The sequence below is a fragment of the Dipodomys ordii genome, unplaced genomic scaffold (genome assembly GCF_000151885.1).
Source record: "Dipodomys ordii isolate 6190 unplaced genomic scaffold, Dord_2.0 Scaffold255, whole genome shotgun sequence".
Classification (NCBI taxonomy): Eukaryota; Metazoa; Chordata; class Mammalia; order Rodentia; family Heteromyidae; genus Dipodomys; species Dipodomys ordii.
Genome location: NW_012267471.1, coordinates 92,913 through 165,001, shown reverse-complemented (window position 1 = coordinate 165,001; position 72,089 = coordinate 92,913). Strand labels below are relative to the sequence as shown.

The following is a 72,089-nucleotide window of genomic DNA, read 5'->3' as shown; positions in this document are numbered from 1 at the left end:
CTGTGCCTGACCCACTGCCACTGAATCTGTCTGGGACCCTATATGCTCGTTTGGAAACCAAATATATCAGGCTATGTGGAGACTGGCCCGGCTTCTGCAAGTACCAGTGCAAATAGGTGATTCCATCGCTATGCAGAATGCTTGACTAGACCTGCAGGAGATGGAGGCTGGCTCTCCCAGGGTGACAGGCAAGGAACTTGGAATTTGGGTCATCACAACATCTCCACTGGATCCTGAAATTATAATAAGGCAGAGAGCAAGGTTATATATAAACAAAGAGAGCCATGAATGCATTGCTTTTATTTAGATATATGTTTCCTCTTATTCATGATTTTATTTTTAATTTAAAATACTGAGTATCAAAAGAGATGTTATTGCAGCACAAAAGTGTCTCAAGGAGTCAAGAGCAGTATTCCCACCTAGCAGAGTCTTCACTCAAGCACAGGTTCTTGTTCTTTCTGGACTGTTCCTCACTCTCTCAGACCTAAACCTCATTGCCCTACCATGAACAACTAACACATGGATAAATTACCACTGGTCCATGAGAGCTCACCTCCCACCCTCTCTGATTTCTTACTTCCCTTTGCCCTTACCAAGGATCCAGAGCATTAACAGCCACAGGAGCTGTTTTAGCAGTGAAATGAGGAGTCTAGACGGGTCAAGGCAAGTTCAGAGCTGAGCCTTTATTTCAGACTTAGAAAGGAAGGTTCTCCTTAGGGAGCAATATGCAAATAGCCAGATGGGTGCAACAGTGTAAGAAAAGAAAAAGGAACAGTGTCTGTGGGCCATCATTTCCTCTTCAGAAAACATTCTCTTTAAGTCTTTAGCCCACTTATTTCTTGGTTATTTCAAGTTCTAAGTATGTTTTATATATGAGACCCTAATCCATTGCATTGCTAGTGAAGATCGTCTCCCCATCTGTGGGCTCTTTATTCATCTTGCTAGCTATGTCCTTTGCCATGCAGAAGCTCTTCAATTTTGTGCAGTCCTATTTGTCCAAATTTTCTTTGATTTGTTGTGTTTCTGGGTCTCTTTTAAGAAAATTTCGGCCTGTGCCAGGGGATTTAGGGTTTCTCTGATTCCATCCTGTAATGTTTTCAGAGTGTCTGCTTTGACTTCGAGGTCTTTGATCCATCTGGAGTTGCTTTGGTGCAGGGTGATATATAAGGATCTAGCTTTAGTTTTCTACAAGTGATTAACAAATTTTCCCAGCACCATTTACTGAAGAGGCAAGAACTCTAATAACAACAGATGCTGGAGGGGATGTGGACAGAAGGGAACCTTAATGCACTGTTGGTGGGAGTTTAAACTTGTTCAACTACTTTGGAAAGTAGTATGGAGGCTTCTCAAAAAACTCCACATAGAGCTCCTCTATGACCCAGCAACCCCACTTTTGGGCATTTATCCAAATGATCACAAACAAGACCATACTAAAGCTACCAGCACAACTATGTTTAAGCAGCATTATTTACCAAAGCTAAGATATGGAACCACCCAGATGCCCCTCAGTAGATGAATGGAACAAGAAAATGTGGTTATATACACAATGGAATTCTATGCCTCCATCAGAAAGAATGACATTGCCCCATTTCTTAGGAAATGGAAAAACTTGGAAAAAATTATATTAAGTGAAGTAAGCCAGGCCCAATGAAACATGGGTCCCATGGTTTCCCTTATTTGCAATAACTAGTGTATGTCTGAGACAAGCAGAAACGGTCAGATAAGTTGATGTTAGGTGAAATGAACCCCAAGTTAGGATTCAAATGTTTTTTTTTTCTTTCTTGTGATTGTTTCTAACATAGTTATAAGATGATTTCTTTGTTGCTTTGTATGTCCCTCCCCGAGGGCATAACTCCTGTTTTCACTGTATTTGATGTTGATATAATTTGTGGAGGGGAAGGGAAAAAACAAATTGTTTAAGTAGGGATGCAGGTGGACCCAAGCAACAATGCTTGATAAGAAATGTACTCATTACCTTGCCCATGTGATTGTAACCCCTCTGTATGATATTTTCACAAAAAAAAGCCTCAGTGGATGTATACATATGATCATTTAAAGTCATGGTTTATTTCTTTTGTTTTTTGCTTTTTATTTTTTATCTCCTTTCTGGCTGTTTTGGTTTTCTGTACCCTTTGTCTTGTATATAAATTTTGTTTTGTTTTATTTTAAAGAGAGTAAGGGATACCATAGAAATGGTGGGACAAATGGTCAACAAATGCAGCAGTAATACTCACTAGACACTGTTGAAAATGAACTACACAACTTTTGGGGTAAGGATCAGGAGGAAGAAAAGGGAGAAAATGGGGGAAGGGGTGACACTGTTCAAAAATTAATGTATTTATTACCTGTCTTATGTAACTGTAATCACTTTGTACATCACCTATACAATAACAATAAGAAATGAAAAATAATAAGACAGTAGTTTATTTTGAGAAGATCAAGCAAAAAAATGTTAGATCCAAACCTTCCAAAATGGAGGTACAAAATTTTTATTATGTTGTCTTTATGTTTTTTAAGTTAATAACAAATTCATGATTCTATTTGACTTCCAAAAGTGGTCTGACAGTGTCTTTGACAAATAATAATAATTAATGTGATATTTAGCATGAAAAAGAGATTAATTTTCTGATAGATTACAATGTTGGATATATTGTTGAGACATGAGTAGAAATAAGTTGTTATAAAGATCTAATTTCCTGAAGAAAAAAGTTCACTATACAAAAATAATAAATAATTAATGTGGTGAACTAACTTGTTAATTAACTCCTTTAGAACTTTGCACAATGTGTGCAAATACAAAAATTATACTGTACTTCAAATTAGATTATACTGTGGTAATCAGTAATTGTTTTAAAATTTTAATGACTTTATCATATAATATGATTTTTCAAAAAATACTTTCACAAGCTATTTTGTATTAGCCTTGTATCTTCTATATACTCTTCTGTAATTTGGGTAGGGGAAAAAACAATATGCTTAAATAGGGATACAGGTTGACCCATTGTAACAGTGAGATATACAAGACACTATGTTAAAAACAAAATTTACAATCTTGGGGGAGGGAAGAAGGCGGTTATTGTGGAGGTGGGAAGGAAGCAATGGTAGGGGAAAAACAAAGGAGGAGGCAACAATGCTCCATAGGAAATGTACTTATTACCTTGCTCCTGTAACTGTAACCCCTCTGTACAATATATTTGCAAAAGAAAGTACAAACTATATTAACATGTCACTTGAAATAACATTTTTACTAAAACGTTTGATTAACTGAAGAAGAAAATCTTTGACTACAAGAAATCAATGTTTAATGTAATGAACAAATGTGTTAATTACGCTGCTTAAGTCATTGTAAAATCTGTGAACATACCTAAACATCATATTGTACTCCAGACACAATTATATTTTGGCAATAAAACTTGCCTTAAAATTTTAATGACTATTTTTTCTTTAAAAAATCTTTCCAAAAATCTTCAAAAGCTATATCAACTTTCTTTTAAAAACTTGCTATGGGCCAGGAGTTAGAGGTGCCATTGGAGCCGGCTTGGTTTGTAAGCCCTGGTGAGCAGCTGGAGAGGGATAGATTTCAAAATGTTTAATGGAATATAAAATAAAATATATGCAACAAAGTAAAATGCTCTGAGTTTTATGGACAGTCCACTGGTCTTTGCGTTGGTGCCCTGGGCACTGTTTATGAATGGCTGCCCTCCTTCTATTCTGAAGGCTCTTAAACTTAAGCATTGCCTCCTCAAGGATAGTTCACATGAGACATTTCCTCTTAATACTTAGGAAAAGACATGTCTCCTCATCTAGTTTTGTGTGCATCATGCATTTCTGTGCCAGATATTTACAAAGCTTTTGAGGATATGTGTGTGTTCTTTCTTAATTACTGGAAACACTTCCTTCTCAGAAGCTGGAGTGTCCTCTAAACCAACATCCATATCTTTTAGGTCCTAAGTAAAGCAGTATTTTGTGTGCTCTGCCTGGGGCTTGAAGTCAGTCCCTAAGCTCTTGCTCTCAAGGAATATAAGCCACAGTTTCAATTCCAGGTTTTTGGTGTTTAATTGGAGATAAGATTATCACAAGAAATGTACTTCCTACTTTATGTATAGAATTGTAACCCCAGTGTACCTCACCTTGACAATAAAATTTTTAAAAGAGTCTCATAGATTCTTTATGCTTTTTTTTATTGTGAAAATACTCTACATAGGGGTTACAATTACATGGGCAAGATAATGAGCATGTTTCTTATCAAGCATTGTAGCCTCATCCTTTGTTTCCCCTTCCCATCCCATCCTCCCTCCTCCCCTCTACCCAACCCTCCTCCCCGCTACCAAAGTTGTAAAGTTCGTTTTGGACATAACTACTTGTACATCTTGTTGTTGCAATGGGTCCACCTGTATCCCTATTTAAAAGATTTGTTTTACCAATGTTGGCTTCAAATAACAATCCTCAGATCTCAGCTTCTGTATAACTAGCATTATAGGCATGAGCTACCAGTGACCAACAGGAAAGCAGTTTTTACTGTGTTTAGTCTGTGTGATCCAGCTACAGAGTGGATACCATGCAACAAAGCCAAAGTTGGTGACAGGAAGTAGATCCATACGTGTGGAGAGAACATCTTCAACACAGAGAATCAAGGACAAGTGACCACAGACAGTGAAGCTAGAGTGACATGAAGGTGTGTTCCCCACATGTAGATTAGCATGTGGACTGACTTCATCCCATTGTGCAGAATGTCAGAACTGGAAATGATGAGCAGAGTACTCTCATGGAACTTAACAAAGCCAAGACAGTGATGCATAAAGATAACACGGCTCTGCTGCGGTAGCCCATGGGCAAATCATTGGCCACTCAGAGGCCTCTTCATAACCATTCATTACAAGAATGCCACGAGAGTAGTTATTTCATCACCTCCACCTTCTTAAACATTAGCGATCACTGCACTACATGCTAGCATAACTGTTTCAAGACCATTTCTACACTGCTCTTCTTTCCTCTTGTGAAAATGATGCATAATCCTGTTAACAAGGTTTACACATACTTGCCACTCCTCTGAAATTTTACTTCCCCTCATATATGGTCACTGTGTATCTCCTACTGCCTTTGTCTAGGGGAGACTTACTCTCTCAACTATGCACTTCTGGACAAAGCTGATACTAAAGAAAACAAGGAGAAGGAAGCTAGCTATTTTGTAGATGTGAAGACTACCTAGTACATTATAGGGGACATATTAACTGGATGAGGAAGAGAGATCCTGAGAGGCTCTACTCTTATATGGTTAAAAGAAGCCAGGCTCTGAGGATAACACATTAAATTCCCAAGATCCATGCTCCAGGGCTCACTTCAGCAAGTGTGGACATGTGACTTGAGAACTTCAAGTCCACACAGACTTCAGGTACTGGAATATATGGAAGAGTTAGAATACTAGCCTCAAATCAGAGTTGTGGGCAGGCGTACATGGCCATGGGTTATGACAGATGGAGCTATCTGCCTGGGAGATGAGGCTGAAGACCACGCTGGAGGGGAAAACCAGCAGACATTTCCATGAATCTTTCTGGAAGAAGAAAATGCATCCAGGAAAGGAAAGTGCTTATAGTCTGGGCCATGAACCGGAATGAAGTCTGGGACTGAGGTGAAATTCTGAGAGACCCAGCCTTCAGAGCAGGGCTGACTCTGTGAAAGGATGATCCAGGGCTTCTCTCACTGATTCTGAGGGGTTGGGATAATGTGGAAAGTCAGCAGGGTCCTCAGGACAGAGCCTTAAATCCACTGGGGTCCCTTCTTATCAGAACATAGAGGATCATATCACAAATGAATGCAGAAGTTAAACATGTATTATTTATATGTAGTAAATTACCTGTTAAATTAATACATTAATAAACATGATTTTAATTGTGTAAGTCATCATTTTGAATTCTGACACTGAGAAAATTCTCTAATGCACAATGTGCATGTCACCATGTAGCCCTTGCTCAATGTAAGCCTGAGCATCATGAAGCTCAGGACTAAATCTGTGTCCTTTAAGAGTGACCTGCTCATTGCAGAGGGCTCCGGGGACCTGCTGGGGACAGCACTGATACTGCAGCTCCCTCTCCCCTCCCACATGGTGACTGCATATGATCCCTTCAGGGCTGCATATCTGCAGGGTCTCCCCTCCTTCCCTCACCTTTCTGACCTGCACTTAATGACTTTACTGTAAGAAACCTGGATCAAGTGTTATCAATGACAGGTATGATTACACTTTAAAAAGTAATATATGAAATGGTCAAGAAGTGGCGCTGTGGCTCAAAGTGGTAGAGCTCTGGCCTTGACCTGAAAATCTCAGGGACAGTGCCCAGGCACAGAGTTCAAGCTCCCAGACTGACAAAAAATAAAGAAAGGAAAGAAATGATAAAAAACTCTCATATGGGCATACATGACCCCCTCTAATATCATGATCCTAGATTCTATGTATGCCACAAAAGCCTGGCAGAGATCCTCAGATTCAAGCTCCTGTTTACAAAGGGAAATAAACAGACAGCATCCCCTCTCTCCCAGAATGAGAAAACTTGGATTCTGTGTAGGATGCTGTTAATCATCTTGCTGATCACCCACATCCTGGGAAGCAGGGAGAAAAGCTGGATATAAGGACCACATAACTTGTTCACTGATATCTAAGTGTGAGAACAAAAATCAATACTGATCAAGCAGGCTATTTAGTGAATGTCATTCTGTTCAGATCAAACGGGAAAATATCTTCATTCAGAAGGATACAGTCATGCTCAATGCCGACACACTGGGTCTGGAGCTTCAGTAGTCCTTTCTTACCAAGGTCAAAGCTTCAGGATGGAGAATAATAAAGTTAGGGACTCTATGTCCCAAAGTCAACTCCTAAGGCTGTTCCTGCTCAGGCAGAGCTGGTTTTTGTTATATTCGTTTGGCTTATGTGCAGTAAGAAGCCAAAATACCTGGAGCAAGGTTCATTAATTAACTGGGATTAATTTTCTAGAAGTTTGGTAAATCCAAGATTCCTGACTGTCCTGATAATTCACATTTTTGTCATGTCCTTACAGGCTTGTTGCCTGTGAAGAAGGCTAGAGAAAGAGTGTCTTGGAATGTTTTCTTCTAATGACATTGGTTATATGGAAGTCACTCTTCACTATACTTCCTCTCTTTTTAAAATTATCTCTAAGTATTTGTACAAGTGAGTTGCCATTCAATAAAGCAGTTTATTTACACAATGCATCTTATTCAATATCACCCTTTTCATCATTCTTTCCCATCCTTCCCAAACAACCTCTTTCCTCAATTGTCTTAAGTTTTAGGACATGCATTGGATGTAATGACTGCATTTTTAACATTCGTTTCCTCCTTGCAGGTCACTCCCCATAAGGACACACACAGGAGACACAACTCCTTCCTTTAGAGACAGCTTTGGTTCCATACAGAATGCAGAGATAGAGGCAATTCCAGGCTTCCAGTCTCAGAATCAGCAAGGACAGAGACTTTCACCCCCGAATCCATCCTGCTAGGAGAAGCTACTTAACTGCGAGTTTATGTTTGGGGCTGTTGCTCTGGTCAGAGTTCCAGTGGCTGCGAGTTTATGTTTGGGGCTGTTGCTCTGGTCAGAGTTCCAGTGGGTGTCACTAGTGACAGCAGACATAGTTCTCTTATTTCCCCTCTAGTATTTTTTTATTGGGGGCTTTGTGTGATCAGTGTCAGATGTGCCATCTAATGGTCATACTGTAAAATTGCATCTTGTAAGATTAGAGAAACTAGATTTTATGAATCCTCATTCCTTCCTTTTCTCCCATTTCCTCTCATTTCCATTTGCATATATTACCTGTCCAAAGGAGTTCATTTTTAAACCTCCATACATACATGCATACAATTTATTTGCTCATACTTACCACTGGATATTTTATTCCATTACTATTTACTTCTGATGTATTATACTGATGACATTTATATTCTGTATTTCAGTTACAATACCACTATTGCCATCTCCTGTCCTCTCCCCTCCTTCTGGTGTCCATACCTAAACACACAGTCCCTCTTTACATTCATTGCAGTGTCTCTTTCCATCCTCACCTTTCTCCATTTCCCCATGTCTCCCTTCACACCTGTATGCACACAAAAGTGCACACACATACATGCACACATACTATAAGTCTCCAGTGTTGTTACAAGGTATATCTACCCAGAGAGTAGGAAAGATATGAATCTTTATCTGGAACACTAAAAGATCAAATTAATATTTGTAGGGATAGGGGAATATTTGTTTCTGCCAGGAAAAAATGCTTATTTTATGCAGTTACATAGTTATATTTGTTTGCTTGTTTTCTTTTTTTCTTTTTTTTAAGTTTCATCTATGTCTTGAAGGACAGTGTTATCAGCTCTTTACTTTGGCTTAAGTTCTCTGGCTCTGAATGTCCTCCCTGTCTGTCTTCTAGTTCCCCAATAAAAATTAAACTCTCCTTTTCCATCTGCAACATGTGTCTCAAGAAAGCATTTTCATCTGTGCCACTCTATTCCATGTATGTCTCTGCAGACTCAGGGTAAAATGCACATCAATAGACACAATCCAGCTGCTATCTTGTGAGCCTGAGGTCAAACAATGTGCCCTGGTGGCCCCGCCCTTCCATGCTTTATGGAGTGTGACAGCTACTAAGTTCTTTAATTGTCTGCTTCAGCATCCTCGTTTGTGTAACTGTTACAGTAGTGCTGAACACTTTGCTGTATCTTTCCCTGGGATTTTACTTTCTTCCATACATGGACCAATTTTTCCCTTGGCTATTTTCACTCATAGGATCAAATAACTCATAATCCTAAGTATTTTCTTCAATGACAACAAACCCCTGAAGTCTTTAATCACACTACATCTCTACCTCCTCAATCTATTTCCTCCTACATCCACAGTTAGAATATTGCCTGTAAAAGAGAGATGCCCTATGTTTGTCATTTTTACTTGCTCGTAATTCACCTTTTTGTATACCTTTTCCCTAATACTTAACTCATGATATTTAGTAGTGGAAACTTCAATACCCACCATAGAAATTCTTTCAGAGTCAGTTTTTTTCCCAAGTTATTCCTTATGATTAGTTGGATATATTTCCAGGTACAGTTATAATCAGTAGGACAATATTTTGTAAAAATGGAAGAGTTCACCTATACATTGGTTAAAAAATTTGGTAAGTCTTAAGAAGATAAATAAATGACATAACATATAATAACAAAAGAATGTGACAATAATACTTATTAGACAATATATTGGAAATGAACTTTACAACTTGGGCTGGGGGAGTAGTTGGCAGTGTAGACCTTGGAGATAATGAGGGAGACACTATTCAAAAAAAAATCTATTCCTTACCTCACATTTATAATTGTAACCCCTCTACATATCACCTTTACAAAAAATGTGAAAACAATAAAATAGGGAAATTCAGAAAAATCATAGACTAATATCTTAATACATCATATATACAAAATAGCATATAATATATTTCATATAATTTATATTAATTATTATGTACTGTATCTTATACATCAGGTATAAATACAGAAATATGATGCATAAGTTGCATGCATATGTTCACTTGTCAATCTGAGAATCAGAGGGCTTCTGACTTAAGGAAGATCTGCTTTATCTTGAGGTTTTTCCATTTTTCTTTCTATAAATAAAAGACGTCAATGTTGTTGTGCTGACTGTCAAAGATTGCTAGATTCTTGAGCTTAAAACAGAGACCATTGAGTGAGCTAGATGATTCAGTGATTCTTGGTGGGAACTGGTCTGGAGGACAGAGGGACTAAGCTCAAGAAACATCTCTCCTTCAGTGAATCTTGCAGGGGAGAGCACAGAATGGCTGTTTACCCAGTGCCAACAGTGTTGTTTGCATTCAATGTTTCTCTTGGTAATTTCTGCTTGATTGCTAAGTGGAACTAGGATTTAGACAATAGAAATAAACTAAATTTATCCTCCTTTCACCCTCCCTTTCTCTCCTTCCATTCATATCCATCTCTTACTTTGCTTCTCTCTCTCACCTCTTTCTCTCTCTCTCTCTCACATACACACACACACACACTCTCTCTCTCTCTCTCATTTTTCTTATTATTCTCAGGCAATGTATGTTGATCAAGTCGAATATATTCCACAAGTAGAAATCTCTTTTAAAATTAGATAACTGATCTCTGCAGTTCATCATTCTGATTGAGTTAAAGAGAAAAACTATAGGCTGTCTCCATTTATGTGAAAAAATAATTCTAATAGCCTCAACAGCTATCCGTGACATATCAGCAGGCCAGGAATAATGGAAAATACCTGTTTCAAAAAAGAGGCAGGGCTGGGAAGGTGGCTCAGTGGTAGAGCGTTTGCCTTGCAAAAAAGAGCCAAACTCTGCAACAAACTTTGTACTCATTGATATAGTTATTTAGCATTTACCACTCAAGTTTTATTAAAGTATGAAATGTTCACTATTACCTTCTGTACCTAAAATTGTACTGAGGTTCTCCAAATGCAATAAGAAAAGATACAACTAATTGGAAAAAAGCACAAAAGACTTGAAGCAGAAAAAGGAAGTGGCAAACTGTCTTCACTTGCTGATGAAATTCACGCATGAACTATTGAAAACTCTCAATATAAAAGTTTTGAAATAACTTCGAAGTATCTTTGTGCACATTGTGAATATCTATTCAAGATTTAAAAAACCTAAATAAATTCAAGTATTTCCATGTTTATAGTCTGGAATGTAATTTTAATATTTCAAAATTCAGGCCAGTGCCAGTATCGCACAACTATAATTACACTTACTCCAAAGATTGAGACACAGAAGCTCGCTGGTCCAGGATAGCCTGGGCATCTTTCCTGTCCTGATTCTAGGACAGCTCTTGCAAGAGGAAGTATGAGGAAAGCAGCTGGGACAGCCCAGGCTCACACTTCTGCTTCTTGGAGGTTTATGTTATGGTTTTTATCACTGTGGATGGGCTATCATAATACTGTTGACAGTAATAAGTGGCAATGTCTTCACGCTGCAAGCTACTGATGGTGAGAGTGTACTCTGTCCCAGATCCACTGCCACTAAATCTGGAGGGGATCCCGGATTGTAAATTGTCTGCACCATAGATCAGGAGCTTTGGAGCTCCTCCTGGTTTCTGCTGGTACCAGTTTAACGCATAGTTAATGCCCTGACTGGCCCGGCAAGTGATGGTGACTCTGTCTCCAGGAGATGCAGACAAAGTGGGGGGAGACTGGGTCATCTGGATGTCACATCTGGTACCTGCCATTGGAAAAGTAATAAGTATACATAGAATCAAGCATGTTATAAGAAAGCTTCATGAACAGCCAAGCATCACTGACTACAGCAGATTGAGGAGATCCTCAGCGTACTCTTTCCTTACCTGTAATCCAGAGCAGCAGGAGCCCCAGGAACTGAGCAGGGGCCTTCATGTCCATGCTGTGTGCTCACTAGGACTGACTCCTGCCCAGGGTGTCAGCAGCTTTCAAGAACTGCTCAGGGCAGTGGGCTGTGCTCTGGGCACATGCAAATCAGTAGGGGTTGGAAGGGGCCAGCACAGCTGCACCAACATGCCAGATTTCAGTATCTCAGCCCAGACATGATGCCCCAGATACAAAAAACAATACCAGGGTACTGTTGTGCCTGAAGAGAATGTGTTTCTCTCTGGGGTTCAGGGGACAGAATGCCTCTCTGGTTAAATACAGTGAACTTTAATTTATACATGGGTCATGACACACTTTTCATGATAGCATTTTAGCTAAGTCATTTTTTCAAGCAAAAATGGTCCCAAAATGTAGAATTAATGATTTAGATCAGATTTTCTAAGTCTTTGGTTTCCTTGAACCCATTTGTTAATCATAGACACAATAATTCAATTACTCAGCCTACATGGGTATGTAGGTTGATAGAGAGAGTGATAAATAAATAGATGATAGACAAGTATCAATTAAGACTTAATGAAAGACAATGAAAAGTATGACATTAAAGTATGTGCAGTATTGTGCTATGGTGTACAATGTTCAGGCTAGCCATTGGGTTTTGTTATCAACTCCAGGCTGCTGTCCTCTGTTTCTGAATTTCCCACCACCATCATCCAGTAGACTTAACATCATGCATTGGTTCTCTGTATACTGAAAAGACCTGGCTACAGGCATACCCATATTATCATTGTACATTTCTGAGCTGCAAGCCTCCTGAAATCTTGATAACATTCATGCTTTAATGTTCTTAATCCAACTTATTCCTCCTCAGAACCTGAGCTATTCTCTAAATCAAGGTTGAACTAAACTTCAACTTAACTCTGTAAATTCCTACAGTACCTCCCATTTAATGGAATTTATAATTAAAGAAGTTTTGAGTGATTGAACTTAGAGTTTATGATATAAAAAACCTCGGAAAGGATGACATGTAGCATAGTGAAGTGTGAAGTGAAGCACCAGAGCTGCAAAGCCCAGAGAAGACAAGGGAAAATGCCACAGGTGATAAATCCAGAGTACGATGCAGAAGGCTCCCACCTGGAATCCAGCATGTGAGGAAGCTGTTCACCCTAGTGCTGGATGTCACAACTGGGAAGACACTGACAGGACATTTGCTTGACAATGAATCCACCATCTTATTGTGAGTCCAAGCAGTTGCTGTAGGTGCATAAAGATAACAGTGCTCCCCAAGGCCAGTAGCTCACAGACCAGGCATTGCCAAAGTCAGAGTCCATCAATATCAGGCCCTACATGACAGGTTCCTATAGCAACCCTGCTAATTGAACTATTTCACACACTATTGGAGCCACAGCAGATTATAGAAATAAATTCATGTCTTCTTCTCTCCCCTCCACATATTGCATAGAGCTTTGATGCTGGACCTGGCTTATGATAAACATGCAGTCCTGGTTCAGACAAGGTCTCCTGATGGGTTTGAGAGTAGAACAATTAGAGGAATAGCTCTCAGTTGCAGGTGGAAGAAGAATAGATATGAGGATAGAGTAAGAATCACCCGGCTAATTGTGAAATAAGACAGTCAGTCCTGGTAGAGTGCTTGCCTACTATGCATGAAACACTCAGTTCAATTCTTCAGTACCACATACACAGAAAAAGCCAGAAGTGGTGCTGTGACTCAAGTGGTAGAGCACTAACCTTGAGCACAGAGAGGCTCTGGGATAGCATCCAGGCCCTGAGTTCAAGTACAGGACTGGCAACAAAAGACAGTTAATCCCAGAGACCTAAGCTGGAGTAAGCCAAACCAAAGGACATATAGGTCCCAAGCTTTCCTTCATTTACAATAATTAGTGTATGTATAGGACAATTTTATCAGATGATCAGAAAAAGCTCATAAGCTATGTACATATGACCATATAACATGATGCTAAGTGAAATGAAACCCAAGGTATGGACACAAGAGGTCTTTCTTTATTGTTATTTTTAATGTACTATGTGATTATTTTGTTTCCTTTGTATGTTCTTCCCCTTACGGTATATCCCCTGTTGTTACTGTACTTGGTTTTGATACCCTGCATCTTTTACATATATTTGTCTATTTTGGGGACGGGAAGGGGAATAACAAAATTGTGAAACAAAGACATAAGATGACGCATTGCAACATATATCCACAAGAGAGTATATTGGAAATGAACTTTATAACTTCGGGTGGGAGGAGGGAGAGGGTGAAGGGATGAAGGTGGTGAGGGAGGAAATGGATAGAGGGAGAACACCTAGGGAAAGGGTAACAATGTTCCACAGGAAATGTACTCACTGCGTCCTCATGTAAATGTAACCCCTCAGTACAGCTTTTTTACAATAAAATAAAATTTACAAAAAATGATAGAAATGTTGTTATTGGATCTAATAAACTAATCAGAGTGGTCATGGCTGAAAAAATAGATACAGAGGAAAAAGTCCCTTTCTTACAGTTAGTGAGCTCATAACATTAAAAAAAATTAAAGTGGATAACAGTAGAGTTGTTTACACCTAAAAATGTGAATATAAAATTCCATAGACTTATTTTTACAATTTAATTAGTAAACCTATCTTATTTCTTCATGATAATTGTGCACCTATTTAATCACATATTTCTTTTTATTTCTCTGTGTACAATGGAACAGAGTGCTTAATTTTCTGATGAGCAAAATTTTCTCAGTAACTGTCATTTCTATTCTTACAAAATATGATCCTGTCAAGGTTTATAGCTCTTAGTGAGAACCTTACTTCATCTCATCCCAGGCTGTATGTAGAGGACCCACAAGAGGAGCCCATATTTGAAATGTAAATTTCCCAGATTAAAACTCAAGAGTTGTTCCACTGTTCATTTTTCTCAATGCAATGGCTGAAATTTCACTGGACCTTCATTAAAACCTGCTGTAGAACAGGATGCTCTGTCAGTGCTGCACAGAAACATTATTTCCCCTTCCAGCAATCAAATATGTGACAAAACAATTCCTATCTGCTACTCTGAACAGTAAAATTGTGAAGTGTGGTTATGGCTGTCCCAACCATTAATACTGTAATTATCCAATATGGAAACTTGGACTGAGGCAAAATGAATAAGCAGTACAAATTATGTCATGAGCTCATAGAATGAAAATGTAATCATGAAAACATTTGTCAGATATCAGTATCTCATGACTATATTCCTAACCAAACAGGAGGCTGAAGATCTCAAGGATCATGATCAAATCCTAATTAACATTCAAGAAGGTGGATTGGAGGTGTGGCTCATGTTGTAGAGGACCAGACAAGCAAAGAAGCTGAATAAGGATGATGATAAAAAATATAAAATAGGAAGGGATAGTGGGAGAACAATAAGAGAAAGGGTAACAATACTCACAAGAAATGTACTCATTGATTTAGAAATGTAACTATAACCCCGCTGTACAGCATCTTTACAATAAAATTAAATTAAAAAATAAAAGTACCATTTTCTCTATGTTGCCTCTGACATGCTTCAAATTCCTAATCCTGTTGTTTTTTGTGGAAGTAGGAGTCCCCAGGTGCCTACGATCTGGCGACCATTTAGGAAAAGACTGAGGCAGGTGCACTGCCTTGTAATGTCCATTGTGTTGCCAAGTGCTATTGTTTGGGGCCACGACACTGTCTGGCTGCTGTGCCTCCTGTGCCTTGGAAAACTACTTGTTGAGGGAACTCTTTGCCATCCTTGGAGACCAATGTTGGCAACTTGAGGACCATGATTGGACCACAGGTTCTGCACACTGTCTTATAGACTCTGTCATCACACACAGCCCCATCCCTCACTGTTTGAGGATAGATTAATTCACACTTTTCCCTTCCAAGGCTGAAATAGATGTTCTTTCTGATCACACAGGGAGTGTTTGCATAATATAAAAGTGATGTCTAGTCACAAAGCACAAAGCATTACTCCAAACGGGGTGGATGGAGTAGATCCTTGAATCTCAAGGCATGTAGAATTTAACCTGCCTGTTTTTTTTTTTCTAAGTAGCTTCTGAGTTTGAACTCTCTTATCCCCTAAGTAGACATTTCTTAACATTCTTCTCTACATCTGAATCCAGTTTAAAGGTAGAATTTTGCTCTGTAGCTCTCTCCTGTGCTCCATGAATAGCTGGCCAGAGGGCTATGCATCCTATGCAGTAGTTGAAGACCTTTCTCTACTTTCAAGGAAAGAAGCAGCTAAAGACCACATCTTGGAGTCCCACTAAGTTGGCAGCAAAAGGTGAATATGAAGTTAAAATAACCCAATTGTCAATGCAATCCTACAAATCTCACCCCCTTCCATAGCTTAGGATAAAAGCTACACAGCACTGTGTCAAGCACTATCAACTTAGAAGGGGTCTTGTGAACTTTTTGTCCAGGATGGTCTTCGAACCACATATTAAAATTTTATTTTATTGCAAAGATACTGTGTAGATGGATTTATAGTTACATGAGTAATGTAATGAGTACATTTCTGTGGAACATTATTAGCCTCTCCTTTGTTTTTCTCCTCCTATCCTTTGAATGGAGTCTGAAAAATTTAGTCCAGAAGTTGTAATGAGAAAAATGTCTGTATATATATGACTTGAGTGACCCCTAGTGTTTTGCTGGTGTAAGGACCAGATGGTTGTAAATACCATTGAATTCAGGAAGCTCTAAGGTCAAATTCCAGTTCTTCTCAATTGGAGTTAGCAGGAATTTCCATTATCTTGAGATATTTCTCTAAACTAATTTACTCTCTTGACTGAAGTCTTCTTTATCTTACCTTGGTGATGGAAGTGTTCTTTTATTTTCATTGTACCATGTAAATGTTTGAAATGAAAAGCATATTGAGAACTCGTCATATAGCACTATTTTAAGAGAAATCAAATGGAAAGCATATATTTGCATCAGCTCCTAACAAATAAACAAGTCATATATATTTTCAAATTTGGATAGTAATATTGTCAGAATAGTGTATTGATATATTGTTTGATTACATTCTGATTTTTGTGATGATCATAAAAAAATACTATCAACTTTAAACCCTTATTGACAGGGATTTTTAACCCCGTTACAATGCTGTCATCATGGAAGTAGCAAATAAGTACTCTGCCTATACAAACTATTTAAAGAATAAAATAAAGGTGTATATTCATGTCATCACAAGAAAGCAGAAGAATAAGGTCCAGTGAGTATAAGATGTCACAGTAGGGCTGGGAAGGTGGCTCAGTGGTAGAGTGCTTTCCTTGCATGCATGAGGCCCTGGGTTCAATTCCTCAGCACCACATAAGCAAAAAGAAAAAAGCCGGAAGTGGCGCTGTAGCTTAAGTGGTAGAGCGCTAGCCTTGAGCTGAAGAGCTGAGGGACAGCACCCAGGCCCAGAGTTCAGGCCCCACGACCGGACCCCCTCCCAAAAAAAAAGATATCAGAGTAAACATCACTTTTTCTATTTAGACTGATGGTCACTGTGGTTTTATTTCCCCTCATTAGTTGATAAATTTGTATTAGACCCAAGTTTATATTTGGTGTTGAAACTTCTAGGTGGAAAAGGTAAAAGAAATGAGCCACATGGTAATCCAGTACATGCTCTGTTACAGAGACAGTGTCTGCTTTTGGATATTAGCTAATGACTGAGTGTGCAAGAAGGTTGCTGGTGGTTATGGAGAAAGATAGAATCTTGCACAGGCTCAGGTGTCTTTGCTTCCTATGGTTACACAGAACATTCCTAATGCAGATCTGAGTGATGAACATGGATTCCTACTGCCTCTGTTCCATGTGGGAAAACCCTGATGGATCTTCAGTTATCATGTCACAGCATGCAATATGTTCCTCAACCCAGCTGTGCTAGTCTACCCCTTGAAGCAGAAAGCAGTTTGGAAGCTCTTTTTACCTATGATGAGGGGAAGGACAGAGCATCAGGTTTATTTGCATGGGATCAGCACAGGACATTGTTAGCTACAGACAATGCATTACACTCCAGTGAATCTTGCAGATGTTCAGACACTATGTGAGAGCCAGGCTACTGCCTCATCATCATTCATTGCTCACAAGAAACACCCTAGACCTCTTTTTGCACTCATGTCATTGACAGCCATCACATTCCCACCAGAGCCCACTGAATGAAGGCATGAAATAAATGGTAGCTAACACCTCTCTATATCCTACATGCCAATCTCCGGCATTCTAGGGGAAATGAAAGGGGGGCTTTGCAAGACCAGTGCTGTTGGACCCTCTCCCTCTTGATGTATATAATGTGGTGTGGACAGGGGTGGTTGCCTCAGGTTTATCAAGCACCTGGAAGTAATGTCCATCCACACCTGTGCTGATAAAGATGGTGTTCCACTGCTTCCTCCTCCTCTTCCCTCTGCTTCCGAGCCCTCACACACAATGCTTCATAGGACATGAAGTGTTGGTTTCTCAGTTGGCCTGGCTATGAACCCCTTGGCTCCAGTGTGCCTCTCCAGCTGCCTCACCAGTTGGAGCCCAGGTTGAGAGACACCACCTGCATCTCTCAGCTTTTCCATGAATCATCTTTCACCTGGATATTCTTAAAATATTTAAACCTTTTTAATTTACAAGATTTTTCATAAATTTTTAATTGTCACTATTTATTTGTTTGGCTCTGAAACTGGGGCTTGAACTCAGGGCCTGGTTGACCTTGTTGAGGTTTCATTCCTCAAAGATAGTGTTCTACCACTTGAGCCAAAGCTCCACTTCCAGCAATGATTTTCAGGGTGGGATGCCTTTGGAGAAGAGTAGTTCAGTGGAGATGACAGGCTCCTGTACTTTCCTATCTGATCTTTTAGGAATCATTGTCTTCTGATCCCATACTCCTGAGTACCTAGGATAGAAATCTTGAGTCAGAGGTCCTCAATCTTTTCCTCTCTTTGGAAAACATGTGATTACTTTTCCCTATCCAGAGGCCCACTGAGTAGTCTGTGCTTTATTTGATCCTGAGACACACAAACACACTGATTGTGTGTGTTTGTTGTGTACGTGTGTGTGTCTATTCTTTGCTCTATACAGATGTTCCCTGTGATTTGAAATCCGCCCACAGTATTGCATGTATTCATTTATATATTGATATAAAATTAATTTCACTGATTTTGACCATGTTTGAGTGTTTTCCCTATCCACAGCTGATTTGCACAATGTTTGCACTATGTGGGACTGTGTGTGGGCACATGGTGCATCTTCACACAGCTGTTCCCTATGAATGGGAAAAAAAGCACCTCCCTCCTCGAGAGTATTAAGACTTATTAATTTATGTATCTTCTAAGCCCAATCCATGTGAGAGATAACTGTTCCTTAGGATATCTTCCTTCAAGTTGTACAAGGGCAAGAGTTAAGGAGGGAGGAGTAGCCATGAGGTGCTATTGTCCCAGGGGTAAGGTAAGAGTGGACATATTGTGAAACTGTTGCCCTGGAAGAGGCATTGGGAAAACCAGTGGGCAGTGTCCTTTGGATATCTCCATGTAATTCCAGACTTCCAGAGCTCATCACCAGGAGAACTTGCCATTGCCTTGGTTGTTCTCAAGAATGGTCTTGACCATGAGCCAGGAAGTTCTTATATCAGCGGCCTTTCCGGTGTTGCCCATGGGCCTGGGGGCAGCCATGGTGGTACTGGAACAGGCACAGGCTGTTGTCTGAGCTTGGGGATGAAACATCCTGCCTCCCAGACCACTCTCTCCTCCACCCCCACGAGCACTAGCAATACTACCAGCACCATTTCCTCCTCGTACACCTCCAGCTCCTGGCTGACCAGCAATGCCTCAGCACTTGCTAGGTGAGTGGTGATGTGGAACCTCCCAGTGGGGTCCAGTTTGGGCTAACTGTGCCTCCTTGGGACATGGCTGGCCTTACATTCTGGCCAAGAAGCTTGCACCAGGGCCAGGAGGATTTTCTGCAGGTTGGTGTAGACGCTTCTGGACCCATTGGCCTCTGCTCTTCTTGGCTTGGGCAGGCCAGGCCCTGGCACTCACTGCTTGCAGACCCTGTGTGCCATTGGCCTGGGGTGAGTGTTACCTTGATGCTGGTGCAGAGAAGGGGTATATGTCCTGGAAACCAGTGTAAGGAGAATGCAGGGCGGCCTGGGACTGGTTGGAGCACTGTGTTGTGGGAGGCCCTGGAATTCCTGGGTGCGTCAGGGAGCAATGGAGCATCTTCAGGGACATTCTGACAAAGGCAAGGCTGCTCCTTCTCCTCCCCCTTTCCTTCTCCTTCTCCCACTTCCCAGGGCACAGAGGCTCTGAGACCAGGTGGAGGGAATGGGGACATCCACTGCAGGTTGGGCCGCCCACCCGAGTTGGCCAGCAACCCAGGGAAATTAGGGGTTTTAGTGCTGAGCAGCACCAATGGCACCCTGGCTTCTTGTGTGGAATTGGTAACACTGGCTGTATAGTTGGCTGGGACTGGGGACAGTTGTCTGGTGCTCACCCTCAGGACTAAGCTATGCAGGTCTACTGGGGCCATAAGAGCCATTCCCTTTCAGACCGCCTAGAGCTGAGACAGTGGCACAAATCCTGCCCCTAGTCCTCTGTCTCCTCGGCAGCAGCTGGGTCTGATTGAGGGCATCCTCGAAAGACTGTGGAAGTGCCCAGAATTCATGCTGTTACTGGGATTTGTTCTGGTAATTGCCCCCACACAGCTTCTCTGGGTTGCCAGAGGTCTGACCTTAGAGGGCCTAATCCTCCTTTCTCCTCCACAGAGGATCAGCACCCCTCTTTTGGTCTGGCCCAGCCCCATCCCTGGCATTCCCAAGGGAGACCTTCTTGTGGGCACCTTGGTGAGTCTCTGACCTATAGTTTGAGAGGGCAGCCAATGCCGGGCATGCCCTGGTACCAGTAGGCCTGGGGTCCTGAAAGCCTCTGGAGCTGTCCATGGACCAGTGATGAGGACTGATGCTGCCCCCAGAGGATGCTGGGGCCACTCCGGGATGCTTCTCCCACCTGCTACTGGGTCAAGGGCTGGCAGTCTGCTTGCCAGGTCCCTGGAGCTCACACAGCTTCTCAGGCCATGGGGTCTCTGGCCCAGAGCTGGGGCCTCCCTTCCTGGGCACCATGGCTTTTCCCCCGGAGTCACAAACTATGCTTGACTTTTTCAACTTGTCCTCTTGGACCCACCCTGACTCTGACAGCACAAGAGCCTCCTTCCTGGGCTCTTGAGCGCCATCCTGTTCAGAGACCTTGTGTACAATCGCCAAAAGAATCCCTGGGTTGCAGCTCAGGAGAGCCAAGGTCTCCCAGCGTGTGTCCAGCTCCTTTGCCATACTGCCCACCAGCGGGTGCTTCCTAAAACCCTTCATTATGTCTCTGACAACCATGGTGCCAAGGATTTCTGCCATGATGAGCAAGACTGAGAGCAGACTCAAAGATTTGCGGAGCTCCTCCCAATGTGTGCTGGAGGCCAGGTGCTCTTGGAGCAGCCTCATGGTTCCCCACACCCACTCGGCGGTCTGCGTCACCATGCTACCCCTGGCCAGGTCTCCAGAGATGCAGGAACCACACACCTGGACTCCTCAATCCAGAGGTTCACTCGCCCTGCTCTGAGAGAACAGATCCACATTTGACGCCTTCAACAGGTCCTCCTGCTCCCTCTCACCTTCCTCCACCTGCCTTTGCCCCTCCCCCTGCCCAAGATCATACTTCCTGGGCTCTAGACCTCCATTCTGGTCAGGGAGCTGGCTCAGAGCCTCTGATTTGTGACTCAGAACAGCCAAGGTCTTCCAGTGTTTGTCCAGTTCTTTGGCCAAACCTGTCACCTGTGGGTGCTTCCTAAAACTCTGCACTATGCTTCTGACACCCGTGGTGGCAAGGATTTCTGTTGTGATGGGAATGACTGAGAGCAGACTCAAGGATTTGTGGCGCTCTTCTGCATCTGTGCTGGAGGCCAGGCGCTCCTGAATCTGCCTCACAGCTCCACACACCCACTTGGCCACCTCCATCCTTTTGCCAACCATATCCACGTTTACATAGGTGCCTGGGCCACTCACCTGGCTTCCTGGATGCCATGGATCACTCACTGTGCTCAGAACACTTGTCTCTCGTCGGTCACTTCGAGGCACATAGCACTGCCCGGCAGTGTCCAGAGTGACTCTGCCTGCCAGCTGCCTGACTTATATAGTCCTCTGGCTGCCCCACCTCCTCCCACATTTCCTCCTCTAAGCCCTTCCCTGACTCATGCCTGTTACACCCTCACATCCTAGTAGGGAGTCTCCCAAGATGCACATTGCATGACCTTCTACAAGTCCCCTCCCCACAACTTCCTAGGACATTGGCCCAAAGCAGTACAGACAAGCAGGGGCAAGTCTGGTGTAGAAAAGCATTCAAAGACTAAAAACCAGCAGAGGGCAAGGCCTGGCTAGAGCTGTACCTGCGGCTTTGCCAACACCAAGAATGGCGTCTGAAAGCTGTGAGTGCCAGGTTCTGGGCTGCCCAAAGCAAGATGAGCCGAGGCCGACAGGCCCAGATGCTCCTACACCAACATCCAGAAAAGCCACCTGGCTCTTACACAAGCTTCTGGGCCATGAACACAGGGACAGCAGTGTCCTGAGGAGGTCAACTCCAGCCCAACCTGGCCTGCTAGAAGATTGGGATCTGAAGACCATGGTTGCAAAAAGACCTGGCAGAAAAGTACAGGAGACTGTCCTACCCACTGAACTACTCTTCCCCAAAGGCATCCCCCATCCAAAATCATTGCTAGAAGTGGAGTGTTGGCTCAAGTGATAGAACACTATACTTGAGGAAGGAAACCTCAGCAAGGGCAACCAAGTCCTGAGTTCAAGCCCCAGGACCAGAGCCAAACAATTAAATAGTAATAAAAATTATGGGGGGGTGGTTGTGGAGGTGAGAGGGAAGGGATGGTAGGGGAAAAACAAAAGAGTAGGTAATAATGCTTGTTAGGAAATGTACTCAGTACCTTGCTCATGTAACGGTAACCCCTCTGTACAGTAGCTTTACAATAAAAAAAGTATTTAAAATAATGTATTGCATGAGGTAACACAAGAACTAATACTTCAGTTATCTTTGTAATTTCCTATTCTGGTATCTCTCAATTCACCTTTCATATTGTGTTTCTATTGAAAGAATAGAGTTGATATTTAAAGTACTTAACTACTGGAAATTCTTGAAAATTCTGCATTTAAATTGTCTTAACCTATAGTAGGCTCACAATGATTTGCTGCAATGGCTCCAGTTTTTAATTCCTTTCTAAAAGATTCCACATTTGCTTTTTTCTTTCACATCATCTGATCACTTACTTAGTATACTTGGGACCAAACCTGGCTACTCAGAGTTCTGCTTACAATTAGTTTCTTCAGGTGCAAGTAGCTAAAAAGTACATTTGAGTCTGGATTAACCAGCTTCTGGAACTATTTTTGCCTACATTACTTCATTTCTGAAACATGCTCTGGACAGCTAACAAATGCTAGAGGAAAGGGATTTACAGATTGTTGCTGGAAGCAAAGATCAAACTTGTATGCCAAGCTACTTGGGAGGTTGAGATCTGGAGCATCTTGGTTGAAGATCAGTACATGGTCACAAAGGGTCACAAGACCTATTTCCTAACTAGCTATCATCAAAGAATGGTGAAGGAATTTGTCAGGCATAGAGGACTAGCCAAGCTATTATAAGGCTCCATGTTCAACCCAGCAGTTATAAATAAAAAAATAGTAAAAAAATATAGTTTTATATAATTTAACCCAAAACCAAGTAATAAAATGTAATCTTGGGTAATAAGCCCAAATTAAACCCAGTACTTTATTTATTCAAACATCTATAAAACAAATCCATTTCTAGATTTGGTTCTGTAAGAAAGCTAACTTTGAAGTGTCTTCTGGAAAATTTAGCTCTATATGATGCCATAAATAAATGATGCCATAGATAAATGAGTAAAAATTACATTGGCTTTGAATGTTGAATTCAGTGCAATGATCTCTGTAAAGGACAACAAATGATGATGAAGGTGTCAAATTGGAGTAAATATTTTATTTTTTCATAAAGATATCATTCTTTTTTAGTATAGTTTGTAAGGTTTGTGGCATTTTTTTTCAATTAGACCAACTAAAAACTGATTATCATTCTCTGAATGAATAAGTCATGCATCAAACTATTGAAAGTGACTTACTTTGTTATAGCAACTGGAAATGGACTGTGTATGTGTGTATATGCACGTGCATGTGCATGTATATATGTGCACATTCATGTGTGTATATGCACATGTATGTGTTTAAGATGTGGATTAACTAGATATATTCTTAATAGGAGCTAATAGTGAAGTAAAGAGAATCTCTCAACCTTGATAATCATCCTCTAAAACAGCTGGTTTTCTTTTGTTTTTGTTTTTGTCTGTTTGCTTGTTTGTGCCAGTCTTCAGGCTTAAACTCAGGGTGTGGGCAGTATCCTTAAACTCTGTTTACTCAATGCTAGTGCTTTGCCACCTTCAGCCACAGATCTTCTTCCAGATTTTTCGTGATTAAGTGGAGATAAGTGTCATAATATCTTTCTTACCTTGGCTGGTTTTGAACCACAATCCTCCGGCCTCAGACTCCTGAGAAGCTAAAATGGCTGCTGTGAGCCACCAGCTACTGGGTTAAACATGGCTTCTTAAACCTAATAAAGATCACCTGCCAACATGCTGAAATGCAGATTCACATTCAGTACATCTCAAGTGGTTTCTAATTTTGTATTTGCAAAATTTTGTATTTGTTTTCAGTGTTGTTGATGATATTGTTGAATTCTGGAAAGGTCTGAATAAGAAAGAAAATAATATTATTACCATATTCAGTTGAATTTTTTTTATTTTGTTAAGCAGAATTTAGTTTGTAAAGAGCCTCATATATATATAATATAAAACTTTATTTCCATTGATGTGTGACTTTATGAAACTTTGTTGCTTTTATTACCACCTGCTGATGACACTTAGATGCAATATGGAAATGTTCTTGGGCAAAGCTCTCCTGATCAAATGCTGAGAGTTGGGCGATAGGACCATACTGGGTAGTCAGCTCTGAACTTCATTACACAGTCTCTGCAGTAAGTGCATTTTCCAGAACTCCTTCCCTCTCTAGATCCCTAACCATATGGTGAATGAGGGCTTTATTTAGGATTCAAAGTTGTAGAATGACTGAGTCATATTCAACACTAACAGAGCAGAGAACAGAGTTGAGGGATGCAGGCAACTGAGCTCTTTATACAAGTTTATATGAACAAACATACAACTTGTTGTTAATATGTACATTGTTGTAAACTTCTTATCATAAGTACTTTCACAAGTTATATCTAAGTCTTTTTTAATACCTCTGATATTTATTGATGTTGGTGTATCTCTTGCAAATTAATTGTTTCTGATAGAAGGTTCCTTGGAAGATCTTACTCTACTTCATTGATTCACATGTTCCTATTATCCCTGTATTTTCTTTATAATTTTTCTAAATAGTTTAGTTATGTAGTCAGTTTTGATAAAAATTCATCTCTCTGTGTGCATATTTGACATGAATTCAGTCAGTGTTTCAACAATGATGGTGTGTAAAAAATTCCAAACCCAGGGGATCCTAACACAGAACATGAATCTTAGATCATAGAGAAGTTCATTATTGCAATGATTTGCCCAATGTAAGCAGGGTTCAACTGGAGAGTTCTGTTGCAGGTCACTGGACTTGTCTCCATTGTGTGGATGTGTGGATGTGTTTGATCTGGAACAGACACCAAAGAAACATTGAACACGTAAGATCATGAACACTATCTTGAGGTCAAGATATAGAAACACATGTATGTCCATGTATCTGCAGAAGAGAAATACAAATTTGAAATCATTATTTCTCAATAGTTCATCAAGTTAATAAGAACTAATCATTCCATTAGACTTTCAAGTTATTGCATCTTACAAATAGTAAATAATTATGAACTAAACTTCAACATCAAAGAAGAAAAATTAGTTGTTATTACTTACACAAAAATGTTGTTGTTGCCAACAACTTTTCATAAGAGATATCATTTACCAAGGTAAGTTCTTCTAAATCATGAATTTCAAATGATTGCAGAACAAGTGTAACTTTGATAAAAGGCAGAGCATCATTCCGTAGACTAAGGTGGATCAGCTATTCTGCATTTGTAACAGGTACTAAGGGATGATGAGCATATGTCTCCTTTCAGGAAAAAATTAGGAAGAAATGTATATTCATATACACTGAGGTAAATGAGTGTTATATAGTTATATTCAGTATGTGTGTTTGACCATCTATGTGCTTTTCAAGAGAGGTTTTCCAATACTTGACAAATGGTGACAATGCTTAATGGAATTTCTTCTTTGTATTTACCAAATTACAATGAAGATTTGTTGCACTAATCTTAGAACCAATAAAAGTATCTGGAAATACTTCCAAGTAAGCTCCGCCCCTTCAATCAACTGTTTCTGAGATGGGAGTAGTGATGACAGCTGACTATCAGTCACCCAGCGTCAGCACCACGCTGGAAGCTCAGGGATAGTTTACCTTTTCTTTTCTGGTGACCCACAAACTTACACAATGAGGAGACTCAGTGAGAATTAGAAATCAGAAGGGTGCCTCTCTGTATGTGGGTAAGATGATTACCAGGACAGAGGTGAGAACTGAGAATACACTCTAAGGTAGTTCTGACTAGCATCCTACAGAATGCTACAAATGAGGATAAACTTTACAATAACTGTTCAAAAATGAATCAAACATATGCATTTGTTAATATATATCCTAGTGACATATTTTTCCAAAGAATGATAAAATCTGGAGTTCAGAGCATCTCAAACTTCAACCTTTAATTTCCCAGATGGATTTGAGAAAATCAGGGTGAAACAGTTTACACCATTTGATGCAGATGCACACTACATGCTGGCATAAGACAGAGTATCACCCAAATACTAGGGTGTCATTGTTTAAAATTTAGGATTATAGAGATGGATGTAAAATAAAATTAAGTTATTAATGATGCTGTCATGCTATGATTTTTTCAAATCAAGACACTAAGGCTGGCCAGACAGAGCTATGAGTGCTGTGCGTATTGAACAAGACTTAATCTTCCAATTTGGGACCTACGGGCACAATGACAGGGATTGATCACACTCTCTTAAATAGAGCCAGAGCCTGGGGCACAGAAGATGATAGATCAGTGTACAGAGTGCAGTACTGTAACTGGGGAAAGGTTAATCTAACCAAAGGACAGTGACCAAACTCTGCTAAGGGCTTGAAGGTAAAGCAGCATTTGGGGAACACATAAAGCAGAGGCAAGAAATGCACAACTGGACTTCCAGCTGGTGAACAGAAAGCACAACATTTGGATAGTTGTGAGCCAGAACCATGTGCTTGATGTGGAAGTATTTCAAGTTAATTATAAAGGAATAAAATCACAAAAGACATTTCATTCTTATATTACCTGTTAGCTATAATATTACTTAAGACACAAAGAATTTTTTTCAATAAATACTTTATGGTTAATATGAAATATCCTGGTCTCTGTGCTTCCATGATTGTTCTCCTGATCAGTGATTATAGATTGAATGAAGTCATATTGTCACTCAAACCTCATCTGCACTCGTATTTACTCATAGTTACATTGATCAAAATATGTTCCTTCTAGACAGACTGAGATGATCTGCTCTGCAGTTCCCTAGACCAGTAACCCCTAAGGGTAGCTCATGCAGCCTAAAGGGAAGTTTTAGTTCAGGGACGTATCACTGAGGGAGGCTTATGTGTATCTTGAAGGCAGTGATAAACTCCAATATCCTCAGGCTCTACCTTGCTGATTTCAGTGTGAAAACTATGCTTGATCCACTGCTAGTGAATCTGTCTGGAATCACAGAAAATCAGCTGGAAACTGTGTATATCAGGAGTTGTGGAGACCGGCCTGGCTTCTGCAGGTACCAATTCAGATAAGTGTTTCCATTGCTATGCAGTAGGCTCTGGCTAGACCTGCAGGAGATGGAGGATGGATCTCCTAGCGTGACAGGCAGGGAGACTGGAGTCTGGGTCATCACAACATCTCCACTGGATCCTGAAATTAGAATAAGACAGAAGTGCAAGGTTATTCACAACATAGACATCCTGATACTATTTGTATTTTGATATATATTGCCTGTTTTTGTATTATTGATTAATAATTAAAATATGAAAGTTTATAAATAGAGATATTTCTAAAGTATAAAGGGGTCTCTAAGAGTCACTGACTGTATTTTCATCTAACAGTCTTCATCCAAGCACTTTTTAGCTCTTTCTGGACTGTTCCTCACTCTCTTACACCTAAACTATCACTGTCCCAACATGGATAACAGGATCTACACAGATAGGGCACAACTGGGATCCTTAGATCTCACCTTTCCACCCACTCTAGTTCCTCATCTCCCTTTGCCCTTACCAGGGATCCAGAGCATTAACAGCCCCAGGAGCTGAGAGAAGGACTTCATTTTTAAGCATTAAATGAGGAGTGTTGACAGGTCAAGGCAAGTTCAGATCTTAGAAAGGAAGGTCCTCCTTAGGGAGCAATATGCAAATCTCCAGGTGAGTGCAACAGTGTGGGAAGAGCCAAGGGGAAGTTAAGTCCTGCTATTCTGAGAAAATTGATACCAAATATGCTCTGTGTTTAGGGACAACCAATAAAAACCTTGAATCCTGCAACACTGGGAAGAAGAAGGCCACTGTGAAAGTCTCAATCTGAAAGAAAGATAGGGTACACATCACTCTTATACCCTAAATCATCATCAGAGACCCAAAGAATGCAGGTCCATATCAAGGACAGTCTGTAGGAAAGGAATGGGCACAGTTCCCAGCTCTCCCAGATAGTCTAGAGAGAGACACTGTACCCAGCAGCAGCAGCAGCAGGGCTGCTCCTCAAGGAAGTGAACCAAGAATACCACAGAGTTTAGCTACATGAAGAGGCAACTTATACCCATAGTTCTAGGTAATGAGTTCAGGGATCTCAGCTACAAGTGTTAGAACCTCTATTTGCAAAGGAAATTTAGCATAAAGAATTGACAGGAAGAACAACATTTTCTGCTACTGGTAGTGATCTATATGTATTTATTTATAAGGTAAAAGGTCAATGCCTATCTTTCTGACAGAATCATAGAATTCCAGTGTAGATAGATAGATAGATAGAAATGTATATAGAAGTATATATATATATGCATATATCATATTTTCTTGATCCATTCATCTATTGAGGGGCATCTGGGTTGGTTCCATATCTTAGCTCAGGTGAATAGTGCTGCAAAGAACACAGATGTGCTTGGGACATTAATGTGGGTCTTGTTTGTGGCCATTTGAGTAAATGCCCAGAAGTGGGATTGCTGGATTATAGGGAGTTCTTTGTTTAATCTTTTGAGGAACCTCCATACTGCTTTCCAGAGTGGTTGAACCAGGTGAGGTTCCCACCAACAGAGTAAGAGCTGACCTCATCCCTGCTAACATCTATTATTATTTTTTATTGTGAAAATACCATACAGAAAGGTTACAATTACATGAGCAACGTAATGAGTGTATTTCTTATCAAACATTGTTGCCTCCTCCTTTGTTTCCCCTTTCCATCCCTTCTCATCTTCCCCCGCCCCGCCCCGCCATCCATGCCAAAGTTATAAGGTTCATTTTTCAATATAATATCTTGTACATCTTATTGTTGCAATGGATCCACCTGTACCCTGATTTAAACATTTTTTCCATTCCCCTCCACACTTGCAATTGTTTCTAACATTTATTTGTTTTCTTAATAATGGCCATTGTAACTGGGGTGTGGTGGAATCTCGATGTGGTTGTGAATTGCATCTCTCTTATGGCCAGAGATGATGAACATTTCTTCAGGTGTCTATTGGCCATTCTTATTTGCTCTCCAGAATAGACTCTTAATTCTTTAGCTCAAATATTAATGGGCTGGTTATTTCTTTGAGGATTTTTTGGAGGGGTGCTTATTGAACTTTAGTTATATTTTTGATATGAGACCTTGTCTGTATCTTTTATACACGTTTATATGACTTGAGAAGAGAAGGAGAATAACAAAATGGTGAAACAAGGACAAAGGATGACCAATGTAACAGTGATACTCACAGGACACTATGTTGGAAATGAACTTTATAACTTCGGGGTGGGTTTGTTGGATGGAGGGATAGTAGGAGATGAAGGAATGGGTAACAATATTTGACAAGAAATGTTCTCATTACCCTACTTATGTAACTGTAACCCTTCTGTGTAGTACCTTTACAACAGAATAAAATTAAATTAAAAAGGATAAAAGAAAAATGTTACAAAGTTTTACTTCAAAGTATGACAATCAATTTAATGTAGTGAGTTTTAAAACCCATTATCTTTTCTGTTAATCTTCCATACTGTATTTACACAACAAATTGCTCACAGAATTTCTTAAAACTTCCCTCTAGAGAATGAAGGGAGAAAGTGATCAAGATGTATTCCACTCTTATACTGACATGTTTTTTAACCTACTTTTTTAAACTATATAAAGACAAGTATAGGTATATAATTCTCATTATCTTAAATTAACATAAAATATTTTAATGTCTCCATTACCAATCTAAATTAACCAATCTCTGCTTATTTGTCACAGAAAATTCAGTCCCTGCTTCTTGTCTGCAAGGATTCTGCTCTGTCATGTGGCAGAACATCACATGGTAAGAAGGAACATGTGGAGAAGGAAGTTGGTGCTGATGCTCCAGAAGACCCCATGTGGTCATCTGAAGGGCTTCCTTGTGGGAAGTGATTAGATTAGATCATTGAAGGCCCTGTTTTCAGAAGGGCTATATCACCTTTCATGGAGTGAGTCAGTTCTCACAATAGTTGGTTTTTACAAACCATATATTTGGACTCCTCTAATTGTAGCTTCTTTTTATTTTTTGTTTATTTGGTCGTGTGGCTTGAACTCTGGGCCTGGGCACTGTCCCTCAGCTCTTCAGCTCAAGGGGATAAGTTCTACCACTTGAGCTACAGTGCTACTTCCGGTTTTCTGGTGGTTTATTGGAGATAAGATTCCTGCCTGGGCTGGCTTTGAACCTCGATCCTCAGATCTCAGCTTCCTGTGTAGCTAGGATTATAGGTGTGAGCCGCCAGGGCCCGACTACTACTTGTTCTCTTTACATTAACACAGCAGACAGGCCTCACCTGAGTAGAGGCAGATGAGACTACTGCATCTAGAATTTTCTGTATCTAAAACTAAGTTAAACATTATTCAGAGCTTAGGTCAGTTGACTGATAAAGGGATGTGTGTATGTGTGTGTGTGTGTGTGTGTGTTGGATATGGTTTACATAGAAATGCCCTTTAATGGGCTGATTGAGGAATAAAAAGCATCTCTCTACCCGTGATACTCCTCTCCTCTCATAAACAATATCCTAAACCTTAAGAAAACATATTCAGATTCCTTAAGAATCAGTGAGGATTCACATTTAATAGATCTAAGGTGGTTATTCATAACATGCTCTCAGGGATAGTGATGATGATTCTGAATTCTAGACATATTCTGAGTAGGAAAGAAAACAATATTTCATCCATGTTTAGTTGTGTCTGATTCCTTTGTGTCAAGAAGCAGTTTTGCTTAAGTGTCCCTAACCTATTCCATGCAAATATCTCATTTTCTGTAGACTGAGCCTTACTGAAATTCTTGCTATGGTTAAAAGTTGCTGATAAGAAGAGGCACGTGTGAACATGGTCTTGTGCAATGCCTTCCTGGATATATTCTGAGAGTTGGGCCCTGACCTCACCGGGTCTTCAGCTGTGAGCTCCTGTGATCACAGTCTCTTCAGGAAGTGCATTTTCCAGCACTCTATTACTTCTCTTTTTTACTGTGGTTATTCTGAATGAGATGAAACCTCTTCTAATCGCATATGAGTTTAGAAGCCTTAAGAGTCTCAATCCAGTCCATCTACAACTTGCAAAGAATCATGTGGACAGAGATGAGAATGTGGACAACTGAGAACTTCAGGCGTATTTCTGGTTTTGTGTTATATTTTTGTTATCTATGAGTATTACTAAAAAGGTACATTAAACCTATCAGTTTATAAATATGATGCATCTTGATCCATATTACCATTTTATCTTTCAACCCCAGTCCTCTCTATCCAACCCCTTTTTTCTATACATATTTCCATATATAAAATATTTTCAGTTAATAAATGAGAATTTATGACCCTGTAAAACTGTATAGTATATGTAAGATCCCTTTCTCATTACTCTATAGTAAATATTGATGTAATATGGGTCAGTATGTAGCTGAATCTGTTACATATTGTCTTAAATATATTCTATCTGTTCCCAAATTCTCATATTTTTATTTTTCTATGTGTGTATTTATTTGAACCTAGCCAGATTCCAAGGCTGCCTTGACCTTCTGAACTCTGAATCATACCTTGAGATCTAGTAACTGAAAAAATACATCTATGTCCAAACTTTCCAAAATTGGGTAAAACATTTTTCTTAGTTTTGTCTTTGTATTTCCTTAAGTTCTTATAATGTCATTGTTCTATTCTACTTTCAAGGGATGAGACCATGGCATTGACAATTAATAACCAATTTGATAATCACCAACAGAAAGAAATTAATTTTCTGATAATTAGATTAAAATAATGGATGTTTTGTTAACATGAGTAGAAATAAGGGTGGTTTTATTTTTGTTTTGTTTTGTTTTTGTCAATCATGGGGACTGACCTCAGGGCTTGGGCACTGTCCCTCAGCTCTTCAGGCCAACGCTGGCGCTCTACTACTGAGCCACCTTCCCAGCCCCAGAAATAAGTTTTTAAAGACATAATTAGCTGAAAATATTATATCTCTATAAGACATTGATGTTTAATGTGATGAACTAGCTTGTTAGTTCAAATGTTTAGATCATGGCACAATAGTGTACTTCAAATACAATTGTATCATGGCAATCAAAATTGTTTTTTAATGACTATTTTTTCTTTATAAAATTACTTTTTGAAAATGTTTTCAAGTGTGCATTTAGAATTTCACTGATGGAGCATTCATGTTGTATAAACAAATTTACTGTTCAGATAAATAGGACATGCCAGCATGACATGTTGCCCAACTACATAATGGAGCTTGTCCCTAAAAGCAATTTGTTGCCTTAATCTTCAAGGAGGAATCTTGGTGTGCAGCAGAGTCGGTATGGGGTCATTATAGCATCCATAAACCAGAGCCTCACATCTTGTTGTTCTGGAGGCAACTACCCAGCAAAACAAAGAAATGATACTGGAGAAACATTTTCAACCTTAAGCTTTATACAACTGTCCTTTCTAACCTCTTTCTCATAGCATGAGTTTGTTGCTTTCCTATTTCACACTTTGATATTCAAAGGATGCTCAACACACTGTTTGAAAGTGTTGAGAACTGCTTTGCCTGACTTATGTCTCACTTAGGTCTGAACTTCATGTTATTTTAAGGAATATTAAGATGTTTCTATTCCTCTATTAGCTTATTTTTTCTTTAGCTCCTTAAGCAATGACAGGAGCAAAGCTTTTTTCTTCTTCCTTTTCTATTACTGTTTTTCTTTACCTTTCAATATCTTCAAACAACTTCTTTTTTTAAAATAAGGTTTTTATTATGAAAATACTAATACAGAGGGGTTACAATATAACCAAGGTAATGAGTACATTTCTTATCAAGCATTGTTGCCTCCTCCTTTGTTTTCCCCTACCATGCTTTCCCCATCTCTACAACTATACTCCCTCCTCTCTTCCCTCCACACACCCCCAGTCTAAATAGTAAAGTTCCTTTTTCAATATAGTGTCTTGTACATTGTTGCAATGGATCAACCTGTATCCCTATTTAAACTATTTGTTTGTTCTCTTCCGCTCTACAAATTAAACCAACATCAAATACAGGGAAAACTACTTCTTCAGTAGAGCCACCAACACAGGCCTGCAAGGGGATAGCATTGTGGGCTGTAGTTTCAGCTGAGTGGGGTCTCAGAAGATGTGCTCTGCTCTGTATCCTCAGAGCCCTTGGCAGATGGATGAAGTATCTTATGAATCAGACCATGGCTGTAACAGGGATTGTGTAAATTTGCTATCTTATGTATTGAAACTGGGTATTACATACATACATATATATATATATATCTGTATGTATATATATGTATATACATACAGATATATATATATATGTATATATATATGTATATATGGTAACTCATGGATGTATCTCTCAGTGAACTGGAAATTTTCCATTTTAATCAAGAAATTATATTTCAAGAATTGATGATGAATTTTTTATAGTCTGAAAACAAAATCTTTTTATATTATTATAATTTTTATTGTGAAAATGCCATACAGAGGGTTTACAATTAGATGGGCAAGATAATGAGTACATTTCTCATCAAGCATTGTAGCCTCCTCATTTGTTTCCTCTTATCATCCCTTCCCATCCTCCCCTGTCTCCTCCACCCACTCTTCCTTCCCCCTCCCCCCCACTAAAGTTGTAAAGTTCGTTTTCAACATAACGAATTGTACATCTCATTGTTGCAATGGGTCCACCTGTATCCCTAGTTAAACGATTTAGTTTTTTTCCTTCCCCTCCAAAAATTATACCAACATCAAATACAGTGAAAGCAGGGGTTATACCGTGGGGGAGAGACATACAAAGCAACAAAGAAATCATCTTATAAATGTATTAGAAACAATTGCATGTAAGAAAAAACATTTGAATACATATCTTAGGGTTCATTTCCCTAACATCAACTTATCTGACCTTTTCTGCTTGACTCTGACATATACTAGTTATTGCAAATAAGGGAAACCATGGGACCTATATTTCTTTGGGACAGGCTTACTTCACTTAATATATTTTTTCAAATCTTTTCTAAAGCTCTATTGCCTTGCTTTTAAAAACCTGGTTTGATATACCTAAAATGGCTCTTTCTTTTGGGTGGCTGCAAATTGTTAGCACAATGTAAGTGAAACATAAGTATAGATCAGTGATTTTTAAAATCAGAAGGTGTGTGCTGCTTGGGATGAGCAGGAGGACAGAATGTTAGGGTGTACAAATGCCTCCATGACCTCTCTCTCTCTCCAGTGACCTTAAAGTTTGGCTGCATCTGAGAAGTTGTGTGGAGTAGAGGCAGTTTTGCAGGTAGAGGCCCCAGGAGGAGCAGCTGGGGCAGCACAGCCTCTCACTTCTGCTTTGCTGGGAGGTTTTTGTTATGACTTGTATCACTGTGGAAGGATAATAATAACTCTGTTGACAGAAATAAGTTGTTGCATCTTCAGGCTGCAGGCTGCTGATGGTGAGAGTGAACTCTGTCCCAGATCCACTGCCACTGAACCTTGGTGGGAACCCCGATTGCAAAATAGTTGAATAACGGATCAGGAGCTTTGGAGCTTTCCCTGCTCTCTGCTGGTACCAATGTAAATTAGTGCCAATGTCCTGACTGGTTCTGCAAGTGATGGTGACTCTGTCTCCCTGAGATGATGACAGGGATAGTGGCTGGGTCAACTGAGTGTCACATCTGGCACCTGACATTGGAAACATAAAAGCCATTAGCAGTTTAATTAATTCTGCTCTCCAAGTACTTCCATGAACAGCAAAGTAGCTCAGCTGAACACTGGGTGAATAATCCCCAGTATCATCTTTCCTTACCTGCAACCCAGAGCAGCAGGAGCCCCAGGAGCTGAGCAGGGGCCCTCATGTCCATGCTGTGTGCTGACTGGAACTTATCCTGCACAGAGTGTGAGCAGCCTATGAAGAAGTTCCCAGTGTAGTGGGCTGTGCTCTGGGCACATGCAAATCAACATGGCTTGGGCAGTACGAGTCAGAGCCGCAGGCTGGCAGATCTCAGTGACAAAGCACAGACCTGAAGAACCCAGATGTCCAATGTGCTTGTAGATGATGTGTTTCTAGAGACAAGAAAACATTATGATTTTGTTGGCCTGTGATAAGAATAGATTTTTTTCCAGATCTGAGGACTGAACTGAGAGCCTTGCACTTTGCAGGTAAGCACTCTTCCAATGAGCTCAATTCCCAACCCCAAATAGAATTTTTAACATTTTCAACTTATCCATGACTTGGTTCGTTTTTCCTTCACTAAAATTAGTCACTCAAAGATAAACATTTTCAAGGGAAAGTAATTTTAGAATGCCTCTAACTCTGGTATCAGTGGAGTTTGTGACACAGAATTCTTAAGAGTATTCAGGTTGTTTGCCTGAACCTTGTTATATGTTTTAATAATGATCATTAATACCCAGACATGTATGTTATAACAGTGATAATATATGTGTAGGTAGAACGACAGATAGATGCATTGATAGAAAGAGAAATGGACAATTTTCAAAGTTTTTAATGGAAGGTATCACTGAAAAATGTAATATGTGCAATAAAGTGTCATGATCAGAGGTATATGGACAATCCGTTGGTGCATTCATTGGTGTCCTGTGAACTCATATAATTGACTGGATTGCTTCCCTTCTGAATATTCTTCCCTAACGCCTCCCTCTAGAACAGTTCACCCTCAGGTATTTCTTCTTTAGTTTTAGGAAAATACCTAGAATCATATCTAGCTTTGTGGGTATTATGAGTGTATGTGCCAGATATTTCTTTTTTTGTTTTTTATTTAATTTTTATTTATTTTTTTGTGAACGTACTGTACAGAGGGATTACAATTACATGGGCAAGATAATGAGTACATTTCTTATCAAGCATTGCCGCCTCCTTTGTTTACCCTTCACATCCCTTCCCAGCCTCCCCCCTCCCCTCGACACAAACCTCCCCCCCCACCAAAGTTGTAAAGTTTGTTTTCGACATGACAACTTGTACTTATAATTTTTGCAACGGGTCCACCTGTATCCTTAAACAACTGGTTTTTCCCCATCTCCTCCACAAGTTATACTGACATCAAATATAGAGAAAGAAGGGGTTATACTGTGGGGGAGGGACATACAAAGCAACAAAGAAATAATCTTATAAATGCATTAGAAACAAATGCAGGAAAGAAAAAAAAACATTTACATACATATCTAAGGGTTCATTTTCCTAACATCACCTTATCTGACCTTTTCTGCTTGACTCATACATATACTAGATATTGCAAATAAGGGAAACCATGGGACCTATGTTTCTTTGTGTGCCAGATATTTCAGAACTTTTAGAGGACATTTGTTTCATCTATTAATGGAAACTCTTCTTTCTCAGAAGCTGAGTTGTTCTCTAGACCGAGGACTCAACTCTACTTAAACATCATTATGATCCTTAAGCAGCATAGTACTTCAAGTTGCATGTCTTTTAGGTCCTACATATAACAGTTTTTTGTGTACTAGGCATGGGGCTTGACTTAGTCCCTGAGCTTTTGTGCTCAATGGTGGTAGTGTGCCAAATGAGTCACTGTTTCACTTCCAACCTTTTGGTGTTTAACTGGTGAAAGAGACTCATAGTCTTTTATGTCCAAGGTGACTTCCAACCCTAATCGTCTGATCTCAGCCTCCTCTGTATCTAGTATTGTAGGCATGACCACCAATAAAGCAATTTTCACAAGTTGTATTTAGGATATGGGTTTATATAGGTACAGAAATGATAAATTGCAAAATGGTCAAGGGTGGAGTTGAGAAACTGGAACCACCCAGTTTGCAAAGAACATCTTCAATCTGGGGAATCACAGACAGTGAAGCCAAAGTGAAGTGAAGAAGGTCCCCGCATAGAGATTAGCATGTGGACATACTTCATCCCATTGTGTAGATTGTCATACCAGAGTTAGATGAACAGGGTAATCCAATGGAATTTACCACTGGAAGTCCAAGAAGATGATGTGCAAAGATAACACTTCTTTTTCAAAGCCAATAGACCATGAGTAACTCATTACCCAATCAGTGTTTTCTTCAGTACCATTTCCTACCAGAACTCCATGTGAGTCTTGACTTGATGACCTCCATCTTCTAAAACATTAACGTTCTCTGCACCACATGCTCACATAATTCTTCTATAATGCTCTTTTTCCCTATTTTGATGATGATTTATATATTTCCCTAAAAGATATCTCCACGTCCTTCACTGTTCTGAAATATCACTTCTAATCTTATCACATGGTCCCATGAATAGTTCATACTGCCCTTACTGGGAGAGATCGGGTGTCTCTTACATGCACTGCAGGACAAAGCTGATACTAAATAAAGCTGGTACTAAATAAAGCAATGAGAAGGCAGCTGGCTGCTATAGTTGTGAAGGCCATCTGGTAAATTCAAGGGGCCATAATAATAGGATAAGGAAGAGAGACCCAAGGAGTATTTATTTGAGTGTGGTTAAAATCAACCAGGCTCTGGGAATAACACGTTAAATTCTCCAGATGACACTCCAGGACTGCCTTTAGCATGTGTGGACATTTGGCATGAGACTTGTGAATTTGAACTCTTCACAGACTTCAGGTACTGAAATACATGGAAGACTTGGAATGCTAGCCTTATATCCAAGCTGCAGGTAGGCTTACACTGCCCTGGGTTGTGAAGAATGTAGACACCTGGCTGAGGGATGAGGCTGAAAACCAAGGAAAGAGATGATGACCAAGGAGGACATAAGAAAACATTTCTAGGGATCTTCCTGGAAGAAGAAAGAGCATACAGGAAAGAAAGGTGTTAATGGTCTGGGTCATGAACCTGAGTGAGGACTGGGTCCAAGGAAAAAGTCTATTCCTCTCAGAACAGAGAGGAGCACTTCACAAATGAATGTAGAATTTATATATCTATTGTTTATATATAGTAAATTACCTATTAAACTAATAAATTAATTAATATATTTCTAATTGTCTAACTCAGCAATTTAAATTCTAACACTGAAAAAGAATGCTAGGAACAATGAGCAGTTATATTTCTAGCCTGACATCATGAAGCTCAGGACACCATCTGTGCCTTTAAGGACAATCAGTGGCCTGATCACTGCAGAGGACTCTTGGGAACTGCTGGTGACAGCACTGACACTGCAGCCCCCTCTCACCTCCCACAACTGGACAGGGTGTGTGCACATATTCCCTTCAGGGCTGCATATCTGCAGGGTCCACCCTCCTTTCCTCACCTTTCTGACCTGCCCTTAATGACATAACTACAAGAAACTGTGTGTCATCCTTGTCAGGTTTGATTACAGTTTACAAAGTGGAGGTGGGGAGACACAATCCCCTCTGTAAACATGGTCCCACATGCCATGTGTGCCATGAAAGCCTGAGATGAACTCCCTGGCTTCAAGTTCCTATTGACAAGGTTAGGTTTCAGGTTTTTCTTTGTGAGATTTGTTTGCCATCTAGTGGTCTTTTATGACATAGCAGCTGACAAGTTTTCATTTGGAGTTTTACCGTTCTTTGTTAATAGTTGTGCAGATTCCCAGGAGTTTTATATGCATAATCATGGCATTTTACTTATTTTATTGTTGGATGAATTGTAATTGTCATATATTAACAACACGTGGTTAGGATGTGATCATAATCCCTACCTGAATGCAGCTTATTTTGAAAACATCACCACTTCCTTTCTATTGCTATATTCTTCCTCTCCCACTCTCACCATTTCTCATACTGTGTAAAGGAACTTCGTAACTCGAATGTACATGTGAGTATATATAGGTATATATTCATTTATATACCAGTGCATCTTCTACACTTAGTGTGCTTTTATCCCTTTCTTTCACCTTCACCTGTCTCCCTTCAGATAATTTCCATTTTGGCATTCATGTTATATTATTATTATTATTATGATGATGATCAATGCCATCATCACCATCACAACCATCATCACTAACACCATTTAAGTCTGGGTTCCACAAGTGAGTAGGACCGAACACTATTTTGCTTTTGCATCCTGACCTACGTCACTCAATATGATGATCTAGTTCCTTCATTTCCTTGTGATTTACATGATTTCATTGTTCATCTCCCTCTGTCCTTACCAGTGAGCCAGAGCATTAGCAGCCCAGGAGCTTACTAAAAGAATTCTCTTTTAAGAGTCCTGATAGGATAAGACAAGGGCAAGCTGAGCCTTCATCTCAGGCTCAAAAGGGAAAGTCCTCCTTAGGGAGCATTATGCAAATTAGCAGGTGGGTGCAGCAGTGTAAAGGGAGCACAAGGCGGGCAAAGGCCTCTTGTGTGACAAATTGCAAATTATATCCACCTGGATACCATGTTTAAGAGGCTCAGAAGGACAGATCTGTGTTTCTTATTAGACACCAGAAGCATTATCTGTGTGGTTCTCCTGAGGCTGATGGAAGAAAGACAAGATTGAAAGGGTTGTCAGTGACTCCCTCTACCAAATCCCCCAGTGACCTTCAGAGCCTGGCTGTGGCTGAGATGCACTGTCAGCAGGCAGAGGCACCAGGTGGAGCAGCTGGCACAGCCCAGCTTCTCACATTTTCTTCCCCCCCCTCCCCGCCGCCCCGCAGAGAGGTTTATATTTGGTCTTGCATCACTGTGGGAGTTGAACTATTTATTACTCAGTTGACAGTAGTAGGTTGCCATATGTTCAGATGGCAGACTGCTGATAGTGAAAGTAGACTCTCTTCCCCATCATTGCCACTAAATCTGGATGTCATCCCAGACTGTAAATTGGATGCCCAATAAATCAAGAGTTTAGGAGCATCACCTTGTTTCTGGTGATGCCACTGTGAATCATCACTAATCACTGATTGGATCTGCAAGTGATGGAGACTGTCTACTACAGATGCACACAGAGAGGATGGACACTGGGAAATGGGGATGTCACTCTGGCACCTGATATTGAAAACAGACATCAAATATCCACAGAATCAATTATGTTCTGGGAGTTTCCATGAGGAGTAAGGCATCATTGTTAATCCTGGGGTCAAAGCAGGAGGATCCCCTGAGCTAAACAGGGTCCCTCACTCATCCTGTGTGCTGACTGGGACTGACTGTTGCACAGGGTGTGAGCAGACCATGAAGAAGGGTTCAGGCTGTTGGCTGTAGGGGGGCATATGCAAATCCTCAGGAGCTGGGCAAAGCTTCAGGACCGGGGCACAATCTCTGAGCTTTCTTGCTTGAGGCCCATGATCTAGGCATTCTAATACTCAGTTCAAAAGGAGAGGAGAGAGTGGACATCCTTGTCTCATACCTCAATTTAGAGGAAATAGCTTTGCTATGACCTAAATGGCAATTTCATATAATTCTGGCTATAGGTTTGTCATATACAACCTTTATTGTATTGAGGGATGTTCCATAGATTCCTAGTTTTTCCAGAGCTTTCATCATAAAGGGGTTCTGGATCTTGTCAAATTATTTCTCTATTGAGATAATAGTGTTCTTATCCTTGCTTTTGTTGAATTTTCTTAAATGATTTGCATATATTGAACCAGCTTTGCATCCCTAAAATGAATCCTGTTTGGACATGTTATATGATTTTTTTGAAGAGTTGTTGAAGTCAATTGGTCAAGATTTTGTTGAGAAGTTTTGCGACCATATTCAGCAAAGAAATTTGTCTATCATTCTCTTTCTTTGATGAACCCCTGCCTGGTTTTGGATGAGAGTTATGATGGATTCATAAAAAGAGTGTGATAGTGAATTTTTGCTTTCAATATCATTGAAGAGAATGTTTAGATTCCACCATACCCAGTTATAATAGCTATAACCAAGTAATCTAGTAACAACAAGTGCTGGAGTGGATGTGGACAGAAGGGAACCCGTTGGTAAGAGTGTAAACTTGTTCAACCACTTTGGAAAGCAGTATGGAGGTTCCTCGAAAGAATTCCACATAGAGCTCCCCTATGATCCAGCAATCCCACTTTTGGGCATTTACCCAAATGATCACAAACAAGACCACACTACCAGCACAACTGTTTATTGCAGCATTATTTACCATAGCTAAAATATGGAACCAACCCTGATCCCCCTCCATAGATGAATGAATCAAGAAAATGTGGTACATATATACAATGAAATTCTATGCCTCCATCAGAAAGAATGACATTGCCCCACTTGTTAGGAAATTGAAAGGCTTGGAAAAAATTATATTAAATGAAGTAATAGCTAGTTTTTTTCATTTTTTAATTGTGAAAATACCATACAGATGGGTTACAATTACATGGGCAAGGTAACGAGTACATTTCTTATCAAGCATTGTTACCTCCTGCTTTGTTTCCCTTAACATCTCTTCCCATCTCTTCCACCACCCCCATCACAACCCCCTCCCACCACCCTGCCCTGTGCCAAAGTTGTAAAGTTCATTTTTCGACATAATGTCTTGTACTTATCATGGGAAGTGGTTTTGTTCACAAACTATTGAGATGTTTAAGGCAAAGGGTCTAGAAACTCAGTTTTAAGAGTGGAGTTGTACATGGAGCCTGCAGGATGAAAACTTGGTCTATACTCACTCGCCTCCTGCAGAGAAGAGCTGCCACTCTTTTCTTATTCCAAGAATATGGCACCCAGATACCAGTGTTCTGAACCCACTTCGTGGCCTGCAGCTCTCCTGACTTATTCACACCCACGTTTCATCCTCTTCAGGCTAAATCGATGAGTTTGGTATGTTATTCTACACCCTCTACTTAGAAACTTAGTTTCCCACACTTAAACACCCTCTTAAAAAATCTACCTCACCATATTGTTACCTAACAAATTGACAAAGTTTCCACTACAATAATAGCCATCCATTTCAACCCAGAGACTGTGATGCCAAATGCTCTCAGTACAGCATCCATCTTATATCATTGGACAAAGTTAGTTAGAACATGTTATAAAGATGTGTACTTAGCTTTTAATTGCTGTGACAAGACCTTAATAAAAGCAACTTGAAGGGAAGAATTCTTTATTTCAATCTTAGATCAGAAATTTTACTAAGCCATGTAGGCAGAGTATAGTGAAGCTCGCATCATGTCACCCAAGAAGTAGAGTAAATTTTCTACTTTCTCCTCCTTGTTCTTTTATTGCACAAGAGAACATATCCTATTGAAAGGAGCTGTGGACTATGAGGTGGATCTTCCTCTCTCAGTCAATTCTCTCTAGAGAGTTTCTCACAGACAGATTCAGAAACACACTTTCTTAATCTGCAAGCTATTCTATCCATTTGACAATGCAGAAGAACTACTACAAAAAGTCATCCAAAGTACTTCTGTTTTCTTGAGCCTTTTATGACAATGGTAAGTGTAGAAATAAGAATATTTAGCAATATATAGGTTTCCTCCAAAGTCTCCATGCTCTGCATTCTTACATTTCTGTCTTTATGACAGGCTCTGGACAAACTAAGCTACCTTTCACCAGATGCCTCATAATTTGTGTTTGTGTATGTCTATGTGTGTGTATCTGCACATGATACATCTTTCTCTTGATATTTATAAATATACACACATATATGTATGTATACATCAATAAATAAATTCATATGGATATTTTAAAACATCTGGTCCATAGGGACATATGCCATTCATTTTTAAACTGTGAACTTAATGATATTTGATAAGTATTTATTGTAGATATAAAGTCACATTTCATTGTTCCATTTATATATTACCATACATTACGTCTATTACATTATATATTTTTGTAATATGGGTAGTAGTACTAACTATTCCTTGGATGTTTCCATAAATGAACTAAAATGTATTCTATTTATTCACATATTTTGTAGATTTTTTTATTTCTCCTGTTTCCAATTGTTTTATAAATATCTATAGTGAAGCAATTGGTTTTTATCGAAAATAATTTGCAATGAACCACTCGAAAACTTTTAGGCATACAACCCAAGTACTTATATTCATCAGCAATTCATTCTTTTTTTTTGGTCACTCATGGAGGTTGAACTCAGGGCTAGCACTCTCCATTTTGAGCCACATGTCCACTTCTGGTTTTCCAGTGATAATTAGAGATAAGAGTCTCATGGACTTTCCTGCTGACCTCCTCAGATGTCAGCCTTCTGAGTAGCTAAGATTTACAGGCATGATCCACCGGCTTAAGAATATTCACACTCTTAATGACTGTTGATCCGAGTGGAGCTCTTGTGTTGCAGGTCACTCAGTTTGTCTCTGACATGGATTTTGTTTGATCTTCCTCAGTGGCCAAAGAGTCACTTGTAGAGTTCATAAGCAACATCTAGAGATCAAGGTGCATAGAGAAATTCAGGTCACAAAATACCCAACACAGGAGCACATTTTTAAAGGGCCTGTAGTCTAAAGCCTTGACCTTTCCAAGCAATTCTTTTTTATTTCATTTTTATTTAATTTTATTTTAAAGATGCTATACAGAGGTACAGTTATGAATAAGGTGATGAGTACATTAATTGTCGATCATTGTTACCCATTCCTTTCTTGTTGTCCCATAATCCCTTCCCTCCCCAACCTCCCACACTCCATGAGCCATACACCTAGTCTTTCTGTTTTAGTTTTGTCTATCAGATAGACGTAAGACCATGTTCGGTCTATCTGTACCTCCCTTGTAGCCATAAGTATAAGGGGGTATAGCACAATGCCTAGATTTCATTCAGATAGCTTTGATTTGCCAATATAGCTTCAAATTCAATCCAATTATTTCCTTCTGTGACCTTTATGCAAAATGCTTAGTAATTGTTTAATCTTGATATATCCTCAAGTTTCTAAAACTATTATTATTTTGAGGCCTGAGATCATGGTATTGATAAGGAGTTGTGCATATCTAAATAATTTTTTCCAAGTTAAGATCTTCTTAGCCAAAATAAGCATGTGCTAAATCCTAGTTTCTGAAGCTTTTTATGGATCCTTGTTACCTGATTAAAGTAGAGATTGCTAGTCAGAATATATAGGGGACTTCCTAATATTTGTGTGTCTGAACCCAAGTACCTGACAGGAACAACGTAAGGAAAGAAAGACAGTATTTATTTGGGCTCATTGTGTCAGAGATTTCAGTTCACCATCCTTAGCTTCCTTGGCCTATGGAGAGGCAGAATATCATGATGTTGGACCATCTAGTAGAGGCTACTCAACTCATGGCAAACACGAATTCAAAATTATATAGGAAGAGGTGAGGGCAAGATTTAGGCCCAAGGACAGTCCCACAAATGTATTTCCTCCAACTAGGTGCTTTTACCACCTCCCAGTAACACCACCCCATTGTTAACCCATCAAACGATGAATAAACACAGAATCCAGGAGTGTGAAGAAAGCAGAGAGGACAGACCTAACTGAGAGAGCCCACTTCTTTGCTACTTTTCCACAGAATGTTGATCAATGTGAATGAGAGAAAGCATGAGTTTGGCTAAAGAAAGAAATGCTGATTGACTGATGAAAAATTCCCGTCTGTTCCTTTTTGTACCATCTGACTGTACAGGTGGAAGAATTAGTATCCCCCGTATTCTTATTTGACTTCAGATTTGAAGACCTGGAAAATTGTTCTTATTTGCTTCCAATGATAAAATACATTGGATAAAAATTATAATTAGCAACAATAGCCTTGGAAAAAGTTGTACTAATTAAAGCAAGCCTGACACCTAGTAACATAGGATGTGCCTATAAATCTACAAGTAAACCCAATGGATACTAAAAGACAAATAATTACATATAGGCATAATTTAACAATAGTCTAAACATTCACACAATGAAAACAAAGGAGTATGTTCTTAGGAACAGAACACAAGGGTTCAATAACTATGTGCATATGACCATATAAAATGATGCTTATCAAAATGAGCTCCAAGACATGTGCTGTTTCCATTTCTCGCTCTGTTTTTCTTCTCTTTTTTCTTTTTTTATTGTAAAAATACCATATAGAGGGGTTGCAATTACGTGAACAAGGTAATGAGTACTTTTCTTATTGCCTCCTCCTTTGTTTCCCTTTACCATCCCTAAGTAGGACAAAAATCAGCATCGCATCACCTGGGTTATTATCCTGAGTTCAGAGACACAGAGAGGAAGAGAGTGAGGGCAGAGATGAAAAGTGCTGCTAGGAATCTAAGAACACCAGAAAGCAGAGAACTGATGGATCAAAAAGGACGCTATGTAAAGGGCAGTGTCTTGGTTCAAGTTCCCATCTTCTATTTCAATTAAGCCCTCAGAGTGTAACAACAATAATCTGAATTTCATGCCAAACAGTCTCATTTTGACAACCCAGTAAGTACACATTGCCACTTTGGTATCTTCCTTTGATCACCAGAATTTAGATCTCTGGCATAGCTCTCCTTCAGACATTCTGAAAGAAAGGACAATTCAAGCATCATTTTTGTCCTTTGTCTCATCATTTTGTTGTTCCCTTTCCTTCCCTAATTCAGATAAATGTATATATAGTACACAGGGTACCAAAATAAAATACAGACAACAAGGGATAAACCATAGGTGAAAATTGAAAAAAATGAGATGTACATCTCGTTATGTTGAAAAATGAACTTTACAACTTTGGTGGGGGGAGGGTGAGAATCGGGTAGAGGGAGTGGGGAGTGGGAAGGGATTGGAAGGGGAAACAAAGAGGAGGCAAAAATGCTTGATAAGAAATGTACTCGTTATCTTGCCCATGTAATTGTAACTCCTCTGTACAGTATTCTCACAATATAAATAAATAAATAAAAGAAATAACAAATAATGCAACAGTGATACTCACAAAACAATATGTTGGAAATGAACCTTACAACTTGGTGGGGTGTGATGAGGGAGAGAAAGTGGGAGGAAAATGGGGGAAGAGTGTAACAATATTCAACAAGAAATGTACTGACTACCTTACATATGTAATTGTATCCTCATTGTACCTTATCTTGACAATAAAATTGAATTTTAAAAAAGAATCAACTTTCCTTGGAGGGACAGGAGAGAATGATATTATTTTACTCAAATCTGACTTGTTGAATGGTAATTTCTTATCTTACTAGTTAAAGATAATAAAGATGTAATTAAAATGGAATCATCTTTTCCAAGCGATATTACCCTCATGACCACAAAAGTTTTAAACTAAAATTCAAAGCTTAAATTTTATAGGCCCTGTGGCTCTCTTCCTCAAATCTATCCTCTTGACCATCATTCCATGACAGGTCATCCATTCCCCAGATCCACAGGGGTCCAACCCTGCTGCTTTGAGGAAGGTGGATGGATTCTGAATATGTGAACAGACAGTTCACACAAGACAGTTTTGTGATTTGTGTGGAGAAATGTGAGGTGAAGGGTCGAAGTGATCTGCTTACAATCAGTACAAGATGAGGACTAACTATTGCTAAATCAAGCAGAAGAATTGAAGGAGCCTAACTTCAAAAACAGAGTTCTCCGACAATTAAATTTGTGCCTAAAAAATCTGAATATTGTTGAATTACACGGGTGTCTGGATTAACTAAAACACAAGACACTTGAGTGGAAAAATCAATACAAAACATTGCCTTTTAAAATGAAACAGCTGGGCACCAGTGACTCAGTCTTGTAATCCTAGCTACTCAGGAGGCTTATATCTGAGGGTCGAAGTTCAAAGCCAGCTGAGGCAGAAAAGTCCATGAGAGTCTTATCTCCAATTAACCACCAGAAAACCAGAAGTGGCAGTGTGGCTCAAGTGGTGAGTGGTAGCCTTGACATGAATATCTCAGGGGCAGGTCCAGTATCCAGTATCCAGAATTCAAGCCCCATGAAATACATACATCTATCTATATATACACAATATTCATAATGAATCAAGAAATCCTATAGTCTGCAGCATGATGGATAGAAGTAGAAAACACCTTGTTAAACAAAGTAGTAAAAACAAAGAGCATCATCTATACTGCTTCTCACTCAAGCAGACATCAAAAAAATAAAATGCAATAGTGATAGTATGGGGCTGATAAGGGCACAGGATCAGAGTGCAGGAGGTTGAACACAGAAGAAAGATGGAAGACTATGATCAATGCACATAATACACATATACTGAGAAACCCAGAATCCCATTAATAGTTACAGATACGTACATTAATAAAAAATAGGCTATCAGAAAATAAAGGAATAAAATCTGAAGCAATGAACCCATTCTTTGTATTAAAGGCAATTCCTGCTTAAAATACCGTTATTTATTTTATTATTGCATAAATATCAACTGATGCCACAATTCAGACTCTCGAAGTATTAACTGGCTTTTTCTGACAACATTCTGAGCCGGTGGGGGCAGTAGGAGGAGCAGCTGGGGCAGCCCAGATACACTTCAGCTTCCCTGGGCGGTTTTTGTTATGGCTTGTATCACTGTGGGAGGGAAATTGGTATACTGTTGACAGTAATAAGTGGCAACATCTTCGGGCTCCAGGCCACTGATGGTGAGAGTGAACTCTGTCCCAGACTGACTCCCACTTCCACTGAACCTTGATGGAACTCCGGACGCCATACTATCTGCATCAAAGATCAAGGGTTTAGGAGCTTTCCCTGGTTGCTGCTGGTACCAGGCTAAAACATACCCAATGTCCTCACTGGCCCTGCAAGTGATGGTGGCAGTGTCTCCTAGAGACACAGACAGTGAAGATGGAGACTGGGTCATCTGGATGTCACACTTGGCACCTGGAAGCAGAAAAATGAAAACAAATATCCACACTAATTATCAAGTTATAAGAAGGCATCCCTGAAGAGTAAGCATCCTGGATCACATTGAGCTGTGTTAATCCCTAGCATTGTCCTTCTTTACCTGCGAGCCAGAGCAGCAGGATCCCCAGGAGCTGAGCAGGGGTCCTCATGTCCATGCTGTGTGCTGACTTGGACTGACTACTGCATAATGTGAGCAGCCTATGAAGAAGTCCTGAGCATACTGGGCTGTGCTGTTGGTGCATGCAAATCAGCAGCAGAGTTATACACAGCTGTCCAGCTGCCTCATCTCAGCAACTCTGCACATTCTGAGTCTGAAGGGAACTAGGTCAGGCAACAGAATAAGTTTTAAACACAGAAGAGAATCACCAAGTTGCTTTCCTGTGATGTGTGCACAACAATGGTAGCTTTGAGGATCAAAGCTTCTTTTCTTCTTATTTCTTTAACTGAGTCAAGACTTGTTCACTGGACTATTAGTTCCAGAAATTTACAAACAAATTTTGCACAACACAAATTTGGCATTTCTTTATTATTATGCAGGACAGAAAGTTTTACAGTAGCTCTGATTCACTGATAATCTGTATGTGTCAATTTATGAGCACTGTTGTCCTGTAATGAATCCAATCCATGGAGGTGGAATAAGTGTAGTTGTTGTGTTGTTAAGAAATGCCTGGACTTCTGTACTGTGCTGTTCAGCCTTATTATCTCCTCCATCTCTGAGTTTTTTTTTTTTTGGGTCCGGTTGTGGGGCCTGAACTCTGGGCCTGGGCACTGCAGCTCTTCAGCTCAAGGCTAGCGCTCTACCACTTGAGCCACAGCACCACTTCCGGCTTTTTTCTTTTTGCTTATATGGTGCTGAGGAATCGAACCCAGGCCTCAGGCTTGCAAGGCAAGCGCTCTACCTCTGAGCCACCTTCCCAGGCCCCATCTTTGAATTTTTGTCCCAGGTGATCCATACAAGCATGTCCATTCACAGCCTTTCTCCCTTCATATCTGAACAGCCATTAGAATTTTCTGACCTAGAATTGTGTATCATTTTATATGTCCATGCTGAAGGTTCTCATATTATTCCTTCTGGCTTTTAATCATCTTCACCACAACTACTAGTTCAGAAGCAGAGATAGATTATCCTTGAAAGGTAGGATAAACTCAGGTTATCTTGAAGCCTGTTTTGTGGCCTAAACCTACAAATGTCTCCTCTGTTCAGTGAACTCTTCTAGTTCCTGAGAGAACACTGTGCTGCACACCTTGGTAAAGATATTGGGCCAAAGCAGGGTGAGTATGTTGTAATCTCTGAACAGAGTCTTAAAATCAATAGAACATGGAAATGTCATCCATATTGGGAGGAGGCAACATGGGGCTTGGAAGCAAAAGTGAGGAGAGCTGATTTTCTCTGCAAGGGAGAAATAGCACTGTTGACTCCATTGTAGGTGCTGAGATGGAGTGACCCAAGAGGACATCCATATGTGTTGGATTTGCCTGTGTAGTTTTCAGGGCTCAGGAAGTCACTATTGCATGGGATACAGAGTTGGCTCATCTTATCCATGTTATCTCATTCTGAGGAATGTCTGAACAAATCTGGGGGTGGAGACAGGGGGTGTATTATATAATAATGTAAGTGGCAGTAACACCAAGAGTTTCATATCACCCAGAAGAGTTGTTGATCATATGACTAAATTAATGAGGGAAAATTAGAGCCAGTATTCGTACTCTTGAGTTAAAAAATGTAAGCTAATTAAACGAAATTTTCGTCTGTTGTTAGTGACATATTTCAAAGATTTTATAATGAATATTTTGTGGAAAGAAGAAAATCAGAAAATTTTTCCAAGAATTCATTTAATAGTAACCTAATTTTGTGATGTGAGTGAAGTAATTACCATAAACATACATATGTATGCATGTATACATATGTATATATGAATGTGTACATATAAATATATATATATATAGATGAATAGATGCACATGGATAATTTTTTCTAATCTAGAAGTAATGATGTTTTAGCTTTAATAACAGATAGCACCTTCATTAACTGACCTTATTTATTCTCTCATAAATAAAACCAGTGACCCTTGCAGAACAGTTTATTTCTTTATCAAAAGCAGGAAGAGAAGAAGATGAGTTTGGATCATTTGTTGTCACAAACTACAAATTCATAGTGGATAATATAAAGGAAGAGTGGAGAAAAATCAGCTAACAAGGAATGCCCACTGGCCAATTTTGTGAGTTTTTGAATATTGAATAAATACCAAAGTATTCCATAAAATAAATTGTAAGTCCTTGGATTAGTAGTGATGTTTTCATTAGGGATGTGATATCCATAAACCACCATATATTTCTCCACAAATCCTCACAATTTCAAAGGAAAAAGAACAACTATATAGAAGAGAAATCCAACAGCCAACACCTTAATCTAGAATTGAAATAAAGATCATCAGTAATGATGTCCTTACAGAACTTAGCAGCACTTCAGGACTTTGCTCACAAATATCAATTACTGACCGAACTCTGAGGGGGAAAAGGCACAAATCTAATCTGAGAGAAGTTCATCCACATGATTGGTATGTGATCAACACTAGTGATAAGACCACAAAATTTAAGACCAAACTAAAAACCTGTTCCTTGGTGCTTGATTAATGGGATGTGGTCTGACTACTTTGTTCTGACTCAACTGGAACCACATTCCTACTGTTCTCTGCTTTCCTAGAGGTTGAACTATAGCTGTGAACCATTATGGCCATCATGAGCATTAAAGTTTTCTTTTGTTTGTAATTTTTGTGTCTTGAGATCATTCATCTACAGCCATCTCTTCACAAGTTCATAAACATGGTATGTACAGTGACTAAGATTAAAGATTGAATTCACATGTGATGTGAGTGAGATCTTTTTGAAAACATAATGGCATAGTGAGCTATATCTGTAAAAACAAAACAAAACAAAACAGTTACACATACAATTTTTGACCACTGCTTTTATACTGCTAGAGAATAAGAATATATTTAATTTCTTTTTAAATTCTTTTTTACATATATATTTTGTAAAAAAGAAATACTGTACAGAGGGGTTACAGATACATGAGTAAGGTATTGAATACATTTCCTATTGAGCATTGTTATCTCCTCCTTGGGTTATTCCCTACTGTCCCTTCCCTCCCCACTTCCCCAACTACTCCCTTCGCACACCTCCCCCAGTGAAGTTGTAAAGTTTGGTTTCAATATAGCATCTTGTATACCTCATTGTTATAATGGGCCAACCTGTATCTTTATTTCAGCATTTTGTTATTTATATTCCCCTCCCCAAATTAGAAAAATGTAAATACAAGATGCAGGGCACCAGAGTCATATACAGTGAAAACAAGGGTTACACCATGGGGGAAGAATATATAAAAGAAACAAAACAATCACACAGTACATTATAAATATATTTTTAAAAATATCAAGAAAGATAAAACCATTTGTGTCCCTATCTTGGGATTCATTTTGCTTACCATCATTTTACTTGGTCATATGTACATAGCTTTTGAGCTTTTCTGCTTGTCCTAGACATACACTAGTCTTTGTCAGCATATATTAACTGTACAAGAAGGGTTTCATTGTGACATTTCCACACATGCATGCAATGTACTCCATTAACCTCACACCCTTGATCTCTCATCCTTATCCCATATTTCCCTTCTTAAAGCAGTTGCATGGGTTTTGCTGGCCTTTTTCATATATTACAAAGAAGCACTTCAATAATGTTCACCTTCATAGAACTTCCTCCATTCATAATCCTCCCTCCATAACATACCAACAGAGCCCATTTCATTTTCTTGTCATTCACTTATTTCATATATATATATATATATATTAATTGTACCAAGGGCTTTCACCATGGTATCTCACCTGTGCATAAATCATATTTCCTTTCTGTTTCTTTTTTGCTGGTTCTAGGGCTTGAACTCTGGGAATGAACAATGTCCTTAAGTATTTGTGTTCAATTCTATCTCTCTACCACTTAAGCCACAGCTCCAGTTACAGCTTTTTTGTGGTTCATTGGAAATAAGAGTGTCACAGACTTTCCTGGCATGCTGATTTTGAACCACTATCCTTATATCTCAGCATCCTGAATAGTTAGGATTATAGTAGTGAGCCACAGGTGCCAGGTTATATATAATCTTTTAATCAGAACAACCCTCTCTATTAATCTTGCTTTGGGAGACATCAATGATATTTTTAAAGGATTGACCTCTTTCCATTGTGTTCTTTTCCTTTTAAATTATATTTTAAACTAAAATCTTTTAACTAGGGATACAAGGGGACCCATTGCAACAATGAGATGTACAAGACGTTATATCGAAAAATGAACTTTACAATGTTGGTGGAGGTTGTGGGGAGGATCGGATTGGGGAAGGGGGCTAGTATTGGAAAAGGTGGGAAGGGGAAACAAAGAGGAGGCGACAATACTTGATAAGAAATGTACTCGTTATCTTGCCCATGTAATTGTAACTCCTCTGTATGGTATTCTCACAATAAAAAAATAGAATGCTTTACAGTTTAAAATAAATAAATACAATTACATTAAATTTGAATCATAATTACATTGTGGATTTTTTTACTAACATTGTAGGATATAAGATAAACTAGTCTTCCATTACTGAATAGCAGTGATTAGAACTCCATGACCATTTAGCAATACTTCTTTGATAGTTGGCAGAGATTTCAGTTTACAATGAGTGAAGGGAAGAATACAGAAACAAAGGAAAATTCCAGAGAAGTATCACAAAGAAAAATTAATACAGAAGTTTATTTGTATACTAAGGTATGATTTTTATCTACTTGTTTCTTCTACCCTTTTTGTACTACTTTTGTATTAGGAGAAGGTTTGGGCTTGTTGCTACCCAATCCTAAGAATGTGGATACTCTTAGCCATATACAGGCTTCTTTATCATATTCCATTATCGTGTCATTTTTTCTCCATGAATCTAAGACTGACAAGGCCAAATCTTGGACAAATATTGAGATGATCATAGCGAAGAGCATGGCTTCTCAGACAGGCTACTCAGCTTTCCTGCATATGTTCACTGCAATGGGTTTAGATTCAGCATCTTCCAAAGCAAACTGTCTACAAACACTCATAGCTATTTGGAGTGAGAGCTTCCATATGTAATTGATGTATTGTAACAAATTGCTGCAAAAGATGAATTCATAAAGCAAACAGAAATGGTCATGCTCAATTTAAAGTTTACAGGTAGAAAGTAATGCACAGTTCCAAAAAAACTATCATTTTGAATCTGATTGACATTATACAATAGATAAGAATTACTTTTTCTCCCATTGCTTGTGAACAACTCAGCAAAAAAAAGGGAGACTGGTGCTCTTCACTAATAAAAATAGAAAAATATTAAAAAAATCAATGCTCTGCTACAAATGGATCCAGATTTATTTAATAGAGATTGAGCTGTAATTCATGGCTCTGGTCTGTGTGTTTGGTGATTTCCAACTGCATGTAAATGATGGAATGAAAAACTAATATGTGTGTCCAAAACATAGTTTGGTTAAATGGCCTTCAGTGAAATTGCATCAGAGGGTTTTTTATTGTTGTTGTGTTTGCTTTATTTTAAGAAAAAACAATAGTCAAATGTAACTTATCACCCTGCTCTTAACTCAGATCATGTCAGGTGGTAAGGAGACAAAATGTGGCCTAGATGTCCACAGCTCACTTTTTTTCAGTAATGGTGTTACTTGTGGTGAGGGGAGAAAGGGAAGGCTGCATGTGGGGAGTATCAGGAATTAGAGAATCATGAGAAGCTTTTGTTCAATTTCTGCTCTTTGCCTTCAAATGAAAGCAGCTCTGTGAGATCAGAGGTTCTATTTGATTTGTTCAAAATATTCATGTCTGTAAGTGTTCATGGTACTATTTCTCAATTCTTTTGTAAATGTGATTCTTTGTGTTTAGCGTAAGAATAAAAAGAATATGTTCTACCAGCATTGAGGAACTAAAGGTATTTCACATTTTTTTTTTTTTGGGTCCGGTCATGGGGCCTGAACTCTGGGCCTGGGCACTGTCCCTCAGCTCTTCAGCTCAAAGCTAGCGCTCTACCACTTGAGCCACAGCGCCACTTCCGGCTTTTTTCTTTTTGCTTATGTGGTGCTGAGGAATCGAACCCAGGGCCTTGAGCATGCAAGGCAAGTGCTCTACCACTGAGCCACCTTCCCAGCCCCGTATTTAACATTTTGTACCCAGGGGGAGCTGTGACACCTCAAATCTCATGGTGACAGAGGAATTTTGTAGGTTGTGAGATGTCATAGGTTAAACCAACTGTCCTGAGGTGCAGTGACAAGGGTGATTCCTAAGTATGTGTGAGCTCATTTTGGAGATGGTGTTTGCACTGATGGTAATCTAAGAAGTCTGCTTTGGATGACAGGGTGCCTATTCATTATCTAAGAAATCAAACATATATTAATAGAAAGAGAGTCTGAAAAGTGGAGTCTTCTCATTCAATTTAGAAACAATCAACTGTTTCATGTGTTTCAAGGACTTGTTGCACCATGTTTTGCAGTTCTATGCCAAGAATTTCATTGATTAGGTTCCATAAATCTATGTTTTAAAATTGACTCTATGTTATTTTAAAAAGCATAGTACAAGATATAAAATGCATGTTATATTTAGAATTGTAGCTAAATAGGACGGAAAATGAAGCATTTAAGTTTGCTGTCAGACACCTGGCAAACATGCATTTATATTTCTAGGAGTAATGACATCTTTCCTGTCTTTCCATTATTCTTCCTAAGAACTCACAGCCCCTGTTCTAATATTTAATTCTCTCACTCAGCATAGGCTGCTCAGGTCCAACATTGGGTGCTCAGAGCTCTCATAGGCTTTCCTAGTAACAAGAGTCTGAGAGCATCATACAGGTGAATGGCAGCAAGATGGCATCACAACCCCAACTCCTCAGCTCCCTGCTGCTCTATGTCTCATGTGAATGTGCACACAAGTAATGTATTTCTAATGCTGGAAAGACTTTTGTAATGTATAGACAATATCTCATATATCTTTTAATATTTGAAAGTGTTAAAATATTTATCAACATTTAAATAAAAATCTTTGCACATATGTACATGTCTCAGTTTTTAATAATGCGATAGGAAAATGATTTATTCTTGTGATTGAAACACTTCATTGTGGTAAAATAACAATTTATTATCTAAAATAGTATTTAGGTCACTCATAATCATGAGGATTTGGGTGAGAGAAATCCTATATAATTCTTTATATTTTCTGGTGTATGGAATAACTTCATGTTTTCCATGCTATAATTTCTGCTGTTTATTTTCAAATTGCATGACAGAAGGGTGACCCTGATCAAGAAGCCCTAGACATTCCAATGAGCATGTTACATGATATAATCTCTCCAACAACTCTTGCAATTCAGAGAAGAAAAGACTTGTGAGAATTATCCTCTTTAATCTGCAAATAGTTGATAAGGCAGAGGAAACACGTTGGTATAAGAACCTTGTGACTACTATGAATGTATGAGTGCATTAAATGTTTCATAGACAGGTGGTCTTAATAATTACTCACATAAAACTTCTCCTAAAGCCCGAGTAAGTAGAAAGTTTTCTATATCAAGGTGCTAAAAGGTAGAAATGACAATGTGAAGAAAAATAAATTAGTGATTATTACTGAAAAGAATGTTTGAAAAACACACAACAAATTATAAATATCAAGTGGTGCAAACTATTATGGCAATCCGTCTGTATCAGCTGACCAGGTGTTATCCTGATGAAGTGCAGACGAGGAGGATCAGAGACAGGGACAGACAGAGATAGACACCATGACAGAGACAGCAATCCCTAGTGCCTCATCTCCTAAAGACACTAGTACTATAGGGTTTGCTTCAGCCCCAGTGATCTCACATCACCTCACTCACTTCTTATCAGCCTCTTCCAAGTAAACATAACTCAGGGGGACATGAATCTTCCCTGAAAAGATTACCTTTGCTAAGAAAGCAGGCATGAAATAGAGACAATACGAGGTTTTCAGTCTCCAAATACCAAAGACAGAAGATTTTTCCCCACAATCCAGCCTGCTGACAGCTCCTCTTGAGTGTGGCTGGTCATACTCAAATGTCCAATCCTACAGACTTGGTTGATAGTAAAACACTAACTCTATGACTTTCCTATTACTAAGATGAACAGCTTGTTTTCTACTGGGTTTCTCTGCCCTCTAGTAGTAATATTTTAGTTTTATATCTTATAAAAGAAGCTTTTCCCCCCTAGGAATGTTAATAAAAATATTCCAAAATGTCCTTTTGACTTTTCCTTTTTATTACTGTGAAAATACCTTACAGAGTTGTTACAATTACATGGGCAAGGTAATGAGTACATTTCTTATGAACCATTGTTGCCTCCACCTTTGTTTCCCCTTCACATCCCTTACCCTCTCCCCCCACACACACACCTCTTCCCCTTCACCACCCTCTGGCCAAATTTGTAAAGTTGTTTTCCTTTCGATATAACGACTTGTATATCTCATTGTTGCAATGGGTCTACCTGTATCCCTATTTAAACAATTTGTTTTTTCCTTTCCACTCCACAAATTATACCAACATCAAATACAGTGAAAACAGTTTTACTCTGTAGGAGGGACATACAAAGAACCAAAGAAATCATCTTATAAACATGATAGAAACAATGGCAAGAAAGAAAAAAAACAACATGTAAATCCTTATCTTGAAGTTCATTTCACCTAACATCAACTTATCTGACATTTTCTGCTTGTCTCAGAAATACACTAGATATTGCAAATAAGGGAAACCATGGGATCTATGTTTCTTTGGGCCTGGCTTCCTTCACTAATATAATTTTTTCCAAGCCTTTCCATTTCCTAATAAATGGGGCAATGTCATTCTTTCTGATGGAGGCATAGAATTCCATTGTGTATATATACCACATTTTCTTGATCCATACTGAGGGGCATCTGGGTTGGTTCCATATCTTAGCTCTGGTAAATAATGCTGCAATAAACATAGTTGTGCTGGTAGCTTTAGTATGGTCTTGTTTTTGATCACTTGGGTAAATGCCCAAAAGTGGGACTGCTGGGTCATAAGGGAGTTCTATGTGGAGTCATCTGAGGAACCTCCATACTACTTTGCAAAGTGGTTGAACAAGTTTACACTCCCACCAACAATGCAGTAAGGTTCCTTTCTGTCCACATCTATCCCCTCCTGCATCTGTTGTTATTAGAGTTCTTGATTGTAGTCACTCTAACTGGGGTGAGGTGGAATCTCAATGTTGTTTTGATTTGCATTTCTTTATGGCTAGGTAGGTTGAGCATTTCTTCATGTTTCTATTGGCCATCCTTCTTTCCTCTTCAGAGAAGTTTCTCTGTAAGTCTTTAGCCCACTTATTTATTTATTAGGCAGTTGTTTCTTTGAGGATTTATTGTTGGGGGATTTATTTTTTGTGTTCCAGGTATATTTTAGATATGAGACCCTTGTCTGTTGGATGGCTAGTGAAGATCTTCTCCCAATCTGTGGGCTTTCTATTGATCTTCCTAGCTATGTCCTTTGCCATTCAGAAGCTCTGCAATTTCATGCAATCCTATTTGTCCTAACTTTCTTTGATTTGTTGTGTTTCTGGGTCTCTATTAAGAAAATTCCGACCTTTGCCAAGGAGACCTAGGGTTTCTCCTATTCTATCCTGTAACGTTTTCAGAGTGTCTGCTTTGACTCTGAGGTCTTTGATCCATTTGGAGTTGATTCTGGTGCAGGGTGATATATAAGGATCTAGCTTTAGTTTTCTACAAGTAGTTAACCAATTTTTCCAGCACCATTTACTGAAGAGGCTGTCTTTCTTCCATTCTACTTTTTCAGCTCCCTTATCGAAGATTAGATGGCTATAGGTCTGTGGGTTCATTTCTGGGCTTTCAATTTTATTCCATTGTTCGTAATGTCTGTTCCTATGCCAATACCAAGCTGTTTTGATTGCTTTGGCTTCATTGTAGAGTTTGAAATTTGATATTGATATTCCTCCAGCTCTGTTCTTTCTCTTAAGGATACTTTTGAAGTTTCCTATGGATTAAATTTGTATTGCATTTTGTTGGTGAGGGGGGTGGTGAATAATGGAGTGTGTGTGTGTGTGTGTGTGTGTGTGTGTGTGTGTCTTTGTACTGATACCAGGGCCTGTATATTGCCATTCACATTTTCTTTTACAAGGCTGGAGTTCTACCACTTGACAATTCAACCTGCAGGTATTTTGTTGGTTAATTGGAGAAAGTATCAAAGACATTCCTTTCCAGTTTGCTAAAATCTCTGATCTTCTGATTTTGTTTGCTGAACCTAGATCTCAGTAGTACTGACTCCAAGTATAAGTTTTTTCAGTAAGGCATTATCGAAAGAATACTCATTCTCTGTGCATTACTTCAGGAGTTGTATAGCTTCAACCTACCTTATTATTTCTGGTAGTGATAAATTCATATGTAAAAAGAAGCCCCTCTGGCAATAATAACTCTTTAGAAGAGCACAATGGCAGCTGCTTTCATAATTCTTCCTATTTCATATTATGCACACTTTATTAGGAATATTCTATCTCTATTGGAGCCTGTCTTTACTTAGGTCTTCCTCTTTTTCCTTTCGTATTCTATACTCAACTGTTATTTACTACATTACATTTTAGAGAGCTGTGGTTTCAAATTGAATGAATACTGCTTTGTTCAACCTGAGGAATAATTTGGTTTTTTTAATTATAATTTTTATTTTTTGTGAACATACTGTATAGAGGGGTTACAATTACATGGGCAAGATAATGAGTACATTTCTTATCAAGAATTGCAGCCTCCTCCTTTGTTTACCCTTCACACCCCTTCCCAGCCTCCCTCCCATCCCCTCACCCAATCCTCCCCCCCACAAATTTGTAAAGTTCGTTTTCAACATGACAACTTGTACTTGTCATTGTTGCAACAGGTCCACCTGTATCCTTAAACGACTTTTTTTTCCCCATCTCTGAGGAATAATTTGTGAGATAAAATAATACTCTTTTTGTAAGGGGACGTGTGTGGAGGGTATCCAGTACTAAATTATAAAAAGAAAAGCTAGTAAATCCACACAGGGCAGGATACATAAACAAGTGAAAAAAGCTGCACAGAGGTCCCTGAATCCCTCCATTTGACACCCAGCATTTTACGAAATATGAATCACTGAAAGCATGTGGAGGGCTGAACTGGTAAAGAAAATCCATCAGTATTTGGCTCATGGCATAGTACAGGTGGAAAGAAACAGTGTCTCTTCTTCTGCTTCTCTGCCTTGAGTCCTGATGACTTACAAAATTGCTAGTGTTGGCTACCTAGAGCCAGTAAGCTGAGAAATTATTATAATTAGAAGAAAACAGGCTGTTGCACTCTGTGAGGATTGGTCACTGTTCTTAGTTACAGATGTCAAATGTGCTTATAAAGGACTTATAATATGATATGGACTTGTTCACAAACTATTTAAAAGTCTTAAGGCAAAGCTTCTGGAGCTGTGGATGGGGGAGTTGTAAGTTGGAGGAATCTTGACTATCTGAGGCTCTATACCCAGTTGCCTCCAGCATAGAAGTCCTGCCCTGCCCGTCCTGCTCCAAGTAGTATAGCACTCAGTCACCAGGGCTCAGAACCCACTGCCTGGCCTGCAACTCTTCTGTGAGGTTCACTTCCACATCTCATCTTCCTAAGCATAAATCAATGTGTTCGGGGACTTATTCTACTCCCTCTGCATTACAGCTTTCCTTCACTGATGTTTTCCCACATTTAAACTCTCACTTTGAAAAAGTCTACTGCAACGTGTTATCACCTAACAAATTACCAGTTTCCACTGAAAATAAATACCATCCTTCTCAACCCAGTGATGGGGATACCAAATGCTCTCAGTATAGCATTCATCTTCCATCATTGGTCAGAAAGTATGCTAGGACCTAAGTTATAAAGATGTGTTACTTAACTTGTCATTTCTGTGACTAAGACCTCAGTAAAAACAACTGAAATAACAGAATTCTTTGTTTCAGCTCATAGATTAGAAACTTTAGTGCACCATTTGGGAACAGTGCTCATTTAATGTCAGCCAAGTAACATGTTGAATTGCTTACTCCCCCTTCCTCATAAGAGGCCCTAGCATTTTGGAAGTGGCTGTGTATGATGACGTAGATTTTCCTCTCTTAGTCAATTCTCTCTACAGGAACTCTTACAGATATGTCCACCAGTGTAGTTTCTTCATCTTGTAGCAATTCAACCAATTTGGCAATGCAGATAAACCATCATAAACCACCATCAAAAGTACTTCTATTTTCCTCTAAAGCTTTCAAGAGAATGGTGAGTGAAAAAAGAATATTATTGAGCAGTATATACATGTTTTTTTCAGAAGTCTCCAGGTTCTGGGTTCTTACAAGTTTTTTTTAAACTACACATTTAAATAATGCATGCATTTTAATGCATTGTGAGTACTCATAAGACGTGGGAAATTCACTGTAACAAAAATATAAAAGTCATATCAATTTCCATGAGGAAATCATATAAAATTAAAAATCTACGTATATAATAGAAATAACTTAATTTCATTGTGTATGGAAAAGGATTGTATTACAATAAAATTGATTCACATTCTTCATCAGATCCATCTATATTTTGAAGCAAGTAGCAAAAATACTCTACAAATAAAGGAGAAAATTATACAGTTATCAGGAAAAATTGATCCAAATGCTTTCTTACCTACTTACAATAACATACAATATTTTTGCTGCACTGTTATGCTTCAAAATTCTCTCTGATTCTAATAATCAGATTAAGTATTTAATAAACATTTACAATTAAGTACATTAAGTAATGGTTATCATTTTAAAATATACATGCAGATTTCATATTTAATTATCATAGAATATATATGCATTATCTATATTTTTCTGACTTTACATATTTTCTTTTTTAAAAAATTGTGAACATACTGAATGGAGGGGTTTGCTCACAAATATGCACCACTGAATATAAACCTGTGAGAAAACAAGTACAAATCTAATCTGAGAGACATTCAGCAACATGGTTAGTTTTGGTCACCAATAGTGATAAAACCACAAAATTGGAGGCCAGACTAAAGAATCTGTTCTCTGGTGGCCTAATGAATGAGATGTGGCCTTCCTAATTTTCCCTGACTGACCTAGAAGCACATTCCTACCATTCTCTGCTTCCTTAGGAGTCTGAAGTACAGTATCAGCCATCATGCACAATAGGGTATTAATTCATCAGTTTTTCTGTGTGTTTGAAATCATTCACTTTCCACAATCATTTCTTAACAAGTTCATGATTATAGTATGCATTGTAACTAAGATTAAAAATTGAATATACATGTCTAGGTAAGAGAATTTCCATGACTTTGAACTGAGATATTTTTGACAGCATAAAGATATAGTGACATTTTTCTGTAGAAAATAGCAACATATACAGTTTTTGACCACTGCTTTTGTACTGCTAGAAAATAAGAATAAATTTGTTTTTTTACAGCATATATAAGTTGTGCAAAAAGGGTTTCATTGTGACATTTTCACTCATGCATACAATGTACATCATCAACTTCATGACGTTGACCCCTATTCATTATCCCCACTTTTACCATCTTAACACATGTCAACAGGATTCACTGTTCTATTTTACATATGCCAATAAAGCACTTAAATCATATTCACCTTCATTTACTCTCCTCCCTTCTCTGTCCTTTCTTCCCAGAAACCCATAGAGCCTACTTTATCTTCCTTTCATTCATTTATTTAGTATATATTAAATACATGAGGGACTTTCACCATGATATCTCACCTGTGCATGTCTCATATTTCTTGCCTTTTTTTTGTGAGGGGGGTCCGGTCATGGGCCCTGAACCCTGGGTCTGGGCACTGTCCTTCAGCTCTTCAGCTCAAGGCTAGCACTCTACCACCTGAACCACAGCACCACTTCCGTTTTTTTTCTTTTTGCTTATGTGGTGCTGAGGATCGAACCCAGGGCCTCATGCATGCAAGGAAAGCACTCTACAACTGAGCCACCTTCCCAGCCCCTTCTTGCCATTTCTTTTATCTTCTTTTTGTTCACTTTTCTTTTTCTTTTCTTTTCTTTTTGCTGGTCCTGGTCATGAACTCTGGGCCTGGCCTATATATCTAAATTTTTATGTTCAAGGCTATCCATCTATTACTTGAGCCACAGCTCTGCTTCCAGTTGTTTTTGTGATTAATTGGAGAGAGACACTCACTGAATTCTTTCCGATGATAGCTTTTAAACACTACCCTCAGATTTCAGCTTCCTAAGTAGCTAAGTTTACCACCAGCACCCAACTCTCACATCATATTCTAATCAGAATGACCCATTCCTTAGCCTTTCTTTTAGAGCCATCAAAGTTAATTTTTAAGAAAAGATTCCCAAGCTTCCATTGCATTTCTTTCCTTTTTAATTTTTATTTAAAATCAATTTAAATTGAAGTACAGTTATATATTTCTTTGTTCTTTGTTGTTTTTTTGTTTTGTCAATTGTGGGGCCTGAACTCTGGGCTAGGGTGCTGTTCCTCAGCTCTTCACTCAAGGCTAGCACTCTACCACTTAAGCCACAGCACCACTTCTGGCATTTTCTGCTTATGTGGTCTGTGGAATTGAACCCAGGGCCTCATGCATGCAAGTCAAGCACTCTACCACTGAGCCACCTTCCCAGCCCATAGTTACATATTTCTTTATACTTGCATAGTAGGATGTAAGATAGAAATATTCTTCCATTACTGAAAAATATCCATTAGAATTGATAGTCCATTTGAAATAATTTCAAGGAGAGTTTGCAGAGATTTCTGTTTACAATGCAGTGAATAGAAGAATAGAGACACAAAAGAAAATCCTAGAGAGGAAGTTCAAACAAACTTGATCCAGAAGCGCATTTGCATACTAAGATATGATTTTTCCCTACCTCTGTGCTCTGCCTTCCTGTGTGCTATTTCTGTATTAGGAGAAGCATTTCCCTTGTTGCTAATCAATCCTACTATCCTTGGCATGTACAAGCTTCTTTCCTGACATACCACTAGGATCTCAGTTTCTCAATATGAAGTCGAGATAGGTAAGGCTAAGCCTTAAATAGCCAAGGATATGGCTTCTCAGTAAAGCCCAATCTTTTTTTCTGCACATGTCTTTGCAAAGGGTTTAGCTTCATAATCCTTAAAAGCAAAGTCTCTACAAACAATAATAGCTATTTCGAGTAAGAACCCCAATGTGTAATAGGTGTATTGTAATAAATAGGAATAATAGTTGCATTAGAAGAGAAAACACCATTGTCCATTCTTCCATCTGTGAACAAGGCTATGAGTTAAATATTAGAGAATGAAAGGGTAGTCAGAGTTCCAAGGAAGTATCATTATGAATTCTCGGGACATAATAGATAAAATTACTTTCTCTCCTTTCACCTCTGTACAAATCACCTAAAACAAATAAAGATTTTCTTCACTGACAGAAATGTTGAAAATGGTCAATGATACTTTACTACTTGTGTCTCCAAGTATGATTATATAGGGTATCAGAGAATCTTCATGATATTAAACAGTCTCTTGGGGATTTCTAATTGTAGGGACATGATGGAATGAATAACATCTTTGATCAAAAGATGATTTGGTTAATCAGTGATATTGCATCAGAGTTCAATTGTAACTTTTTCCCATTCCTCTCCCTCTAATGTTAAGAGATGAGGAGACAGTGTGGTCCAGGATACCAACAGTCCACTTCTCTTTTTTGTTTAAATTTTAATTTTATTATCAAGGTGATGTATATAGGGGTTACAGTTAATTACATAAGTAAGGTAGTGAGTAAAATCCTTGTCAAACTTGTTACCCTCTCCCCAATTTTTCTCCCATATTTTCCCTCCACAACAAATCACCCCAAGTGGTACAGAACATTTCCAATGTATTATCTTGTGAGTATCACTGTTGCATTCATTCCCTCTTTGTCCTTTGTCTCACCATTTTTGTTCCCCTTCTCTTCCCTAATTCAGACAATCATAGATACATTACCCAGGGTACCAAAATCAAATACAGTAACAACAGGAAATAAACTATATGGGGAACTAAAGACACAAAAGGAAAAAGAAATTATATAGTACATTAAAAACAACAACAAAGAGAAACTTTTTGTGTCCATGTGTTGGAGTTCATTTCACTTGCCATCATCTTGCGATTTGGTATTTGAATGCTGATGTCATTGAATTTTTTTTCACTTTTTATTTCAATGTATTGTTTGAATTGTTAATGGCTGACCTCTATCTACATAGCATCAAAGTACCAGCGATAGGTCAGGTTTCTTACACATTGAAAGTTCATAGCATTTCTTCCAGTTTTAAGACTGCATTCAAACTACATTCAAACTGCAGCCATGTCACATCAAGTCCCTTTGCTCATGGCCTCTCTTGGCTCTCTGTCACTCACACATGGAGTGAGGGTTCAGAGAACAGCTCAGTGATTGAATGGTTCATCATTGACAGAAATCAGTGAACCCTGGCTGTTCTGTTTTGCTCCCAAAGCATCAAACATTTGCTTATAGATTTCTATAGAGTCCTTCACATTTACTTGAAAATATGAAAGGATATCACTCCATGCCACATAGCAATTGTGAATGTTTGTGATGTCACAAACCATGACACAATGGTCATGACACCTGGTAGTTTGATATCACAGGGGTCATGAAGTCCCAGTGGATTCTGATATCACATTTCACATCTGAAATATTATGAGGTTGAAAATATGAGCCCAGAAAGGGCCTAATATATCACAATGGCAGCATGTCACAAAAGTTATGAGGACAGGGCAGGTTTGTGTTGTCACAGTGGATTAGTGGGATCATAATGGCAATGTGATGTCACAAAGATATTGTGATATCACAGTGGCTATGAGGTCACAATGCATTTCTGATATTAACCCACATGCCAAATTTGAAATAGAATGAAATCACAGAGTAGGCATTCAAAAATGTTTATGGCATCACAATGACCGTATGATGTCATAATGCTATGATGTCATTGTAGGTTGGTGCTGTCAAAATGAGATGATGGTATCTTAATGACTATGTGATGTCACATTTATAATGATGTCACTGTGATGTTACAATGGCATGTCTGACCTCAGTTGTCCTTAGTTCACAATGAGGATATTGGTACAAAAAGGACTGAAATGTCACAAAGGCCATGTGTTTTTTGAAAGGTTGTAAGAGATCATAATAGCTTTGGGATGTCAAAATGTGATTGTGAAGTCACAATGGCAATGTAATTTCACAATGGTTTTGTAAGGTCAAAGTGGTGATGAGGTCACAATAGGTTTGTTAGGTCACAAGTTTGTAATATCACAGCCACATGTCCAATTTCAATTGCTGCTGTTTCCCAATGAGGATGTCAGTTCACAGAAGGTGCCATAAATTTTCTTGAATGTTATGAGGTCATACTGGTTTTGTGATAACTCAATGGGACAATAATATAACAGCAAAGTGATGTCACTATATTATGCCATAATAATGTTTTGATGTCACAATTATTAGGTGATGCTATATTGGTGATGGGGTCACAATAGTTCTGTGATGTCACAATGGATTGGAAATGTCACAATGTCATGCTGTATTACAATTGTCATTCATTCACAATGAGTATATGAGTTCACAAAGGGACTGTGATGTCTCCAAAGGTATATGTTTTCACAAATGTGATGAAGTCCTAACGGGTTTTGATGTCTCAGTGTGACACAATGATTATAATATCTGACAATATGATGTCAGAATTTTCATGATATCACAGTGGATTTCTGATATCACATGTCATACCTAAAATATTATGGGGTCGAATACAGATTATGAGCTCACAAAGGGCCTAAGATATCACAATGGCAGCACGTCACAAAAGTTATGAGTAGAGGAGGACAGGACAGGTTTGTGATGTCACAGTGAGTTAGTGATATCACCATGCAATATGATGTCACAATGGTTATGATGTCACAATGGGTTTCTGATATCAACCACATGCCACATTTGAAAGAGCATGAAATCACAGACGAGGGATTTATAATGTGCCTATGACATCCCAATAACAATGTGATGTCCTAATGGTATTATATTGTAGTTTTATTATGTTACAATGAGCTGATTATACCATAACAACAATGTGTTGTCATGCTGGTGATAATGTCACAAAGATTTTGTGATGTTACAATGGCATGTCTGATCTGAATGGTCATTAGTTCACAACATTGGCACACAAAGGGACTGTGATGTCACAAAGGCCATATACATTTTCAAAAGTGCTAAGATGTCATGAAAGATTTGGGATGTCATAATATAATTGTTATGTCACAATGGCAATTGATGTCAAAATGGGAGGATAAAATGTCACGATACAATGGCATGTCTAATCTCAATTGTCATTTGTTCACAATGAGGATATGGGTACACCAAGGGACTTTCACAAAAGCCATTTATTTTTCAAAGAAGCTCAGAGGTCATAATATATTTTGGCTGTCACAATGTAACTGTAATTTCACAACGGGAATGTGATGTCCCAATGGATTTGATGTCACAGCTGTGATGAGGTCAGAAGGGGTTTGGGATATCACAACAAGTTTCTAATATCACAGTGACATGTCCCATTTTCACTGCTACTAGTTACCAATGAGGATACAAGTTCTCAAAAAGAACTTGAATTCCTAAAGGATATGAATTTTCTGAAATGTTATGAGGTCATAATAGGTTTGTGAAAATACAATGGGATGTATATCACAATGGCAATGTGATGTCACACTATCATGTCATAATAATGTTTTGATATCACAATGTGTTGCTTATGTCATACTGGTGATGAGGTCACAATAGGTTTGTTATGTCACAATGGGTGGGTGAAGTCAAAATTGTATGTCAGGTATCAATTGTCATAAATTCACAATGAATATATGAATTCACAAAGAGACTATGATGTCTCAAAAGGTATGTGTTGGCACATATGTGATGAAGTCCTAACAGGTTTATGATGTCAGAGTGTGACACTATGGTCATGATATCTGACAGTGAGATTACACAATGGTCATGATGTCACAGTGGATTCCTGATATCACATATCTTACCTGAAATAGGTCGAAAATACACTGTGAGCCCAAAATAGGCCTAAGATATCACAATGGCAGCAAATCAAACATTTACGAGAATGGAACAGGTTGGTGAACTCACAGAGGGTTAGTGATAGCACAATGGCAACGTGATGTCAAAAGGGATTGCAATGTCACAATGTTCATGAGGTCAGAATAGGTTTCTATCAACACACATGCCACATTTGAATAGAATGAAATCAGAACAGGCATTCAAATGTGTATATGACATCACTGTGACAATGTGATATCATAATGCTATTATGTCATTTTTATTTTGTGATGTCACAATGAGCTGTTAGTGTTACAATGACACTGTGATGTCACACTCCTGATGATGTCAGAAAGGGTTTGTGACGTTACAATGACATGTCTGATCTCAGTTGTCATTAGTTCACAATGGGTTCAAAAAGGGACTGTGATGTCACAAAGGCCAGGTATTTTTTTCAAATTTGCTGAGGTCCTAATAGGTTTGTGATTTCACAATGTTTTTGAGGTTACAATGGATTTGTGATGTATGAATGAGTTTGTAATATCACGATGGCATGTCCAGTTTCAATTGCAACTAGTTCACAATTAGGATATAAGTTCAAGGTAGGAGCTACAAGTGCAAAAGACCAGGAATTTTCTAAAAGGTTATGAGTTCATAATAGGTTTGGGAAAAAACCTAGTCCCTTAGTGTGCTAATATTGTAAACTAATAACAATTGAGATCAATCATGACATTGTAACATCATAAACCCTTTGTGAAATCATCACCACTGTGACATCACATTGTCATTATGACACCGTCAACTCATTGTAACTTCACCAAACTACAATGATATCATAGCATCTTGAAATGACATCATCGACCCATCACAACATCACAAACCTATGTGACCGCATCACCGGTAATTGTGACTTCATTACCAAGTAATTGTGACATCAAAATGTTATTATGATATGATATTCTAACGTCACTTTGCCAATGTAATATCACTGTCCCATTGTGTTTTCACAAACCTATTATGTCCACATAATATTTTAGAAAATTCATGGCCTTTCTGACTTCTAGCTCTTTCCTTGAACTGGTATCTTCATTGTGATCTTGTAGCAATTGAAATTGGACATGTGATGGTGATATTACAAATTCTTTGTGACATCACTCTCCAATGGAGACCTCATCACCACTGTGACAACACCAACCCTTTGTGAGTCACATTGCCATTGTGACATCACAATCACATTGTGACATGCTAAACCTATTACGACCTCTTAGCACCTTTGAAATAACACATGGTGTTTGGGACATTACAGTCTCCTTGGGTAACCATATCATCATTTTGAATTAAGGACAGTTGAGGTCAGACATGCCATTGTACCATCATTATCACTTTGTGACATCATCTCCACAGTGACATCACAATGTCCTTTGGCTTGCAGTAAGCATACTGATCTCCTCATAGACATTCCCTACTGCCATTGCAAACAAATATACTGTTTTTACCAAGAGTTTCTTAATCCCTATCCTGGTGCTGCTACCAAAACTCGAAGTTCCTTCTTAGACTATTTTTCTTCCAGGGTATCTCAGTTATCAAACACCCACCGAGCAACTATTACCAATGCAGATAAATCCTTTCCCTCAAAACCTTCTAACCTTTGAAGCTTTTTTCTAATATCTAAGTCTGACTGGGTAATGAAGGCCATATTTATGGCTCTTCAATTCTCTGGGGCCTCAGTATCTATAGGTGTATAGGTCCTATGGGCCTCTAGGAGCCATTCCAGAAAAGCATTAGGGGACTCACTGGGGAGCTGTAGAGTCTCACTCACATAGATAAATTAGTTGGTTTCCTAGCCACTGCCTGTATCTCTACTAACAGAGTGGTGAAAATTGAAAAGTGCCTCCTTACATCGATCACTTTTGTAGTCCCAGCTTGGGTAAATCTGAGGAAAGATTTGTTCCAAATGGACTGGTTCATCAGTGGGGAAACCATCTGGTACATGGACTGCCTTCAAGGCAATGTGCTGGATTCACTCTCTTTCCTCCCAGGTGAAAAGCACCTGTAAATGTTGCTTACAATCATCCCAGGTGGGCTGATGTGTGAAGAATACTGTGTCTAATAAGGAGATGAGCCCCTGGGGTTTTTTACAAAAGGACAAATTTTGCTGTTTCCAGTTATACAGGTCAATAAGGTTTTGTTATGTACTACGGTGGGAGGAAAACCAGTACCATGTTGCTAGTAATAACTTGTGACATCTTCAGGCTGCAGGCTGCTGCTTGTCCAAGTGAACTCTGTCCAAAACCTTCTGCAACAGAACTTGAATGGGACCCCAAATTTTAAACTCACTGCATATTAGATCAGGAACATGGGAGCTTTCCCTGGTTTCTGCTGACACCAGGTTATATTGGTTCCATGGCTCCTACTGGCCCTACAAGTGATGGAACTATTTCCTGAAGATGCAGACAGGAAGGATGAAGACTGGGTCATCTGGATGTCACATCTAACAACAAACATTGAAAACATAAAATCAAAGTTAACATCATCCAAATAAATAAGTGGGCTAAGGACTGAAAACGAAACTTCTCTGAAGAGGAAAGAATGATGGCCAATAGACACATGAAGAAATGTTCAACCTCCCTAGCCATAAAAAAATGCAAATCAAAACAACATAGAGATAACACCTCACCCCAGTTAGAATGGCTATAATCAAGAACTCTAATAACAACAGATGCTGGAAGGGGTGTGGACAGAAGGGAACCTTACTGCATTGTTGGTGGGAGTGTAAACTTGTTCAACCACTTTGGAAAGCAGTATGGAGATTCCTCAAAGACTCCACATAGAGCTCCCCTATGACCCAGCAATCCCATTTTTGGGCATTTACCCAAATGATCACAAACATACTAGAGCTGCCAGCACAACTATGTTAATTGCAGCATTATTTACCATACCTAAGATATGGAACCAACCCAGATCCCCCTCAGTAGATGAATGGATCAAGAAAATGTGGAATATAAACACATTGGAATTTTATGCTTCCATCAGAAATTATGACATGGCTCCATTTGTTAGGAAATGGAAAGACTTAGAAAAAATTATATTAAGTGAAGTAAGCCAAGCCCAAAGAGACATAGGTCCCATGGCTTCCTTTATTTGCAATTGCCACTATATGTCTGAAACAAACAGAAAAGGTGAGATTAGTTGATGTTAGGTGAAATGAACCCCCAAATAAGTATTCAAATATTTTTGCTTTCATGCAATTTTTTCTAACATGTTTATAAGATGATTTCTTTGTTGTTTGCATGTCCCTCCTCCACGGTATAACCCCTGCTTTCACTCTATTTGATGTTGGTATAATTTGTGGAAGAGAAGGGAAAAAACAAATCATTTAAATAGGGATACAGGTGGACCCATTGCAACAATGAGATGTACAAATCGTTATGTCGAAAAACCAACTTTACAACCTTGGCGGAAAGAGATGGGAAGGGAAAACAAAGGAGGAGGCAACAATACTTGGTAAGAAATGTACTCATTATCTTGCCCATGTGATTGTAACCCCTCTATATGGTATTTTCACAATAAAAGAAGTTAACATCATTACTCTTATTTAAGGTCCCTGATAGTGACCAGTACCGGCCACACTGGCCCAACATTTTTCTTCCTTACCTAGGAGTCAGAGGAGCAGAAGTCCCAGGAGTTGAGCAGGGCCCTCATATCCATGCTGTGTGCTGATTGGGATTGACTCTAGCACAGGATGTAAAATCCTGTATGTACACCATGGTTCAATATTCACAATATTTGGATACACTGAGATAATATTTTCCTGTCTCACGTAATATATGACTTTATTTTTGGTAACTTGCCTTGGGGACATAAAACCAACATTGACTAAGCAATCTCATGGTCTCTTCCACAGTCAAGACCTCCAAACATCAAGAAACTCCTCCTGTATTCCTGCTAATGGAGAAGTTTGTTTTGCATTGTTGAGAATTAAAGGTTATCTAAATAGATCTAAGACACAGAAAACCAGATGCTCTGGAACCTCAGGATATCAAGGCTCCATGTGCAGAGACGCTACGGCTGAGGAATTTACAATGAATTTACTTCCCTTGGATTTCCCATCACTCAGGGCATATACCTTGGTAGGATCTGAACGAACCGCACAGACCACTGTCAGCCTCCTCTCTGACTGGCAGCAATGAGGGTTTTTCTGCTCAGCTGGGAATCTATTCCTGAATGGCTACAACTTCTCCATATGTAATCTTCTGTCTTATAGCATTTCCTTGGAAGTTTGTCAATAACCACAATTAACCAAGGAAGATTCTTACAGTACAGTAGAGACACTAGTAAGCCAGAGTCCAAGATCTGGAGAAAGGAGAACTGAAGCTCAACTCAAGAATAGCTATGTGAGAAGTGGGAAAGAATTGGCTTGTGAGCATAGTGTAAGAGGCAAGTGGGGTGAGGAAACTGAGAAGTTCTCACTCAGAAATGCAGAGCAGAATCATGGAGGAGTCCCTGTATGAGAAACAGAAGAATGTGGGAGGGGGTCTTGATGTCATTTCAGAGCTGAACCCTTATCCCTCAGCCTCCACTCCAACACCTTTTCTTAAAGAAGTTCCCATGCTCCCAGCTGCCCCCTGCAGGGCAGCAGCTATGGTGAAATTTCCCCTTCTAGTGGTGACAGGAGGAAGTTCATGTGCCTCAAAGGCAATGGGCTGCTGATGGCTAGAGTGACCTATGTCCAGACCCCACCCTAACTCTGGTAGACTTGATGACCAGGCAGGGAATGAGCAGGGGTTCAGGATTCAGGCTTGGTTTCTGCTTATTCCTTTCCGGGATGCTCTGTGTATTCTTGCTAGGACATAGGAAGGAGTCTTGAGACCATGTCCATATAAGGTGTTCACTGGCATCTGAGCAGAAGAAAATGCATATGCATCTACAAACAAAACCAATGAAACACTGCATATAGTCATTTTTTTCTGATTCTGATTAGAAAATGAAGCAGGCTCACACTTTTATTTCCAAGGAAATATTCTCGTTGAATGCAAGTATCCTCAACATGAAGCCTCAGTCCTGCTTCCTCCCCAAGGTCAGAGCAGAGAGAAGAAGAGAAGCAAGGCTATGACTCCATGTCCAGAAGTCAACTCCTGAGGGAGGCTGATC

At 39.1% G+C, this 72,089-nt stretch overlaps 1 pseudogene and 2 gene segments (V, D, J or C); 1 reads left to right on the top strand and 2 right to left on the bottom strand.

The window, feature by feature from the left end:
* Nucleotides 1-10,558: 10,558 nt before the first annotated feature.
* Nucleotides 10,559-11,521, bottom strand: LOC106000966. The segment is given in 2 exon segments: nt 10,559-11,249; nt 11,371-11,521. Coding segments are annotated over 2 exon segments (378 nt in total).
* Nucleotides 11,522-32,389: 20,868 nt separating this feature from the next.
* LOC106000989 lies at nt 32,390-32,614 on the top strand (annotated as a pseudogene).
* A 1,781-nt stretch (nt 32,615-34,395) lies between these two features.
* Nucleotides 34,396-48,005, bottom strand: LOC106000969. The segment is given in 4 exon segments: nt 34,396-34,597; nt 37,394-37,396; nt 47,508-47,793; nt 47,918-48,005. Coding segments are annotated over 4 exon segments (546 nt in total).
* Nucleotides 48,006-72,089: the final 24,084 nt, after the last annotated feature.